Raw genomic sequence first — 63,029 nt, 5'->3', positions numbered from 1 at the left:
TTCTTCCAATGCAAAAATACTCATACTTTCCATGTCGTGTCTCATTGACTTTCCTCTCCAAGATGCAGTCCTCCTTTAGAGCATCTCCACCCATAAGGGCTAAGTCTAGGGCAAGGGCAAGCAAGGGCTGCCACTATTCACATGAATAGTGTCAGCATTGCCATTTGTGGTTCTACCCATGAGGGCTAAGTCTAGGGCAAGTCTAAGGCAAATACTATTCATTGTACTTTATTTCCTTTTTTTTTTTTTTTTATACTTTAAACCATTAATTTTGATAATGTTTTGTAATTAAATTTTCAGATAAGATTTTTGGTTGTCACGTGTCCATTATGTTTCAGAAAAGATTTTCGGATGAGAATCTCGGTTGCCACGTGTCTTGTTCCAGATAAAATTTTCGGATATTCATTAAAAAAAATTATAATCTCAGATTTCAGATAAGATTTTCACCCTCTAAAATTATGCCACGTGTCCCATGTCAGATAAGATTTTCAGATATTTAAAAAAAATAAATTATAATCTCATATTTCAGATAAGATTTTCACCCTCTAAAATTGTGCCACGTGTCATCTCTATCTTCTGAATCCCTCTATAAAACTACACCATTAACTCATACCTCTCACACCATCTCTTATCTATTCCTTCATTTATTAGATTTTACAAAACACATTCTACTCTCAATGTCAAACTTGAGGAGGGTGTTGGAGAGGCAATAGAAAGAAAGGGAAGAAATCCGGCGTAGACGTGCTGAAGAAGATCGGGATGTCGATGAAGAAGAGGAACAAATGCTTGCAGTAGCGGTGTGTATGCTTAATCAGTCAAGGCAACACCATCATCCTCGTGTCCCAAATGTGGACAGACGTAGGGAGTCTCGGGGTAAGAATCTCTTGGAGGATTACTTTATCCCAAATTCATTATATCATGTTTCTAAGTTTCAAGAGAGATATAGAATGCAGCCACATTTGTTCTAAAAAATCATGCATGATATTTGTAATTACGACACATACTTCATTCAAAAATATGATGTTGTTGGAGTTTTGGGTCTTATCCCGGAGCAAAAACTTACAGCTGCTTTGCGGATGCTTGCTTATGGGGCATCTGCAGAGCAGGTGGATGAGATTGCAAGGATGGGAAAATCAACTATCCTAGAGTGCTTGGTGAGATTCTGTGATGCAGTAAAAAATTTGTACACGAGGGAGTACCTTCGCAAACCCACGCCGAGGGACCTCCAAAGGCTGCTACAAAAAGTAGAGGCTTGAGGTTTCCCATGCATGATTGGAAGCATTGATGGCATGCACTGGCAGTGGAAGAATTGTCCTACTGCTTGGCAAGGAGAGTACGGGAATCGAAAGGGCCAAAAAAGTATAATTTTGGAGGCCGTAGCTTCATTCGACTGTTGGGTTTGGCATGCCTTCTTCGGGGTTACCGGATCTTAGAATGAGCTCAATGTCCTTGGTCAATCCCCGGTGTTCGACGAGGTATTGCGAGGTCATTCCCCACAGATCACGTACCAAATCAACAATACCGTATACTTTGGTGCGTATTACCTTGTCGACGGAATTTATCCTAGGTGGATGACATTCGTGAAAACAATTTCGAATCCCTAATCCGAGAAGGAAACAAGCTCTGCTTCCTTTCAAGAAGGTTACAGGAAAGAAGTGGAAAAGTGTTTTGGTATCTTGCAAGCTCGTTAGGCAATTATTAGGGGTGCTGCTCGGATGCTAGATGAGGATGTGCTACGGAGTATTATGATGACTTGCATCATCCTCCACAACATGATTGTGGAGGATGAGTATGACTATGATGCTCCAGAGGTGTTTGAACCCGATCCCATGAACAAGGCGTTGACAAGAATATATGAAAGGCCGATGGGACCAAACGGACTACCAATGGAGCCGGGACCGTTAGTTCGGGATGGTCGATTCAACAACCCCATGATTGATCGTTATCAAGAAATGCAATCTTCATATGTTCACGAGAGACGTCAAGTTAACTTGATCGAGCACTTGTGAGAGATGAAAGGCAATCACAATGGATGAAGTCAGATTAGTGCTCTGTTTGGAATTATGCTATGTTTTTAATTATGCGTTATTTTGTGTGTGGTGTTTTTTGGAATTATGCTTTTTTTATTTATTAAAATTATGCTTTTATGTATGGTTTGTTTTGTGTGTTGTTTACAATAAATTAAGGTTTGTTTTTAATTAATCTTAATATTTTTAATAAATAGTTATATTATTTAATGAAAAGGAAACAATACAACAAATTAAAGGATAATATAACAATACAACATATGACAAAAGTGTTTCAATTCAACCTAATTGTTTTCATCATTTAACCAATCCGTATTGCTAGGTCCGTCGTCATGGAAAAGTTTTCTTCTCATCACATCCCTTCGTCTATTTTTCCAATAGGCCTTTGTTTCAGGAGACATATGGCTCATATCCATGGTCATGATTTTCATCTCTCTATCATCCATGTCTTTTTCTTGTCCTGCTGCTGTTGAATTACAAATGCTTCCTCTCGTGCCATGTCCATTTCATCTCTTTTCAAGTCTCTCTCAATTCTTAGTGAGGTGTTCTTAGCTATTTGCTCCACACACATTCATTGTTCGAAGTGCCCCATCTCTTGGCCTTTGCCGCCTTTCTCCCAATAGGTCTCGGCGGATGTGGGAGTGGTGACTCCATTTCCATTGGGAAGTACAATGGCGAATCGGTTGATGGCGAATCATGGAGCGGAGTCTCATTCAACACAACCGGCGGACCGGGGGGAATAATTTTGAATCTCGAACAATCCTTCACAACTTCCCAACATTGAAAATGCACGAAACTTTTTTTGCCTTGCCCCATGGCACCGAACCACATTTGTGCTTGGATGATCTATTAAAAATAAATAATTGGAAGTGTAAGAAAAAAAATATATTATGCAAGAAAATATAAACTATTTTGAAATGCAAGAATAAAATTGATTATGCAAGAAAATATAGATAAATTGGAAATGCAAAAAGAAAAAAAAAAGATTATGCAAAAAGAAAAAGAAATAGAATATGCAATAAAAAAAATACATTATATTGATTAAAATGGCAAATATAAATATTTTACCTCATCGGTAAGATTTTGACTGCTTCGAATGTTCTCCCTTGCTTTTGTCAAGGCATTTCTCCATTTCCCTAATTCTTTATTCACAAGTTTCCATCTACTAGACAAGGCCATTTAGGTCCGAACGGAACCCGATCGTTGACAAAATTCTCCATGAATTTTGCTCTACATATGGTGGAACTTCATCTCATTTTCCGTGATAGGGTCATGACTAACGTTCACCCAAGACTGACACAACGTAATATCTTCTTGAGTTGACCACGAGCCTCCGGTTTTGGCAGAAGATACCATTTGTTTGTTTGTTTGTTTTTTTTTTTTTTTTATACAAATGGAAAGTAGTAGAAAAATGTGAGTGGAGAGTAAAAAATATTGGAAGGAGAAGAGTTTGTATGGAGAATTGGTGTGGGAAGTGAAAAATGTGAGTGGAGAGTAAAAAATATTGGAAGGAGAAGAGTTTGTATGGAGAATTGGTGTGGAAAGTGAATAATGTGAGTGGAGAGTAAAAAATATTGGACGGAGAAGAAATTGTATGAAGATTTGGTGTGGAAAGTAAATAAAATGGTTAGGTATTTATAGGGAAAAAATACCGAATTTTTTGGTATTTTTTTAAAAAAAATTTCAGAATGTTTTCAGCCAAAAAAAAAAAAAGGACCGTCGGATTTCTGGAAAAAAACTGTTCGGAGAGGCCTGGTTGTGACACGTGTCAAATGCCCGTTGGAGTCTGTCAGGGGTGACGTCAGCGCACGGTAATTCAAATTTTTTTTACCGTTGGCGCCAACGGTGAAAAAATTTGACTTTCGCACGTTGACGTCACCGTCCTCGGGCTGAAGCCCAGGCGAGACTTGCCCTTGGGCCTGCTCGGGTTGGTAGGACCCAGTGATTGCCCGGGCTCATTCTTGCCCGCTGGAGCGGGTTGGGCTCGCGAGGGCAGCTTTTTGCCCGGGTTTGGGTAGAGCGTTGGACTTGCTCTTAAAGGGTCTTCTCGCTCGTTACTCAAGTCATCAACTAATGGGAGACGAGTATCTTCTTCAGGATCATCATCAAGTAGAGATGGTTCAACGAGCTTCAAATTGTTGGCATTAATGACCGAGTACATATGCATGTATTGTGGTAATTCAAGCTGAAAGGCGTTATCACCAATTTGTTTGATGATCTTGAATGGTCCATAAAGAATAAGCTTGAGTTTCTTGCCTTCTCCAGTTAGCTGCTCTTTTCCAAGGTGTAACTATACTAGGTCACCTTTTTTGAAGTTACATGGCACACAATGCTTATCATGGTGAGCTTTATATCGTTGCTGAGAACGTTGCAGTTGTGCCTTCACTTCAGTATGAATCTTTCTAACTCGTTTGAGAAATTTCGATGCTTGAACATGTTCTTCTTCTTCTTTGCCACTTAATGTCTGGTCATTCATAGTGAATGCTAAATCAAAAGGACTCTAGGGTAAATAACCCAAACAAACCTCAAATGGAGATTCGAGTGTGGAGCCATGAATTTCTCGTTAAAGGCAAACTGTAAGTAAGGGAGACTTTCATCCTAAGTCTTCGAATGCTTGGAATTATAGCCCCTCAACAAGTGTACCATAGTCTGGTTTACGACCTCCGTTTGCCCATCTATTTGTGGATGAAATGTAGTGCTTCTTTTCAATTTGGTATCCATTATTCCCTATAACAACCTCCAAAAATGGCCTAAGAATCGTCTGTCTCTGTTAGAAATAATCGATATAGGTAAGCCAAAATGCTTCCAAACATGTGAGAAAAATAACTTAGCAACTCATTCTCTAGTAATGGTCTTCTTGCATGGAATGAGAATCATTATCTTACTGAAACGATTTACCACCACAAATAAGTAGTCATTTCCAGACTTGGCTTTAGGCAATCCACCAAAGAAATCCATCGAGATACTCTCCCAAGGTTGGCTAGGTACTGGCAATGGAAGATACAGTCATAACTTTCTATTAGAAGGCTTCGATGTGTTGCATAGAATGCAACCTCAAATGTATCGTGAAACATCAAGATGCATCTTTGGCTAATGAACATAGTGACGAAGATTCAATAAAGTCTTCTTAACCCCAAAATGTATGGCTACTTTGGAAGTATGAGCCTCATGAATCCACTACAATCTGTTACCATCTTCTAGAATGCATAATTGTGTTCTCTTGTACATTAGTCCATCTTTCAATTGGAACTCACTAGTTTTTCCTTGTTGCAGCTTAGCATAGGCTAAGTTGAAATCAGTATCTGTGTCGTACCTTTTGGCATATTCAGAAGGAACAATTGGTTGGATTAGCATATGCACCAACAATGCGGAACTAATTAGTTTAGGTAGTCTAGATAACATATCTACCAGCTTATTAGTTACTCCATTCTTGTACTTTATCACAATATTGAATTGTTGTAGATAAGACATCCATTTCATATGGCAAGCTTGCTGCAACTTAGAGTGTGTAGTTAAAAATTGAAGAGGTTTATGATCTGAGTGAAAGACTTTTTTTCCCAACAAGTAAGCTTTCCAATGCTTCACTGCTTGATGCATTGCATACAGCTCATTGTCATAAGTCGAATAGTTCAATACTAGTGCACTCAGCATCTCAAAATGGTATGCAATTGGTTTCCCATCCTGAAATAATACGGCTCCTATGACATAGTTCGATGCATCTGCTTCCGCTTCAAATGGTGTTTGCAGATTCAGTAATGCTAGTATTAGCACCTTTGTAATCTTTCGTTTCAACAATTAGAAAGATTCTTCATGGTTTCTCGACCATTCAAACTTTTGATTGGCCTTTGTAAGAGAATGTAAGGGTGCTGCAATTTGTGAAAAGTGCCAAATAAACTTTCACAAATATTGACATGCACCTATAAAGCTCTGAACTTTTGTCATTGAATGGGGCATAGGTCATTGAGAAATCACATGTACTTTCTCTAGGTCCATTTTTAGTTCTCCTGCATCAACAATGAATCGAAGGTATACAATGTGTTGTTTCCCAAATTCACACTTCTTACCGTTTAATTGTAACTGATTTGTTCCTAGAACCTCCAAAACTTGAGCAATATGATGAAGATGGTCCTCCCATGTGACAGTAAATATGAGAATGTCATCTAAGCATACAATGATGAAGTCATCAATGAAAATGCAGAGTACCTTATTCATCAATTACATGAAGGTAGCTGGAGCATTACGTAACCCGAATGGCATGATTAACCACACGAAGAGTCCCTGCTTCATCTTGAAAGTAGCCTTCCAAGTGTTTTCTTCATGGATGCGAACCTGGTGATAGCCGATTTGAGATCTAGCTTGGTAAAGTAACGAGCACCATGTAATTGATCAAACAAGTCATCAATCCTTGACAATGGATACCGATTCTTGATGATTATTTTGTTGAGTGCCCTATAATTAACACACATACTCCAGTCTCCGTATTTCTTAGGCATAAGTAACACTGGCAAACCACATGGTGAGCAGCTAGGTTTGATAACTCCTTATTTAAGAAGTCCTTGAATTGTCTTCTTGAGCTCGTCAGATTCTATCGAAGAAGTGCGATACAAACCCGATTTTGGTAAATGTGAATCTTCTACCAACTGGATATCATGGTCCATAGTTTTCCTTGTTGCAAAACCATGCACACCTTGAAATAAGTCATTGAACTTCTCCTGCAATTTTCCTATGTTTGAGCATTGCGAAGAAGATAAAGACAATGTTGACAATGTCATAGCTATAGAACTCTGATCTTGAGGTTGAATCATCAACAAAACGAATCGCCCACATGAATTGACTAACCTATTGGCTTGGTTAGCTGTCAACAAATTATCTGTAGCTTGAGGCATGCAAGCGTTGATGTGGAACTCCTTCCCATTATTCACAAGTCAATATTTGCAAAGCCTCCGATAGTAAATGGCATCTTGAGCCCATAAATATGGAAGGCCTAATATGACTTGGTAAACGTCCAGAGGAACCACTTTACATGTCACCTTATCGATATATCGATTGGTGATAGCAAATTTGAAGGTACATTGCTTCGTGATCTGTAAGTCAATGCATTCTGAATCCATCCAAACGGGTACATCTTAGGATGTGGTGTGGTGGCTAAACCCACTTTTCTTACTAAAGCCTCTGAAATTAGGGCTTTCTGACTTCCAGGGTCAATGATAGCTTGTAAAACACTTTGCTTCACCTGAATATTCACATGAAACAACTCTTCACAGTTGTACATATCTTCAATATCTACTGGTCTTATCATAAGGGTAAGTATAACATCAGGTTGCTTCAACTTTAGAAGCTTTTCTGGTTGTTGTGCAGTTAAGGTGGCTTTTCTTTCATTTCTCCCTTGGTTGTTTTTCTCGCGCTTTGACCACAATTCAGGATGGAGTATCCATCACTTGTCTTTGGCATGTCTGCTGGTTTGATAGTGATCACAATAGACTTTTTGTGGCTGGCCTTCCTTGCTCTACTTCCCCTTTTTTCTGCCAATCAGTTTTGTTGACAGGATTTGATCTATCATCCTTCTTGTTAGTTCTTTTATTTTTAGTTTCAATGATGATGACCTTTATAGTAGCTCCTTCAATAGTATCTACGGTGAACAATTTCAGTTCTTTCTGTATGTAGTCGGCAAGACCTCCAGTATACTTCATGATAACATCGTAGTCGTCGGTGTCGATGCGCAGAACCATAGCTTAGTTGTGGAACTCTGTTATATACTCTTGTACAACGTGCCCAAATCTTTGTTTGAAGTGTTGCCACTTATACCATCTTTCATCTTTAGAGCCTACTGGATAAAATTACTTTTCAAAAGCATCTTGAAGTTTTTCCAAGTCAATTATGAGACATCATACCTTCTCCGATAGGACTTCCACCATGTAAGGGCATGGCTTGAAAGTTTCAAACTTGCAAATTTTATCTTTTGCATATTAGAATACTTATAAACTGTGAAATAAGTTTCTAATGTGTCTATCTAGTTATCTAGCTTTTCAGGATCAACATCTCCTTTATATATAGGGATATCAGCCTTAAAATTAATTTTTTATTTATTAATAGAATTTTTGTTGTCACCTGATTCAGCTTTCTTTTCCGCTGGATCAGCTTGTGTGCTGTCTTCATCTTTGTTATCCTCAACAACCTTTTTCTTGAGCTTTAGACCAGGCTCATATGAAGTTGATAGACGTGAAAGTTTTCCAATCTTCAAACTCTCCATGAGTTTAAGGATTGATGCAGACAAGTTTTCAACTTGTTGCTCAAGCTTAGTGATGCGATCGCCATCACTAGCTGTATCCTATTAGTTTTCTCCAATCATAATGTCTCTCTTGGACCTTGGCTTTCGGTGTACAAGAAAAGGACCTAAAAGGTATTCTCTAGAAGCTTTGCATTGGTTGCGAGTTGAGACCATAAACCACCGTCACCCTCTCGGATCTGATGTTCTGATACCACTTGATCCAAAACTTTTAGTCAATAGAACTATGAATTCCTAGTTTATAGGAATAAGGGAACGAGAAGAAAGTTTAGACAATTAGAGAAACAAAAGGTAGAAGCTAAGGAACTACTTTGAGTTCTGCCATCAGAATTACTTGATTCATTTCAATGAATAACTTACGTATTTATACAAGGTTTGGTTGCTAAAATTAACTAAACTAAAATAGTAAAATATTTTAAACCATAAAAAATGAATGGCCTAAATTCTCGAACTCATTTAAAACCATTAACTTTTTATGGTTATAACAATTCATTATAAACCATTAATTTTTTATTTTATTTTATGGTTTTAAATAATTTAATAATATAATATAATTAATTACAATTATATTATATTATGTTTATTTTTGTTGGTAGATCTTCCTGGATCATTTAAGCTACAACAATATTACATTTTATACTTGTTAAGTAAAGCTTAACCGACTAACCAATACAGTTGTCTAACTAATTCACATAGACAATTAACAACTCACGTGCCTTGCACGCCTAACTCACTAACTGTTTACAATGATATCAATAGTTAACATTTTCCCTACCCTGTTACATTCCCTAGTGGTAGATGATTACAATGTTGTTAAAATATAGGATATGTAATCCCTTTGTGAACACATCTGCTAGTTTCTCTTCTGTAGGAACATATTGTACAAGTAAATGTTTCTTCTGAACTTTCTCTCTTACAAAATGGTAATCAATATCTAGATGTTTGATCCTGGAATGGTAGACAAGATTAGAGGTAAGTGCTAGAGTATATAGGTTGTCACAATATAATAGAGGAGGATTAGGAAGAAAGAATTTCAAATCTTGTAGAAGTTGTCTAATCCATGCAATATCTGCAGTAGTGTTTGCCAAGACTCTATACTCTGCCTCTGTTGGGCTTCTGGAGACTGATCCCTGCTTTTTGGACTACCAAGAAATGAGATTATTTCTTAAGAACACTACAAAACCTGTGGTAGATCTTCTGGTTTTGATGTCTCTAGCCCAGTCTACATCATTATAGGTAGATAGCTGCAAGGATTACTTGTTGTAGGAATGGTACTAGAAAAATTAATCCCAAAGTACAGACTCCCTTGAACATACCTTAAGATTCTTTTAACTAGAAGCCAATGAATACAGTAGGATTATTCATATATTGACAAATTGTGTTTATTGCATAGGCCAAGTCTGGTCTTGCGAATGTCAAATACTGTAAAGCACCAACTACACTCCTAAACATGGTGGGATCGGATAACGGTTCACCATTGTCTTTCAAAATTTGATTGTGTGGTTTATAAGGAGTTGAACAAGCTCTATAGGAACTCATCCTAGCTTTATGCAAAAGATCCTTAGCATACTTTGTTCGACTCACAAACAGACCTCCTGAGCAAGGATATGCAATATGTAATCCTAAGAAATAAGTAAGGCGACCCTTGCTTTAGACCATACAAGGATTTCTTGAGCTTACAAGCATATTCTAGACAAGCAGGATCTTCATAACCCTGTGGTTGGCGTATAACCTCGATTCATAGCAACAAAACTCAAAATCAACTAAGTTGTTGTATGCCTCACTACACGGCTAAAAGTTTCTCCAAAATCTAATCCTAGTTGTTAACTAAATCCCCAAGCAACCAACCTTGCTTTATATCTTGCAACAGATCCATATGAATTCTTCTTTATTTTATAAATCCATTTAATGACAACAATATTTTCGTTGCCAGGATTAGGCACCAAACTCCAAGTACCTTGTAATTGAAGTGCATCTATTTCTTCCTGCATAGCTTTACTCCATTCAGCTGAATAAGAAGCCAATTTGTAACTACAAGGTTCATCTAGCTCATCAATTGCAGTTAAACATGTGAAATAACCTTGATAATCTTGAAACTTTTTTGGTTTAACAATACCAGATTTGGATCTAGTTTGCATAGAATGAGTATTAACTGGTTCTAAATTAGTAGAAGGAGTAAGAGAAGAAGAGGCTTCATAAGGTAGTATCACTTGTAACTGTTGATCACTAAACATTGGTTGATAATTCTCAAACTCTAATAAAGAAGAAGCAACTGACATAAGAACAGTTTTGGGAATAGATGGAATTGGAACTGAGCTAGAGCTTGAGGAGACATCAGCCTCAGATAAAAGCATTAATTGTAGGCTGTGAATCTTGATGAGATTGAGATAGCACAATTATAACATATAACCCCTTTATATCCTGCTACATATCCTAGAAACACATACTTAGTAGTTCTAGGTTGTAACTTGTGCACATTGTAATGGCAGAGATATGGATATACAGCTATACCAAAAATTCTGAAGGATTGAAGATTAGGGTCTATTCCAAACAATCGAAAACAAGGAGCTTGATTATCCAAAGTAGAAAGTAGAATACACATTCTATTTATCAAATCAGCAGCATGAGGAGTAGCATGAAATAAAACTTCCTTGGTAATGATGCTTCAGTCAAAATAGTAATAGCAGTTTCTATAACATGCCTATTCTTTCTTTTGGCAATCCCATTTTGTTGGGGTGTGTATGGGCAGGACAATTGATATAAAATACCTTTTGATGAAAAATACCCAGAAAACAGTTGGCTAATATACTCTCTACCCCTATCACTTTGTAAACACTGAATAGTAGCTTGGAACTGATTTGGAACATATGCAATGAAATGAAGAAACTTAGAAAAAACTTCTGATTTATTGAATAGTGGATAAAGCCACAAGTAACCAGTATATTCATCTAAAAATGATACAAAGTACCTATAACCATCTAGAGACTTGAAATGGAAAGGGCCCCAGACATCACTATGGATTCTAGAAAAATGAATCCTAGATTTAACACGAGTCTTTGTAAAATGCAGCTTGTGCACAAGAAGAGCAAATTACACTTGAATCATCATTTGTATACACTAACTTTGAATTCTTGAGCATCATTTTGGCTATGGCATTGGTGGGATGACCAAGTCTTTGATGCCACAAAGATGAACTAACTTGCTATCCAAGAAAAGCTATAGCCTCTGACTGTGAAGGCTAGGAAACTGATTGAGGCAATGTACGTGGGATTGGATAGATACCATTACGACTCAATCCTTTGAGTAAGATGTTCGTGGTTTGCTTGTCCTGTATATAAAAACCAGAAGCATCAAAGCATATAAGACATTGATTATCCTTGCACAACTGATTAACAGATAAAAAGTTTGCAGACAGTTTAGGCACATGAAAAACAGAAGGCATATGTAAAGAAGAAGAGTTGCAAGATATAGATGTGGTGCCAATATTCTGAATGTCCAAACCTTCTCCATTTCCCACTAGAACTTGTTCTGTAGATTCACATGGAGTAACATGATGCAAAGATGAGACATCAGCCACGATATGGTGATATGCGTCACTATCAGCAATCCAGACATGATTAGGCATATAAGAGCTTTGTGCAATCATAGATGAGAGCTTGGGAGATAGAGGATGCCCCTGATAAGAGTACTTGGATCTATGGAAGCAATCAAGAGCTCCACGACCCCTCTTGCCACAAATCTAGCATTCAATCACCTGTGCAAATCCTTGAGAAGGAGAAGCATCATGCCTAAAATAGCAGTTGGTAGTTGTATGGTCACTCTTGCAACAAATTTGACATTCAGGGACAATATTGCTCTTATGAAAAGAATCATAACCAAACTTTGAGCCAGAAAACTGTGAGCCATACATCTGAGAAGATGAAGAGACTCATTTACCAAAACCACCATTACAAAACTTTCCTCTACCAAAACCATTAGAGCCATTAGAAGGAGAACCACACGGACCAGTATATCGATTATGAGCATTAGAAGCATAAAATCCAACTGCTGAACCAGAAGGGGTAGGTAGTAAATCTGTAATAGTAGGCATAGATGAATTGTTTTGAGATACAGACAGCGGAGCATACCTAGTGGAAGAAGAAGCAATAGAATTATACCCAAATGAAGGATGGTGAGAGGTAAACATAGCATAATGGGTTAAGATTCGAGCTTCAACAACTAGCAATTGAGCTTTGAAATCCTTCAAAGAAATTGAGGAATCCCTTGCAATCAAGACAATCTTGATCATATCATATTCAGGAGGTAGACCATTGAGTGTAGCAATCATCAAATCATCATTTGAGACCTTCACACCTGCTTGAGTAAGCTGATCTCGAACGTGCTTTAAATGAAGAAGGAATCCTTCCCCCCCTTTCCGAGCAGTTTGATTTTCAGCCTTCAAGTGATTAATGCAAGCATTTGAAACCGAGGCATAACGATCCACCAAATTGAGTCAAGCTTCTCAAGCTGTCTTAGTCCCAATGACATATTCCAAAGCTTTATCTGACATAGTGGCGATGAGCAAGTTGAGAAGTGCCTTGATAGTCTTCATCCATACCTTGTAAGTAGCTATGACTTGAGAGATAACACCCAGTTCATCCAAAATTGCAAATTTTAGTGGCGGAACAATAGAGCCATCGAAATGCTCAAAAAGCTCAGACCCTTGCAACAAAGAGTACAATTGAAAACTCCATTTCAAGAAATTATTGTCACTGATACGAATTGTAACCATATTGAGCAAGCCATCAATCTTGATGGAGGAAGAAAAAGCCATGGTCAAGCAGAGAGAAAACCTAGAATTGAAATTAAGAGAAAGAAACAGAGAGAAAAAGGGAAGAAAAACAAAGAGAACGAGGAAATGACTGAATTGAAAGACAAAGAAAGCGCAGAAAGGATGGATTGATTGTGTGAAAACCACTAAGGACATTGATACCATGTTAACCAACATATTCAGAGAAGTATAAAGAAGAGTACTAAAGAAGAAGGAAGGAGAAATATAGAGAAATTCGCAATATTGGTTTATGTATTTCTTCATCTTTTAAGCTACAATACTATTACATTTTATACATGTTAAGTAAAGTTTAACTAACTAACCAATACAACTGTCTAACTAATTCACATACATAGGGCTATTCTTCGGCCAGAACGGATCGGAAATAGGAGTTTCGAATTCCAATCCGAAAATATTCGAAAGTCATATTCATTTCCGATGCCGATTCCGAAATTTCGGAATATAATAATACCATTCCAATGCGGAATTTTCGGCAAAGTCAGAACTTTCGGAAATTAAATCTTTTCACAGTTCTTGGAAGAATTTCGAAGGTCATAGCCAAACACAATTTTGACAGGAAGACTTGTAGAAACTTTGGTGCATACTTGCAGTGGTATTCCATCAGTATTGTTGTTTAGTTTTCTAATAAATGGTGTCTATCTATATTATTGCCCGAAGAAGAGGAAATATGGCCACGAAGAGAAAGAGAGGAGGAGGAGGAGGAAAAGAATAAGGAAGGAGAATGGTCAGGAAGGTGTGAGAGAGAGAGAGAGAGAGAGAGATAAGAAGTGAGAAGAAACGTTTAGATGGAGGAAGAGGAAAAAGAATGGGGCGGCTGGAGAAAAGAAAGAAAGGAAAACAAATATAAATTAGGGTTTCACCCTAAGATTTTTATAATATTTTTCAAACTCCTCAAATCAATTATTAAATATGTTCAGTTGACATGCATTTTTCAAGGACGACTCTGACTATGGTGGTCTGTTAGCAGAATTGCAAGTGAGAGGCCTTGGGTTCGAAAGTACCACTTGTAGATGATTTTTTCATTTTTGGTTTTGTTTGAAGGATATTATAATATTAAATACTATTGTTATAAATTTATTGTATATTTCTCCATGTATATATATATACATATAATTTAATCACATATGTCGCAAGTTAAATTGATTTTATCATAATTGATTTTAACATTTTAATATAACTTGCACCTCTCATCATGAAATTGGCATTTAATTTTAACCTTAGTGTGTGATCATGGAATTTAATTTTATCCTTTGAACCATGATCAATTTTATTGGATCAACTATTAATCCAGTGTGTGATTATGGCATTTACCTTGTGTGTGACTATGGAATTGTTAACCTTTGAACCATTATCAATTTGATTGGATCAACTATTAATCTAGTGTGTGATCATGACATTTACCCTTAGTGTGTGACCATAGAATTGTAACCCTTTGAACCATTATCAATTTTATTGGATCAACTATTAATCTAGTGTATGATTTAATGTTACCCTTTGAACCATGATCAATTTTATTGGATCAACTATTAATCTAGTGTGTAACCATGGCATTTACCCTTATTATTATTTTTTTTGATAGGGGCATTTATCCTTATTATGTGACCATGAAATTGTTACCCTTTGAACCATGTCATTTAATTTTACACCTTTGACCCAAACAAGACTATATATTTTTTGCCAATAGTCTTAAATTAATATACTCCTATGTTAAAATTAATCTATTGGAAAAAATTACATATTTTTTTTTAGAGAAAAACAAGATTTTTTTCTTTTCTTTTTCCAATAGTCTTAAATTAATATACTCCGATGTTTAGCATATGAATATATGAGTATTGAAATAAAATATATATAAGACCTATAAACCAAAAACAATGTAATTATAATTAAAATTTCAGAATTTTTCAGAAAAAATCGGATTGGAATGAGTTCGGAATTTCAGAATTTTCGGAATTTACAGATACATTCCGATTCCGATTCGAATTTTATCAGAAAAATCAGATTTTGGTATTTTCTAATGTCGAAGTTGGATTTTTTTGGAAAATTTCAGACTGGAATCGGTCGGAATCGGATTTTCCAATCCAACTTACACCCCTACACATACACTACTAACAACTCACGTGCCTTGCACACCTAGCTCACTAACTGTATACAATGATATTAATAGTTAACAAAAACTAGTCTAAATCGAATCGGGTCAGTTATGTTAAGTTTATTTATTCATTTATATTCAAAATTAGTAAGGCCTAATTAATATTCAAATCACATTAATACCTCTAAGTAATATCAAAATATTTTAGCCCAATTCATATCCACATTTCTTAGTTCCAATTTGTACACAACTAAATAACAACTCTAGCCCAACTTCTTTTTCTTTTCGATGAATTATACCTGTTCTTGTTGAGCTTCTGTCTTTCTCAATTTTTCATATATATATATTTTCTATTTCTTTTCTCATTTATCTATCCACCTCCTTTTCTTTTCTTCCTATTTCTCTCTCCTCCATATCTTCATATTTTTATATATTTTCAACTCAAAAATTGGTCAAACTGAATCAAAAGTGCAGGATCCCGAGCCTCTACATTTGGCATTGGTGCATTTTCTAAAATCTTGACCATTTGATTAATCTAATGATATTAATTAATCCACATCAGCATAGTTATAGTATCTTAAAAAATCAAATGTTGTACCGTATCATCCCTTCCACCCTCCTACATCTCTACTATCACAAACCCTCTTCCCAAACTCCTACATTGCCATGGCTGCCATCTCTTAAAAATCATAGTTTTTACATACTGCAAAAGTGAAACCATTGGAGAACCCTCGTGCTTGTCAAATTAACCAACATAATCAGGACCTGGTATGAGGGATGTGAGAGCCCTAAATCCCCTCAACACAACCTATTCTCGCTTGTCAATGATGATAAAATATAAAGATTAATTCCAAGAACAATATTGATAATTAATAATTAATTAATATTGAGTCTACATGTATGTATACAAGTCCAGTAATATGTATGTATCATCCATTATTGATGCTTACCTAATTCACTAGTTTTTTTTTTCATTTTTTTCATTCAAATTATCAATTGGTCTTGCTTTTATTTGCCTTATAATCCAATACATACGTGGTTTTTCTTTTTGTTTGCATTTGCGACTCAAGAGGTATTGGGGCTGGACTGCTGAAGAGATGGCAACCATAGAGATGAGAGTCTTTGTGATAAGAGACGAGGGGAAGGTGAAAGGGGAAGGGAAAGATTGAGCTCATTAAAGATGAGGAAAGGGTGATATCTCAACATCTGATTTTTAAGACACTATAAATATGCTGATGTGGATTAATTTTTTGTAAAGTCTAGAGTGGAGTCCACGCGTTTAGAAATAATGAAGACTTGTTGTCTTGGGTGGGTAATGGATGATGAAAGTGTTGTAAAAGTGGAATCCACATATTGGAAGAAATGATTGCACATCCACGAGAAGCCAAGAGGCTTTGGCTATAAATGGACTTCCTCCCTTCATTGTAAGATGACATACCATCTAAGAAGAAATGAGAGCCCAGGCAAAGAGGAAAGAAAGGAAGAGAAGGAAATAAAGGGAGAGTGTGAGGAGAGAAAAAGAGAGCAGAGAGAAATTCTCCAAGAGAGAAAAATCATGAGCTACAGATATTGTAAATACTAAAGTTGTAGCCCTATTATTTTACATAGTGAAAAAGTTACTGCTATTGCTCTCCGAGGACGTAGGCATGGCCGAATCTCGTTAAATATTGTGTCTTATTTACTTTACGTGCAGCTCAATATTCTTGTATATGCAGTTCATTTTATAGCACGTTATCAGCACAAGAAGCTCTCAGGTATAATTTTATATGTTGCACTATTATTTATATTACTAACCATTCAAAGGTGTGGTGGAAAGCCTGTATTGGTTTCAGGTTAAAAGTAATTTCGTATGAAGGACAGACGTGATATCCTTTAGTAGACTAGCACTAAGGATTTTCTCTACTTTTCTAATTATATATGTTAGTATAATAATATTATATTATTTCATCATGGTGTTGATAAGAACCCACCAACAACTGCCTTTACTTTATATATATATAGTAATTCCATTATTGTAGCTTTAATGGATGGTTTCACCTCCTATATTTTTAGTGGTGGTTTTATCCATGCATTTACTTTATTTACTGTATGGTGTAGGTTTATTAGTCATATAACAGTATTTATTTAAAAGTGCGGTGCGGATTTTATCATCCACACAACTGCCTTTACTTTTTATTTAGAAGTATGGAGTAGAATTAGTGCCCATATAAGCACATTTACTTTATTATTTAAAGTATGGTGCGGAATTAAAGTCCATATAGCAAGCAATTTATTTTATGAATTTATTTTACCGCACATTTACTTTTATTTTTAGTATGGTGCGAGTTTATCGTCCATACCATCAATTTATTTACAAGCAATTTATAGCAATCTATTTTATGAATTAATTGTGTGATATGATGAGTTTTACAGCATACAGAGATTAGGACCAGAAGTTCCTTGATCCTCATCATACAACTACATCAGGACTTGAAGATCCTTGATGATGATAATGATATAAGAGCTGGCAATCTCTCCAGTACTACATTTGTAAACAAGAGATCAGACCTGAAGATCCTTGATCCTTGACATGTAAATAAGGACCTAAAGTTCATTGATGATGTAACAGTACCGTATCAGTTAATAGTACAGTATGCATGAATAGTAAATGTACTGTACGCATGAATAGTATTGATGAATTTATGTGATTTTGGCCTGAAGTTCAAAATCTAATAGTGTTGAGAACCTGAAAGTTCCAACAGTTAAAAGGACAACCTTTGAGGTATTATTGCAAATTGTGGTACACAACATATTTCTTTGGCATAAGAAAATGATGAATTCAATAAAGCTCGATTCTATTACAATCGACACCTCAAGGAAGAAATATATTTTTTGAATTCCAGTTGTTAAGAATACACCATGAAATGAATAACATCAGGATAAACCTCAAAGGATGAATTGAGGCTCCCCACATATTTTGTTATATTATATTATCTGGGCCAAAAGCCCATGGATCCAAATATATGAGAAATCCCGAACCTGAAGTTTTGGGTATATGGTAGTTAATGCTCTTCACTACTATATTGCAATATTATCATGACTTTTACTCAATTTATATTTCATGCCCATTTGAAAAAGGCAAATAAATTCTGAGGTCGTGTTTAGCCCGGGCCAGAAGTTCCAGACTCACATGCATTGAAATATGTAATTTGAAAGATTTGATGTGGTTATCTGAACCTACAAGGCACAAGGTTTAAAACCGTCATTTTGAAAAGACGTGCAAACTACAGGTGCAAGTTTAAGAATTTGCCCAATTATTATAACATGAAAGGAGTATACAATAGATAGATTCTTTTCATTTGCAAGGAAGGAGGAGGCTCTGTAAAATCTATAAAATTCCATTATGATCTGGAAGCCTCCAGAGAAAGAGAACGACGTCTCTTGAGCTTAGCCATAAGCTTCTCTTGGTCTTCCAGAATCTTTTCATTGGAAATCTGTAGCATGTCAAGCCTTGTCTGAGACTCATGAAGCATTCTCCGTAGAGACAAATTTTCAGTGTTCAGCTCCTGAATCTCATTTGCTATGGCATTGAAATGATTAGCCATGTTAGAAATAGAAGCAGCATTCTGAATGCTAAAAGCCATTGAATCATCAATAGCCTTTTCGTCAAACCCTCATGTTAATAGTATTTCATCCATAGGAGTAAGGAAATTTTTAGCTACTATGATAGTATTCATATTATTTATCATCACAGAGTCATTAACCGTGAGATAACGATTTTGAGATACAAAGGATGAATGCCAGACTTTGGCGTCATGAGTTGTTTTGGGAGCAACATTTAAATCGTAACATTTTAGGCGAGAAGAAGTGGAAGCCATTTTAAAAGGTTTCAAAGAAAATCTTAGAAAAGTTGAATTTTTAGAAAATGGAAGGAAGTTGAGTTGAAACACAGTCACTCTAATCAGGCTTTACAGAGGCAATATCTATATACCGAAATGTGGCAACGTTTCCAAGATCTCAATATTTTCTCGGATCCCCATATTCTCCAATTCTTTTCTAGATTTCAAAACTTCACGCGACCTCCATTAATATCTGTCAGCACTTTAAGGGTTTCAAGGACTATTTTTGTCAAAGCCGCTCTTGCCTTTATGGATTTCACAGAGTTATTTTTTCAAAAGCATCTCGAAAACCTCACAAATTTATGTGGTTAATTTGAGATTTACCGGATCAAACTATTCCTCTAATTTGTATATATATATATGTTACTAACGAAATTTTCTTTACAGAATACATCCAATTTTCTCCATATCTAGTGATGCAATATCCACATGTTTTTCCTATCAGTGAGCACTCGATGTGCTTGAGAAGCGAAACTATCTTCGATCATCCATTCAGGGAGCGAGACTATCCCTGATCACGTTTCGGCTAGATCAGGGGACTATAAGGACGACCACATGCTCTAATCTCCTGAAGTTCTTCTAGGTTAGGAGAAATGAGAGTTTGTCTCACTAGTTTCCTTCCCTAATTTCTTACATACCTTGAACCTTCATCAGAAGAATAAATCCATGTAGTGAAGCTAACACTAAGGGTTTTTTATTTTTATTTTTTATAATGATTTTTTTTTTACATAAACAAAATAATTGTGATGTTTTCCATGATATAACTAGATCATCAAGCGTTTCATTATATTTGCTGAGCCGATACAAGCTTGAATGATATTTTAGCAAAGTTAATTTCTCCCACTTAAGGATGTAAGCAATACTTGTGTTATTTCATGCTTGCACTCTTATTATGATATTTTGTATGACATCCTTAAAGGTAACCAAATGGGGAGATAAGACTGTTCCAGAAGAACGCCATGCAAAGGACCATTCCAGAAGAATGACTTGCATTACAGATCGTTCCAGAAGAATGACTTGTATTATGACCATTCCAGAAGAATGGCTTATATAATTCTGATATGTATTCATGAATTATTAATGCAAATTTTACAGATTGCAAGTTGGATACATTAATAATACACTGCATAGATTAAAGTCCCATAAGAACATAACATAGGAATAGCAGTTATCAATATGATGCACGCCTGTTGCGTAGCAAATGATAGGGATTGAAGTTCCGGAAGGACAATCTATTAACATGTCAATATTAATATGGTGCACGCCTATTGCGTATCAAATTATATGGTTTAAAGTTTCAGAAGGACAATTAATTGACATGTGTGTATTAATCTATGGCATGCCTGCAGCATGACAGATATATGGGTTCTAAATGTTCCAACTCTTTGAATGGAGATATCCACGCCCTACTGTAACATAACGCTCCATTGGAGGTTATGATTCACATTCTCACATAATTCATCCTATAAGAGATGTCTGTTTGGAAAGAGACAATAAAAGCCCCTGAAGTGGCTTGGGTACCCAAAAGCAAAGAAATGCTTATAATTGGTGCATGCGCATGCACATGAAAATGGTGGGATCATGAATTGATGAATGACAATTTTTGGTTTTGGAGTAGTTACTCAATCTTCAATGGGCTGTGTTGATTGAAACCACGTTCTATTATTAAATGTCGATAATATCATTGGCCAAAATGGAAAGAGGCAATTACATTACAGATGAGAATGAACGTGAAAGAACAAACCCATAGTACGAACCCCAAAAAATGTTAACCCTGAATGTTATACTTGGGTGTTCAGAATAAAGAGGAATATACTCACTTTATATGATACAATGTTTCTGGTAGAAACCAGGAATGTTGAGGTTTTCCATGTTCACAGATGCAATCGTGCCTTCTTATTGCACATTTACGAAGACCAACATATTATCTTTAAGGGTTATTAAATGTGCTGAGCATATCGTCAGAAGTGATTCCCTAAAGATGTACAAGCAGAAACAAATAGTTGGATATAAAGCTATATAATGTATCATAAAGTGTAATCCCTTAAACAAAATCCCTGAAGGACATGTGCCTGAAGCACAAATTTTGTACTCAATACTAATATGTATAAATTGCCTCAGTGAGTACATTAATTATGACATGGTTGCAAACACATAAAAACTCTTGAAGAGTTCCAAAACAAAAAACAAAACAGAAAACAAAAAACAAAAAATTGTCTCGGCCTGAAGATCGAGCATTATGCCAACAAGATTCTTGTTTATACTAAGGAAGTATTGAAGAATTTTTATGTGGGTTATCCGTTAGGCACTTAAATGATTTTTCGAAAGTATACTAGACCAGACATTGTATTTTCCAGATAGAGCTCAGCTCCATCACCACCACTTTGGGATGATGTGAGGCATATTTGATACTATCTCCGCATAACACCATATACAGACATATTCTTTTCAAGTGAACTTACAAATAACCTAGGTTTTGTTGGACACGCGGACTCTGAAAATTTCTACATAGAGATAGCTCACTGGAAATATATTTACTTATTCAACTATGTGAATTGTTGATGGCTACATCCTCCACTCACTCCGAAAGATTTTCACTCCAAAAGATAGTCATGAAGATATCAAGGGGAGATATTCATCAGGAGGAGCATCCAGAAGTATGCTACACTGATTACTGTAATCTCCTTCCTTCCATTAGTTTTCTCACTGGGTTTTCTTCTAGCAAGATTTTATTGAGGCAACAATATGTTACTTGTGGTCTCTAAGGGGGAGTGTTATAAAGTCTAGAGTGGAGCCCACACGTTTAGAAATAATGAAGACTTGTTGTCCGGGTGGGTAATGTGATGATGAAAGTGTTGTAAAAATGGAATTCACATATTGGAAGAACTAGTTGCACATTCACGGGAAGCCAAGAGGCTTTTGCCTATAAATGGACTTCCTCCCTTCATTGTACGATGACACACCATCTGAAAAGAAATGAGAGCCCAGGTAGAGAAGAAAGAAAGGAAGAAAAGGAAGAAGAGAAGGAAAGAAAGGAAGAGGGAAAGGAGAGAAAAAGATAGCAGAGAGAAATTCTCCTAGAAAGAAAAATCATGAGCCACATATATTGTAAACACTAAAATTGTAGCCCTATTATTTTACATGGTGGAAAAGTTACCACTGCTGCTATTCGAGGACGTAGGCATGACCAAACTTCGTTAAATATTGTGTCTTATTTATGTTACGTGCAGCTCAATATTCTCACATATATATAATTTATTTTTACAACTTAATTAATATTATTAGATTAATAAGATGGTCAATATTTTAATAAATGCACACAAATGTACCGATACTAAATGTAAAGTCTCGGTATCTCAAAAATGCATAGGTCCAATTTGGTTTGAAAATGGCACCCAAACAGACTCTGCCCACCCCTGCTTTCGAGCATTGTAAGGAAATTTCAATACCTGTGGCTTAGCCGCCAAAACCAAACGACCACTCACTCTTCCTCTCTGGCAACAAGGGCTGCTAGGTTCAGAACTTCAGAGCTCAAAACTACAACCTTTTGAATTTTCATCTTGGGAGAACTATTTTTTGTTTCGTTATTACATTTCTGATTACTAATTTTCTCGTGTGTAATTTGGTTTATCATTAATTGTTACTTTATTAAATCGTTTCTAGAGCTAAAGCGAGTGGAAGCGTGTTCTGATGGCGGCACTTTTAGGGTTTGTGGAAGAATCAACAGATTATGTCCAACTTGGGATATCAACGTCGTCGTCATCATCCTACAGCTACAAATTAGTGCCGTGGTTGAGCTGGGACGAGTGGCTCTTCGTCGACGAATCTCTCTTTTCGAATTCACCTAATTCTGTGGCCTCCGCTTTAAGAAGAGTAAGAAAATAACAAATTTAGCACTATATCAGAAATTTCATGTTGTTGAACTCTTTCTCGAAAGAAAAAGAAAACTCTTTCGGCGTGCTCACTATGGAATTCTTCGCACGTTGTTGAATATGATTGAATCTTATTTATTTGTTCCTATAATTTGTAAACGGTGGAGGAAGTTATTTTTTTGAAGTGGGTTCTGCTTTAAATTGAATTTTCTGGTGGTTTCTGGAAATGGTATATATGTTTTTCATCTCTGACTACTTGTTTAAAGATATCAGCATGGAGAAGCAGAGGATGTCTTCCTGTTGTAGTTGAACTTACGTCATCGATTATTGAAATTCAGCAAAAAGATCCTCACTTTAGGTACCTTTTACTGCCAAATTCTCTGAGCATGTTTGGATCAACTTCTTATATCTTTTTTTCCTCCCCAGTGAGGGGCAGGGGCAGGGGCAGGGGATATGCCAAATGTTCTTTGCTTTGTGGTTCTGTTCGTATTTTTGTGTCATTTATCGCTTTAAATTCCAACCGAAGATAATGTAGTTGTCCTACTTTGGTAACAACTTCATGTATGTGTTTTGTGAATTATAGAAAGGACCAGTCAAATAATGCTTTGGATAATTGCAGAGGGGATCAATCAAGTGATGCTTCACTTTCAGACGAAATGCTGGCCATGTTATATTGTATGGCAATAATGAGGTGTGGCTCCTTTCTCGTTTTGGTTCTTAAATCTCTCTGTTCTTTTATCGACTCCCTTATCATATTGTGTTGTATGGATGTATATGCTTAGTAGTACTACCATTGTAACCACAGTGCAATAATTTGTAGAAAAGGGTCCTTGATCAACTATAATGCTCAGTCAAAACACAAATACACACAGAGTCTCTCTGTTTCTGTCTGTCTGTCTGCCTCTCTCTCTCTCTCTCTCTCTCTCTCTCTCTCTCTCTCTCTCTCTCTCTCTGTGGTAGTTTGGAGTTGGTTTGAATGGCTGAACAAGAGGTAGACTACTTGTAAGATGCATAGGGTAGTTGCATGACGTGCTGTATTTCGTGATGGTTACCTGTTCACCAATATCAAAATTTTGTTTTGACTAAAATTTTTTAGGCCTTAGAAAGAGCTCCAGCAAGATATTAGGGATGCATGATGGATGTATATGTTCTTAGTACTGGTAATTTGGAAGAAAATCCTTAAGCATCCAAAATTCTTGTCAGGAATTTTTCTTGATATGTGCATTCAGTGCTTAATATCTTCAAGCCAACAGAGAAATTAAGTGTTTGTGATTCATTGGCCATACGAAAATTGTACTTCATATACAGATATATATATTTCTCTCAAAATTTTAGGGGAATGCTTAAGCTAATTTTTTTTTTTTTTGCCTTCTGTTTCTATGCGTCACATGTACTGCTACATATTCAGAATCATTGTCTTTTATTTATTTATTAAGGCTTGTGAATGGTGTTGTTGAGAAGACACGGAAGAAAACAGAGGTTTCCATTGCTGTGGCTGCTGATGCAATTGGCATCCCACGCACACTGATTGATATTCGTCATGGTGAGCAACTCGGACTTTTAATTTGTATATTTATCGTTTGTTCATTGGTTCAGTGGTTAAGCTTTTGGGCTTTCCCCTAGTCTAGACTACCAGCCATGCTGCCATGCCCATTCGACCGAAGAATACTCTCTGCTGGGCTTTGGGTATTCAAGTATTCTTTGGAACACTTATGATACCCTGGATTGATCTTTGTTTTCTTTTTTTCACTTGGTTATTGCTTAATTTTTAGAGGGATCTCACCGTGAACTTCCTGCACTTGAGGTTGTACGTAGTGCTTCAGTTAAGGTATGCATCATGCTTGGTAATTCAAAATTTGTTCCACCAGATTCTTCTAATGCTTACTCTTTATGACTAGATTTTATGTCCAACACATCTAGTTTATTCGATGATGAATAATTATAATAGGCTTCCCACTAAGACTTCGTTTGTGTTTGGGTTAACTGACTGTGGTGCTGCACAGAATGGTTGTTTTTTTGAAAAGATTTCTGAGTATTATTAAAAGTTGTTACAACTGGCTTTGGTTTTCCATTTGACTGCAAGAGACAATTTATGGAAGATATAACGTATTCATTTATTTAACTTGTGGAAAATTCTAAACTCTATAAGTCCCTAGTTTTATAAATGTAATATAATAATAGAGTTTATTATTATCAACAATTTATTTGTTTGTGGAAGGGCACATGCTGCCCCTCCCCCCCACACCACACAACTTTTTCCAAAAAAGAAGATATTCCTGGTTTTAGACTGACAGCATAGACTAAAAACATCATATAAAGATATTATGCAAGAAACCTATATTTTCTGATAGGACGGATTCTTGTTTCCTGTTTTCCCAACCAGATCCATGAACACTTTTGTAAGTACACCGATACCTTTTATGACTGGCAAGCTCATATTGTGCATTTCACTTCCAACAAAATGATATTGTTAACGTGAAGTGTTTCTAGTTATCAAGTTTATGGGGTAGAACTTTCAGATCATGGATACAGAAGATTAAACTAGTTTACGAGAACAAACTATTAAAGCTAGTCGCTTATGGTTCTGACTTCATGAATATCAGCAAATCTTACCAAGTTATTTTTTAGGATAAAAGTGGCCCTCCACATTTATCTTAATCCTTTATGGTTTGGAACATGGGATAACTACTATGAAACTTGTCACTGTATGGAATAATTAGATTGAACATGGCTCAACTGCAAGTTCATGTTGATTCATCTCTCCAGCTTCAACTAGCTTCTTATGTATATTTTGTTTTGCTTTAATTTAAGGCAATTTTTTTTTCTTCTCTTTTTCTTTATTTTTTGCTATACTTCAATGAATTATTTATTTCTCCCTATTGTTGTTCTGCACAAACATGCATTTACCAATTATATTTGCAAGCAATGACTCAATTTAAATTTGGGAAGTTAAACTATATCCATGGTTGGTGTTTTTAGGCCCTTGATTGGTTGAAGTACTATTACTGGGAGCCTCAGAAGAAAGCAATTCCATTTCATGGCAATGAAACTGCTGGCATCAAAACTGAGATAATGTCGAAATTCCATGAATTTGCCTTCTGCTTAAGAGTTAAGAACACTCCTCACTTGCGTTCTTCAAAAATCAAAGAAAAACGTGGTATGAAAATATTATTTCTTCACATTATATTGATTATAGTGCCTAAAATCTTGTGATCTATAAGATATAATACTTTCCAATGATTTTACATGTAGTGCAATACACTGTTGCATCTATGACATATAGAACTTTCATGTGAATTGCAGCCACATTTTGTAGGGTTTGCACTGTGTCATAATCGAACAATGAAATATATGCTTGTTGGAAGTTTCTGAAAATTTGATGTCTAGGAGATATTTCTTTTGTATCTGGCATGAGAACTTTGACACCCTTTCTTTTGTCAAGGAATAATCTAAGACCGTATATTCGGAGTTATTTTCTGCAGAAAGAAAATCACTGCATATGAATGAATTAGGAAGCTATAATTTTCTATATGCTTAAATTCATGTTTAGAGTTTGTCCTTTTAGCTACCTTTTGGAGAACATTCTATATGTTTTTTAATGGAATGGAAATAGAAATTATCATGGTATATATTTTGGTCAGCAAACTATCTCGCAAACACATGGGTGAGTCAGAATTATGTTGTGTTCTAAGAAAAAGGCATTTACACAGCTAAGGTGCTGTAAAGAACTAATTGTCTACATATATCATGCATACAATGTATACTCTCTATTCAGACATGTACATTTATTTCATATGTCAAGTTTTAGATTTGATTTAACAAATTTTCTTTGAACTAATGCTGCACCTATATATTTCTTTTTTCGTTTTTATATTTGAAAGTGTTTTACTCCGTGATATGTGAAACCACGTGTCTTGCCACTGGATTAGCATTTACTGGGCACTTGCTCCAGTAGGCATAAGTGATAGGGAATTGGATAGGTACTAGTCATAGAACAGAGTACATATTGAGAATCTCTTATAGTTGGAAAAAATAGAATTGCGTATCTGAACCTATTCCCCTCTTTCTTTTTTAAGTTGTGGATGATGTAATGCCCCTATTTAAAACTTCGTTTGATGTTCCCTCTTGGCTACCTTTTTAGTAATTAGTCATTGCAAGCATTGTGAAGGATATACTTAATGTATCACATTAATGAGCTAAGAATTGGGCTCCTTTACTTTGCCTTCTGAATGTAGAGGACCTGGTCTTTCACTGTTACTGCCAATCATAATTAGAATGTTTGAAAGCATGTATTAAAGAAAGTCACTTATCTTTAAAGAATAGCTGTCAACATTTGAAAGAAAAATGGGGAGGAGCCCAAGCTGTGCTCTAAAGTTTGAAGGATATGTTATTGCATGTCTTATTATTGATTAGAATGTTCAAAAACTGTTTCAGAGAAAGTCGCTTATTTTTATAGTATGCTCACATTCATCTTAAGCATGACTAGATGTCCATTTGAAGGGCAAATAGAGAGGATCTCAAGCTGTCAGCTAACTTTTGAATGATGTCTTTAAATACTTGGATGTTTTATATGTTGATTGAGGTACTTTCTTTTCAGGTTCTAAGAAAGACCTTACCAAGATATTAAAAAGCCTTGTAGGGTTGTATTCTGCCTTCTCCTCGGAAGTTGTTTCTGTACTGTTGGAGTTCTTGTTGAAGGCTATAAATTCCTCAGATTCCTCAGAGCTTCCAGTAAACACCCAAAATAGCCCAAGCCTACAAATTTCATTGAATGAGTGGAAGCTTGTGATAACAAAATTTTCAAATAAGGAACCAGAGTTACTTCTGGCTCTTCTGAATGCAGTTCTTGATATGATTGAGAATCAGGAAGCAGTGATATATGAGACGGGTAATCACATGACCTGATTTTTCTTTGTATTAGTTGCTCGGTATTCAGATATATACTGGTAGAACTTATGGTGAGTCTGTGCATGAAATCTAATCATTTTTACTTCGTTTCAACTGGACTGCTTTCTTGTGCCTATCCATATTGCATATTTCAATTCCTATATTCTATTTGGTCGCAACTAAAGTATTTGGTTACGAAGCTCTAAAGTAAAAGATGCTGAATTAGGCCAAATAAAAATCAATATTAAGTCCTCCTTCCTGCTTTTGTGGATTTGTTTAGGTTGGGTTCGCACATCATCAGACCATAGGGCAGAAACACTCCAAGTTGAACACCTCTCTTCTCTGTTTAAGTGGCTGGTCAAAAAATTTGAAGGATTAAAGCCTCATTTTGAAAAAGATTCTGTAGCTGAGATCAAAGTTTCTTCAGGAGAAAAAACAATATCGAAAGCAATTCTGATGGAACTCCTACGTAAATGTCTTGTTCTATCAGCCTCTGCTAATAACCAGCTCATGGATTCTGCCATCGATCTTGCTCAACTGACAGGGGACAACTACCTATTGGGAAAACTGAACAAACTATCTTCATTAGTTTCATCAAATTCGGATGTTACTGAAGAAGGTGATTCTCTTAAACATTCAAATAATGTATTTAAGAAGAAAGACGAATCTATGAGTGAAGCAGCAAAGAAGCTAGAGATGATTAAATGTCACAAAATAAAGAAAAAAGTAGTGAAGAGAACAGATGCTGATGCCAGAAATACTAACAGATGGGTTCTGGCAAAATCATGGAACCCGTGTCCAATTGGAATGTTGCCTCGAGCTGTTGGGTTTTCTGGTTGCCTTCCTGTTCTGGACTTTAATATTGTCCCAGAAAAGGTTTCTCAATTAATAGGAAGAAAAGAGAACTGGGAATTGAACCAGTGTAGTGGCAAGAGAGAAGCTAGTTCTGATTTGCACCTACTAGACAACCAATGTGTTAAGAAGTTGAGGGAAACAGAGGATGGCTGTGTATCAGACAGTGAGCATGTTTCATCCATAGAAGATGTCAGTGGCCATCTCATGATAGATGGGGTCTGGAAGAGAGTTGGGGAAGAAGAACTACTTGCCATCAAGTCTGCTTTAAGGATATTAATTTAGTCACTGATTTATTCAAAGCTACGGTAGATGTGATTTTGGAAGCTTTTGTGACCATCTATGCTGGCTTGCAGTATGAGCTTCAAATCTAAGTTACAGTGGTGATAAATTAGCCACTGAAGCAATTTTGGTTTTTTCGTAGTGCACATTGTGACTATCTGGGTTATAAAAGTTGTAACCAGAGTAACATTAGTGTTGTAGGGTGAGAGGTAGATCAATGCAGGAAAGCTGGTGGATTTTACTATTTTCCAAAAGTTAATCCTCTTTTTGAAAATACCCTCTTGTATTGATTGAAAGAACTCAACTTATGTGATGTATTGTGTTTTATACAATGAGATGTTTATTGGAATTTATATCCTGGTTTCATGAAATAAATTGTAGTTGAAGATGACCTTTTAGTGTTTGGCAGGCTGCTAGATGTCAGGACATGGATGACATTGTAAGCTTAGCATCTGCTGGTGTTTTGCTCGATTCTAAGGATTCTCATAGCTGAACAGGTTATAATTTTCGTTGTTTATATGAATTCATCCCTGTTTTACAGTTTGAGCTTCTTTTTTTTCTTTTGTTGATGATCAAATCTCCCTTTTTTTTTTTCTTCGGTTGATTCCCTCTCCTCTCATTCTATCATACTTTTTCAATATTAATTCTTTTAACACATTTGACATGTGCTGGAAGTGGTAGATATTTTTCTTCTGGCTTATGGTTTTCTCCTCTCTTATTAAAATGTGAAATTTTCTAGTACTGGTTAAGGAATTCATTTGGACTATTAAAGCAATTATAGATTACGCATGAGATGACACTTTGTTGTACCAAATTGTTCTCTCAACATGCATAGGTTTTATTTGTTTGCTGCTTTCTTGTGCATAGTCAGTTGTGAATTTGTTGAAACTTGGACTGCATCTCCTCAACCTCTTATAGTAGTTGGTCTCAACAAGGTAGATACCAGGACAACCAGATAATAATTTGCCATGAATATTGCTTATTGAAAATCTCAAAGATATTTATCTAGTTGTCAAGTTTGAAATTCAGTAGGTAAGGTCACTTTTATGTGGTCTCAGAGGTTAATGATATTGATATTTGATCTGTGAAACTTGTGAACGGAGGTAGATAGGTGTGGAGATGCAGGGTCATTTTGGAAGGATAGAGATCTGAAGAGATCTGTGATAAAACAGTCCACACCTGTAGTAAGTAGTATAGACTTGCAGTTCTATTTCCGCATAACTGCTGCAGTTCCAAATTTCAAAAGCAGAATCAAAACTTCTTAATTGAGGTTAGCGGTTGCGGTTCAGTTTGTATGAAATAACTTTGTTAAACTCTTAATTGTATTGTACTGATTGGGTTCTTAACTGTACTTGAATTCCAACCTTTATTCCATTGTAAAGTTGCACTAGAGTTTCGTCAACAAAAAATTGTGGAGTTATAGAGAATTTTTTGTACCAAAAGTGAACTATTTCACTTCACCTTTATTCCTGGCTTTCAGGTTGGTTTTCAGATGTTTTCATCCTCTCCTTTGTATACTCTTATGGTGTTCTAATAAAGCATCTTTCCCAACCAAAAAAAAAAAGCAAAAACACAACCATGATAAGCACAAAAGGTGCTTCTGACCCCAAAAAAAATATATAAATTATATAATATATGTATACACAAATGCCTTAGGCAGATTTTTAACCCAAAAAACACCTATACATATTAAAAGTAAAAAACAAATATAATCGCAAGAAATAAAACAAAAATAAAACGCACAGCTAAAGCTTCAACAAAATTATAATAAAAAAATTGTGCGAAGGTAAAAAAAAATCAGAGCCCTTCAGACCAGAAAAAAGAAAAAGAAAAAGAGAGAGAAGAAAACAGACTCGTCCTTTCTGTCTTTGTAATTTTGCTTTTTGTTTTTTTGTGTTTTGCTTTGTTCTATTTCAATTCTTTAGTAACTGGAGATGGCCATGCCAATCCCAACCTTGGAGGTAGACGATGACCCCCATTCATCAAACGTATAATTTTCTTCCCTCTCTTTGGGGCATTTCAGCGAACTTAGTAGGCACTTTGGGGTTGCCCATCAACCTTCCAAGGGGTCAAGGTCGAAGCCTTCAATGCAGAATTTTGCTGATGAAAGAGTTTCAACAGGTGGCTATTGTAATATATCTCGTTCCCAATCTCATTGCTTGGAGCTCTAAGAGCACCTTCACCCCGAAGGGCAAGGGCAAGACAAAAGTAGGGCAATGTGTCACTATTCACGTGAATAGTGACAGCCTTGCCTTTTTTGGTTCTATCCCAAAAGATAAGAGTAAGGGCAAACACTATTCATTTTAATTTATTTTCTATTTTTTTATACTTAAATCATTAATTTTAATAAGCTTTTCGGATAATATTTTCGGTTGCCACGTGTCACTATTTATTATAAAATTCTCACCTAAAATTTTAGATAACATTTTCGGATAAAATTTTAAAAAAAATTTTCGGTTGCCACGTGTCCATCAAATTTCAAATAAGATTTTCTGATATTTATTTAAAAAAAATTATAATCTCAGATTTCAGATAAGTGAAAGTGGGAGTTTGCACAAAGCTTCAATGTGGGACTTTGTGCAAGTTCTCGTGATGGCGACATGTGTTAAGGCTTAGGTTATGTAGTTGAGAGCTTCGACAATCACTTTTGGTAGGTAATTGCCACATCGGAGGAAGGTGTCTTTGAAAATTGAGAAGTATCCTAGTTTCGGCAGGCTATGGGTCTGTCCACACGCTAGTCCCCTACGTGCCTTGCCGATTAGCAGGGTGATTGTGTCACCCGTGTCGCTCAAGTCCCCTTGCCGATTGGCATGGTGACTGTGTCGTGCTTGTCACGAGAGCCCCTTGCAGGATCGGCAGGGTGACTGTGTTGCACTTGTCATGCGAATATCGATGTGGCCATTTGAAATGTTTTTAGGGTTTCGGTGCATAAGTTGAGGCGTCGGCACCTCGAGTTTCTATAAATAGTACCGCGAGGTAAAGAAGGCTTTACTTATGAGTTTTAGAGAATTGAGAGGAGGTGATTTCTGACGAAAATTCTTGTGGTGGAGAGATTTTTGGCGAGGCGTGTGCACAGCAGAGCGATTTGCTTGTTCTTGGTGAGGTGATTTCTAGCGACAATTCTACGGCGGAGCGATTTCTGATCCTTCTGCACGGTGGCAAAAACAAGGTTTGTGCTTCTTTTCCCTTGTGTTTTGGATTGAAATGTATGCTTTCGTTGATTATGTTCATGAACCTTTTGAATGAATGTATGAACATTGATTATCGTTCATAGGGTAAGAATCTTGTAGGCATCTCGTCCTTTTTATGTATCCCGCTTTTGATTTTCGCATGTGTATAGTTTTCTTTATTTTGTGTTTGTAGATGTTTGAGAGTTTTGGTAAAGAAAGTCAGGATCCCCTTGCCTTCGGTGGGAAAGAGACTGAAAGTGATGAGCGTAGCCTTTTTATTGGTTCCGAAGATGAGAGTACCGAATTAGAGCATGTTGTAGAGGGTGTGATAGAGAGTAGGATGGTGGGATGTGAGGGTGAGAGAGATAAGCAGTGAGTAGATTCTCATGAGGCGGATTATAGAGAGATGCAGATGAACTACAGTGTACTAGAAGCAGTAGCCGATCGGGCTCAACCAATTAGGCAGGACCATTAGGGTCAGTTGATGTGGTTGTGGCGTCTGCTTCGGTAAGGTTGGAAGTACAAGTGGGTGTCCTTTTACCTAAGATGAATAGGATGACTGATGAGGAAATTGTAGAGCTCAGGGCCGATTATAGTATCCCGCCTTCAGTAGGGTTAAGGTTGTCTACTGCAACAGCTGTGGTGAAATATTCTGCAAATGGTTGCGTGTTGATTTTCACGAATATGTATAAACATGGGTTGAGACTGCCGCTTCATCCGTGGGTACAAATGATGTTGTCAAAGCTGGGATATGCACCTAGGCAATATAATACCAATTTTTGGATTCTTTTTCATGGGTTTTATATTTCATGGTAGTTGGTGAAGTTGGGGGAGCCAACTTTTGAGCAGTTCATGCATTTGTATTCAATGTCTAGGCAACAAGAAAACTTCGACTGGGTGCAAGCAAATTGTCAAAAGGCAGGGGAGAGAGGCTACTTTATAGGGTGGTTGCCTTCTTCATAAAAGTCCTAGAAGAACTGGTGGTGTCTGGCCTTAGATGACTAGGAGTGTGCGCCGGGAAAGACCGTCACCAAACATGTTCCTAGCCATTTTCAGTCGATAGGTCTTTGGTCGCAACTTTTATGGCTTTTGTAGCTTGTGTGTGTTTTATTTTAAGAATTTTTTGTTTTTTGTTGTCACACTGCAAGAATTTTTTGTTTTTCATTTTTTGTACTTATATTGTTGGAGTTGACTGACTGTGTTTGCATTTTGCAGTGGCATGTGTTGTGAAAGGAACAACAAAAGTGATGGTGCAAATTGAGGAGGCGATAAGCAACGCTGGCTGAGAGCGGGAGGGAGAAGGAGAAGGTGGCACATGCCAAGAAGTATGACAAAGGCAATGATGAAAGGGTGGCAGGAAAAAGGCCGCGAGATGACGAAAAAGGTTGGTGTCCAATGCCCTTGCTGGGAAGAGAAAGGCTATGGAAAAGGCTCGTCAGAGTGTAATAGGCATCGAGCCGAGGCTTCCACCCTTTGATCTGCAAGCACTACCAAAGCTACCATTTGACATAGAGGTGGTGTTCGCCGAAGACATGAATGAGGTAGACTTTGGCGAGATATGCCGGTAGAAGAAATAAGTAAGTCTTGCCATGCGTCGGTAAGAGGTGCCCTTGGTCAACATCTTCCTGGAAGGTGTAAAAAGTGACCCAGAAACCTTGGCTAAGACGCAGACATCATCCTTCATTGATCAGGCACAGAAGACCATCCTTTCGTCTGCTTATGTAAGTATTTGAACTTTTGAGTTGTCTGTGTATATGTTTATTGTGAAAATTGATGATGTTCTGTTTTGTAGGCTTTTGGTGAGATGTACGTTAATCTGGCCAAGAAAGATAAAGAGATAGCGAGGATGAAAAAGCGAGAGGAAATTGCCAAAGGCAAAATTGTCGAAGCACAAGAGGCTATTCGAGAGAAGAATGCTATTGTGCTGCAGAAGGCGGTCTTGGCGAGTGAGGTGAAAGAGTTGAGGGAGAGGTTGGTGGCATCCGAGCGAGCGTATACCGAGGAGAAGCGGAAGAAAGTCGAGAAGATAGTTGCTGCCAGGGCTGAAGAGTCGAGGCATATCGAGCATCTGATTTGCTTTATAGCTACATCTTAGACACGCTAGTGGAAGAGCTGATCATCTGGGCGGAGACACTGGCAAAGTTAAACCCTATGCTTGAGATCAACTTCAACACTAGCGGTGTGCCTTCTGCTATCAGTCCTGCCGATGATGTGCCTCCTACTGTCATTTCTGCCGATGCTTCTGAGCCTGTAGCCATGGATGTTCAGGAGCCAACTGCCAAAGCTAGAGAAACTTAGGATGAGTCTACCGAAGCGTGAAGGCTTCATTTTTATGTATATTTTAGTATTATGACTAGTTGTTCAGAACCTTTGTTTCCTTTATGGAGTGTCGATGGTACTCATGTTGTGTATGAATATTTTGCCTTGCCATAAGGCAAGGTAATTTTGGTAATTTTATCCTAGCGTATTGTGTGCATAACAAATTTTTTGTGATAAGGCACAGATTTGCCGTACCAAAATAATGTGTGCGAAGGCACTTGTGTAGGTGGAAAGAAGACATGTTTTTTTCATTAGGTAAGTGCCGAAGGCACGCATACACACGAAGCTTAGTAAAGTATAAAACAAAAGTGCTGAAGGCATAGGAAAATATAAGATAATAGGGGCTGATGGTAAAGATCGTGGCTCGTTCATTTGTGGTAGTAGTTAAGGTGATCAGCATTCCATGGATGAGGCAGGGGTTTACCGTTGGGACCACGAAGCTGGTAAGTGATGGGGTGGCAAACCTTGATGACTTTATAGGGACCTTCCATGTTGGTCCGAAGGTACCGTCGGTTGAGTTTTTTGTGGCTAGCGAGACCTTACATATGACCTAATCTCCAAGTTTGAAGACACGAGGCTTCATGCGAGGGTCATAATATTTGTCAACATGCTGCTTATAGGCAAAGTTACGCACGTTGACCCGGTCACGAAGCTCGTCCATGAAGTCCAAGTTCATGGCCAATTGCTCGTCGTTTGCTTCAACTTTATATGAGGATGTTCGATAGGAGGGCTGGTTGATCTCTATCGGTATAACAACTTCGATACCAAAGGAAATGGAGAAAGGCGTTTAACTTGTAGTACATAAGGTGGTGCGGTAAGACCATAGGACATTTGGGAGTAGTTGTAGTCTACAACCCTTGGCTTTGTCAAGCTGTGTCTCTAGAGTTTTTTTTAATGATTTTGTTCGCAGCTTCTACTTAGTCGTTGGACTGGGGATGGGCCGAAGAGGCGAAGCAAAGACGGATCTTGAGGTTGGAGAAAAATTGCTTGAATTTGGCATTATCAAATTGCCTACCGTTGTCTGTGACAGTTGCTTAGGGTATGCCGAAGCAACAAACGATGTTTTTCCAAACGAATGTCTCAATGCGAGTTGTTGTGATGGTAGCAAGAGCTTTAGCTTTGGCTCACTTGGTAAAATAGTCCACAACGATAATGACATATAAACCTGGCCCTCTTCTTCTCGTATAGGTCCGATGAGGTCGGGTCCCTATTGGGCAAATGGCCATGGTTGACCATCAGTGTTAATGGTTTGACAGGGAGTTGTGGGATGGTGTCAAACCTTTGACATTTGTCACATTTCTAGGTGAAGGCTTGTGCATTGGTGTGGATAGAGGGACAGAAATATCCTTGCTGGATAATCTTGTAGGTCAGAGAGATTTAGCACTAGAGTGGTTTCCACAAATGCCTTCATGGACCTCCCAAAGGACATAGTTGCCTTAATCTGGGGTAAGACACCGGAGGTAGGGTACGCTAAAGTCACGTTTGTACAAGGCACCGTTGATGATCAAGTATCGAGTAGAACGGTAATGAACCAGTCTTGCCTTGGCAGGGTCTGTAGGCAATGTTTGATTTTGTAAGAATTGGAATATAGGATCCATCCACGTTGGGTTTTGCTCAATAGTGCAAATGACTAGCGCTTGGATGCTGGGTGTCTTTAGGAGTTTCACGTGGATATTACTGAAGGCAACTTTGCAAAGGCATCAACATAGATATTTTCAGAGCGTGGGATCTGGCTGATGCGATAAGCACTGAAAGTTTTCAGCAGCTGATGGGTATAGTGAAGGTACGTTGTCATGAAGGTGTCCTTGGCAAGGAAGTCCTAATTGACTTGATGAATGAAGAGCTAGGAGTCGCTGAATATTTGAATTTGCTTAGGTTCCATCTCTTTGGCTAGCTGATTGCCAACTAAGAGTGCTTCATACTCTACCAATTTGTTGGAGGTGTGGAAGTTGAAGCGAAGGACGTACTCCAGGACAACTCTATCTAGGGAAGTGAGGACAAAGCTTGTGCCGCAACCTTGGTGATGTGATATTATTGCAAGTGCACAATTTGCACAAGTAATATAGTTATAAGTGAAGTGTTTTTCCCTCGAAGAGTGATTTAATTTACTAAGTACCGATTGTGATTAACCCAAGACTTTATTTGAACAATTGAATGATGAGATTCGATTAATTAATTAACTAAAACAATGAATAAAAGCAAGCGTAGAAAAATAAAGTAGTGAGAGCACTAGAGTTTCTGATTTCACCATTGCCAATTCTACCCAATTCCCTTAGCATCACTATGTGAAAATTGACTTTTAGCAATGAATAATATATGTTGCTAAAGGTACCTAAGAACAGAAGTATTGGGTATCGATGCGTATGATATAGTCATACGCTTTGGATATTATCCGTTGCTAAAGATTATTTACAGCATCGCTATTTACATTGACAGGACCCGACCCAATTTCCGCTTTGGAATTCGAGCCAAGTCCTGTGCGTGTCCGACACCTGGCGAATGTCGGGCACAAAAGACCTTTTTATCCCTCTCGTTTCAAATTCTTTTTACACTTTCCCTTAGACTTCTGCCGAAAATTCGGCAGAGTCTCCCCTGTATTTTGACCAAACCAAAAGTTTTCCACCTGTTAAACAATCAAATAAGTCCACATCAACTGCCAGAATATCTCAAATAACAGATCTCAACTCCAGTTTTTCAGTTTCAAATAGATATCAGAGCATTTTCTAGAGTTTTCAGGGTTCTAAGGATTTTCCACAAAACTCTACCTTATTTGGTGGCGCGGAAGCTATGAACGGCCCGGTGGTGGATCCTGCGCACTTCTACGGCCTGGGGGCGAAAAACAGGTTAAAAACGTGAGTGGACAAAAATAAGGTTCTTAAAAAACAAGCTAAAACACAATAACCCCCGTTTGAAAATAAGTAAGGATATAAATCGCTAGTTTGTCTCTATTTCAAAACAAGGTATTCAAATAAGCATGTAAAGCATATTGACGAGTATACTCATATAATTGGACAAATATATAAGGATATAAATGCGCGAAAATCAAAGAGACTGGTATAAAATAACTGAAAGTCATAATTGAAAAAAAGAAAACTCAAAATCCTTTGAAAATACCACATATTCGTACCCCTGTCATATCCGTCAATTCCCCTGGCAGGTCTCGGGCGCCACATAGTCTACCCGAGCCGCAAACTGACGAAATCAGGGGACTATGATCAGCCTGATTCGCCGGCAGATTCCTCAATGACACCAAGTCAGCTCGAGTCGCTCTGGCAGGATGCAGGGGACCGTAGTCAGCCTGATCCGCAATCCTGGCAGGTCTCGGGGACACAGAGTCAGCCGAGCCGCAATCCTGGCAGGTCTCGGGACACCAAGTCTGCCGAGCCGCAAATCCTGGCACTCACGGTCCGAGCGTCCCCGTAACTCGTGAGGCAAAGTCAAGTGCACTGACGTAAATTGAAATCGGACTGGATGTCCATAGACATCGGTCCAACTCTAGGTAATCACCAAATAAAGGGTGGGTACATGGTGGTTCTAAAATAAACTACTTTTAGAAAAATCTAATAACTCACTGCCTTTTTGTGAACTGAAATTTTACTGCTGTCTCCTCTGATAGAGTTTTCAAACTCTGCTTTTTATATTTCTGGAACTTCAGTAACTAAACAACACGGAAATCAAAGCATTGTACCGCCCAAATCACGTTCGAAATAAATAGTTCATAAAACTTCTTCAAGATCAAATAATGAAATTAACCCATATAAACTGACTTATAAAAGCTTATTTGTATAAAATCATTATAAAATTATTTAAGTAATCTCATTTATATAAATCATTTATATAACTCCTGCATATGAAATCGTTTATGAAAGAAAGTCGACTCACTGATGGTCCGAGCTAATTGAACCCTTCGAAGGTCCCTCCTGCGGGTTGACTGAATCTCTGGGGCCTGATTATCCATGAATCATAAATCAATAAACTGCTGAATAAAAAGAATTTAAATTAAACACCCTGCCCCCGGCTCCTAGAAATACGTGCACTCGTTTCAAGTTACTCCTATGCCCATATTAGCCTTTCAGACTCTTAGATCAGTTTTGGAAGACTCGACGCTTGACTAAGCGATAAACTACCAGACCGGCCAATCCGGGACCCCGTGGGTCCATGGTCTCCAATGGCCAATCTGGGCTTCTCTGAAGGTTCCTGATAGAGAAGGAACCATGTTCCGCGAGTTTGGTCCGAAACGGACGGTCGGATTAGCCGAAATCGCGGTATCGCTTAAAATCCAAACCCTAACCCCAGGGTTCGCGATTTCAGAGTATCCGGGACTCCGATTCGCAATCCGTCGAATCCTACACGATCCTGAAATCATGTAGACCGACATATCCAAAATTCAGTGTGATCCAACGATTTTGACGACACTGCACCCAAGGATCGCGCGATATGAAAAATCCGTTCGGGGCTCAAACGGACTCCGAATTGAGATCCGCGAAATCCTACGCGCTCGTGACGACACGAGGGTCACAAAACTGTACAGAATTACTTCACCACCCTCTCCCACACGCCCCAGCACGCGCGGGCAGATTTGGGTGTCTTAAGCGATTTCGGGTGGTCGAAAAGTCTCGGAACCAGGACTCCAAACTCCTATTCTAGGTAAAACACCCCATTTGGAGTCACTTTTGTTCTTGGACATACCCCAAAAAGTGACCAGAAACAGTAGATCACGGCGGCCGAAGTTTCAGCCAGATTTCAAGTCGAAAATTAATCGCTTTAGAGCTAAAATCGATCAAAACCCATACATCCATCAGCTAGAACACGAAAAATAGCTGAGAAACCATACCTTACTCGATCGATTTGGTGGAGAATTGAAGGAGAAAATCGAGCTGGAAGTTTGAACACGAAATCCGGCAAAAATGGAGTTTTTCGGCGAGCTCCGGCCACGGCAACTCCGGCGAAGGGTCAGAAAATGACGGTGGTCGAGTGGTGGTTCGTTTGGTACCGACGGCGGAGATCGGGTCCAAGCGTGGTGGCCGTGGCGACGATGAGAAGGGAGGAAGGTCGGCTGGCGCGGGCTGATCGGGAGGAGAGAGAGAGAAGAGAGAGAAATGAGGAGAGAGAAGGGAGGAAGGGATAAAAATCTGACTTTTTGACCAAATTATCATTTTACCCTTCGCGGTATTTTGATCGTATTTTCTTCGTTACAAGCCCGATTCGGGTCTACTCCGTGTCTACGGACTCGTTTCGCCGTGCTCTACGCAATGGCGTAAGCGGAATTGCCAAATTCTTTTCCGATCAAAAAGTTAACTTTTTCCCTATTAAATAATGCGAGGGCAAAATTGTCTTTTTACTAGAAGATATTAATCCTACTTTTTAGATATTTTGTTTTGGGTTATTACATACATAATCTCCGATGTGTAAGTTGTTACTATGTGCCAAAAGAGCGTTGACCTCTGATGCCTAAACCTTGAACAGCATCAGGGAATATATTAACACTAATGCAAAATACTCGTTATAGAATCAAGGATTTTGATTATACTGATGCGTGTTATGACTTACCACATCAGAAAAGATGCTACTGTTGTAGCAAATTATGGTTTATGCCTTCGTTTTTTGTGTTTATGTTGAAGTGGAAAGCCTACAAATTGTTTGACTTTCTACAAATATTATTGACCCTTTTGGTAAGAAATTTTCATGTCTCACATCACATTTTACTTGGTTTCTGTCTCAAAATATAGAGGCATCACATCCATTTCATATATATTGCCATTGCAACATCAAAAAACATACATACATAGGTAAACTTATGAGTTCTCCTGCCATTAAACCAAAATCCATCCATCATCCATACATGTATAAGCAAAATACTACCGAAACAACAAGGATAATGTTCAAACTCAAATCCACTCTAGCACATGACATGACCATTCATCTCGAACCTTGTCCAATTGTGTTTGGGTGTAAAATTCCTTCTTTTTTCCACTTCTCGAATATTGAAATTAAACAAAAAGAGCGTATAAGATTAAGAAAAATTGTATAAATTACTTTCCAGTCAAGCCAAATAAACCTAAAGAGAGATCTCTAAAATCTGAAGAAATTGAAGCCCAAAGTGAAGACTATAATCAATTTAGTAGTTCATTGAAAAAATTCAATTTCCATATTATCCACATTCCATAATCGGATTGCAATAATACAACTCCGAAAAAAAGAATACAACTCCAAAAACAAAGCATTGCAATAATATCCGCATTTCATAATCGGATTACAAACAAAAAAGGAATACAACTCCAAAAACAAAATTATTATAGGGTCAATGAGGTAAATTTTCAACCCCAAGAATAACAAAACGAAATCTTTGAATAAAGAACAGCACTAGACTCAAACTAGCAAAACAATACCAAATCTAAATTCAACCCAAAAAACTTCTAAAAGAATATGGAAATGGATGAAAAGCGTTCATTAATCCAAAAAAACAAAATCAAAAGTAACAAAACCATGCCATAAAAATTGAGTTATTTCTTTTCATGAACAAAAACAAGCATCACAAAGAGGGAGAAAAAAAAAAGTCTTGACCTGTGAAACATTGACCACTAGTCTGGTAAGCACATAAATAAGAGCAACCTAATAATACAGAACTCTCTTGAACCAGTATGTCCATGAAATCCTTGAATGATTATTTCCTTGTAAGCTTACTTTTAATCTGCAAGTACAATCAACTATCAGCAGTTGGATAGTTACAACTTACAAGATTTTTAGGATTATTACAGAAAAAATATACTTCACATTTTAGAAACAGACACAGTAACATTTGAAATCTGAGAACAAACCACTAATGTGGATACATGCCTAAAGACTAACAACATAAAGAATACTAATGATAGACTTTTTGATAAAGATAGGGAAAGAACAGAGGAGAAAATTGTAAATAGAGATCAAAACAGTTGATGAATCAACAACAGCCAACAGTTAAACCAAGAATAGGGAGAAAGCCTTGCTACTTCTGGACCTGTGACCTATAAGATGCTAGAATGGTTTATTGAGAACTCAGTAAGAGTGAAAATTAGGGAGCAACATGAGGCCTGGGAATCAGAAACAAGTAAGCCGAGAATGATCAAATCAGGAAGAAATAGGTGTTGACAGAAGAGCATTTGTTCAAATCCCCACACGGGCACAGGGGGCCTGATTGACATGTGCTTTTTGTAAAATAAATACAAATATTCTTCTTGCAGCCCGCATGAATAATGCTTCTTATAATATGATAATGATAAATAAAAATCAGTATTTGGTGAATATTATGAATCAAAAGTGAAAAAGGAAAATCAGCAAACCTTGGCTCTTTGGTTCCAAGATGAAGCACAATCACGAATTGCATACATATCTTCACAACCCTTTACATACAACCATTCATCAGTCAATAGAACACGTTTATCAGCCTACACATGGAGCGGAATATAAATTATGCTTGAGTAAGCATGTGACCCATATAGCAGCCATATTAGTCCACAGATTAGGAAAACCCTCGATGTAAAAGACCAATTAACTAAAATGTGAATTCTATATTTCTCAGGCTTTGTATGTGCATAAATGTTATGAAACAAACCTGCCTAATCTGTTTCATTAAGTCCCTCTCAACTGGACGAGTCCCAATACCAGTAGACCACACAACCAACACATGTTGTACAGAGACTCTCTCTTGGATTTCACCTTCATTGTGATTTCCTTATTAGAAACACTGACAACCCGACATGCCATTTGAACATCAATACCATCTCTTTTAAACTTGTGTCGCAGCAAAAGAACTAATATTGTCATCAAACAAATGATGAGCTAATCTATTTTAAATACAGTTTCTAAGCACAACTAAAATCAAATTATGAAAGAAGAATAACTCATGCATTATACTGATAAAGATGTTGCAATTGTAATGAACAAGGAAATTAGAAAGCACAACCATGATGAGAGATGCTCAACAAATCAACTTAAAATGCACCTAGAATTTTATAATTTTCGATACATACACTTCAAATTTTATTTTTTTTTAAAAACCAAATCCAATCATAATACATGCTTAACAAAAACAAAATGCATTGCAGTTTTTGATCAAACTGCATAGTAATAACTCAACGAACCAAAAAGTAAAGCCATCATGAAATCAAGTAAATCAAATTCTGTAAATTTCAAAAAATTTCAATCCAATCAGAAACAAATCCACATAAATCCCCAATCTAATCGTCATGATCTTGGAGAAAGCAAAACACGAAATTGACCAACCAAAAGGTTCACATCAGCAACACTACAAACATAGAGACACAGAGTAGAAGGAAACAAACCTCAAGCTTACAGATTTCACCAGAACCAGAACCTGAACTAGTTCATTCAAATATGCAATGCTATGAAGATTGACAAATATGCAATCCACCGGTATTGCTCATTTATGATAGTGATGTGATGGACATGTTTGAGTGAAAGGAACAGAGACGATGACGCAGAGGATAATGGCGACAATGAAGCGCGAGAGGTTGAAATCGCCCATCGCGTCCTCAGATTTGGATTCGAATCAAATCGAATCGGAGATATCAAAAGGGGGCTCAGAAATTAGGTTTTGTTGGTTCTAATTTTTAGGGTTTAGGAGAAGATGGCGGTAGAGACGGAGAAAAAGAAGATGGCGGCAGAGATGGATGGAGGACAAAGAGTATGGCGGCAGAGATTGAGGATGTAGAAGAACTCGATGGAGGAAAAGAAACAAGGAAAGTGAGTATCGCGAGAGCGAAGAGAGAGGGATGCGAGGGAGAGTTAAAATATTTTGTTAAAAAAATCACTGTAGCGGCGTTGACATGGTTTTGGCGTCGATATAATTGTTCTGCTTAAAAAAAATTATTCAAAAACATTTTACGCATCAGTAAATTATATCATCAATGCTAAAGTATAATCAATGGCATCGGTAGAAAACCCCTAAAATTTGTGCTGATGCCTTTATACCCCTTTAGTCTTATTAATTATAAAATCAATGCCTAAAATACTAACAGCATGGGTTTTTAGATTTGTCGATGCCTATGTGGTGTAGTGTAAAGTAAAATTTGGCATAGTGCATGTTAATCCTAATTATTCTCCATGTTGATAGTCGATTTCCCCTACTTTATTCGATACTCCATCCCTAGTTATACCAAAAGTATTCTTATTACCAACCAATCTATCCCTAGTAATGGAATTAAGATAATAAGAACCCATTAAATTCCTTGAAAAACCTGCAAAACAACCGCATAAGTCATGACAAACATCCCTATTTAATCATGTAACCCATGACATCCATTACAAGAAGCAACCCCAAATTGGATATCCCTATCGTCAATTTAGCATCAAAAAAATTAAATGTTGGCCAAACATTCAAAGCATTAAGCATAGTAATAGATACTCAACATGAGAAAATACTTGAAATTAACATTGACTGAGAAATTGAGTATTCATGGCTAGGCTACATCGTAGGCCTAGCAAAAAACAATTAGTTCGTGACAACTTTAATAAAAGAAAACCATGATAAATAGTGTCATAGAAAAGAAAAACCAATTGAAGATTTGATCTCTGCACCATAGCAACTCTAGGTTGTTAACTTCTTTTCACGAAAACTCTCTCTCCGCTTTATGCGCTATGTCTCTCGGAAAAAGAAAATAAAACCCCCAGCCTTAGGTTAAGGTTTAGTATTTATAAGTCAAAGGGAATTGTCCAAAAATAAAGAAAATAATAATTATTTAGGAAGTAGATGAATAATAGGAATGCCAAAAAAAAACCCAAACTAAGGAGGAAAATAAAAATAAGGTGCGGCAGAGAGAGAAAAATGAGCATTTGGCTTTTGGAAAGAATAAACCTATTTAGAAAAGGAGAAAAGAAACTGAGACTTGAGGAGGTAATCTTCTCCAACTCAAAGGAGGAAACACAACTCTGGAGAGAAAATGGTCACTCCATCTTGCATTTTATTTTGACTTTGTTATGCAATCAGGAGATCCCCTTTCGTCAAAAATCGTCGTTGCAGCCTAGACCACTCATCGGAAATTGCCCAACTCACTCTCTTAAAATCGCTCTCCAAACACCAAGTATATTTGCTTCAACCTATCAACGAGCTTTTATACCTTTACACACTAGTGACGCCTCGACTTACGCACTATGTTCATTATTGTGTTACAAATTGTGCCCACGAACGCCTCGGTTTCCACACCAATGACGTTTGTTCACATTCGGCCACACCAATACGACTACGACACAAAGCACAAAAATAATTGCTAGATCACATGCAGAACCCCCAACTGATGGGTAGGCTCCATGCCGATCATGTAGGGGCAATTTCTTTGTACAACTCACGCAACCCCCTACTGATCCGTAGACTTCATGCCGATTGTGTGGGGGGGGGTAGTCTCTTGCACAACTAGCACAATCCCCTACTAATTGGCAGGCTCCGTATCGATCGTGTGGGGGGAAGTCTCTTGTGCGCCTCGCCCAACTCCCTATCAATCGATAGGCTCCGTGCTGATTGTGTAGGGAGAATTCCCTTGCGCGACTAGCGTAACCCTCTACAGATCAACAAGCTTCGTGTTCATCATGTGGGGGGCAGTCTCTTACGCGATTGACGCAACCCCATACCGATCGACAGGCTCTGTGCTGATCATGTGAGGGGAAGTCTCTTACGCGACTCAAGCAACCCCAACAGATCAGTAGGCTCCATGTCGATCGTGTAAAAGGCAGTAGTCTCTTGCACAACTAGTAATCCTCTACCGATCTTTAGGCTCCATACCGATCTTGTGGTGGAAAGTCTCTTGTGTGACTCGCACAACTCCTTATCGATCGATAGGCTCTATGCCGATCATGTGGGCAGAAGTCCTTTGTATGACTCGCTTAATCCTCTACCGATCGGCATGCTCCGTGTTGGTCGTGTAGGGAGTAGTCTCTTACGCGACTTGTGCAACCTCTTATTGATTGGCAAGCTCCGTGTCGATCGTGTGAGGGGAAGTTTCTTGCGTGACTCGAGCAACCCCCAACAGATTGGTAGTCTCCATGCCGATCCTGTGGGGGGAAGTCTGTTGACGCAACTCATGCAACCCCTATTGATCGATTGTGTCGATCGTGTGGGGGGGGGGGGGGGGGATTCCTTTGAGCCACTCGCGCAACCCTTACCAATCGGTAGGCTTCGTGCTGATCGTTCGATCGCTTGCCTACTTGCTCGATGTCCACTCAATGACTTAATCGAGTTACTTCCTTGTTGAAATGACTCCTAGCTTGCAAACTTGGGGGACTGCCTACGGCATCTACCATGCCGAAACACTCGGTATAATTATTCGATATTTTACAAGTTCCCAACCCAGAAGCCACTTCTTGATTGGCAACTTGGGGGACTATTGTTTATACCATAATCAACCAAGCACATTCTACATTGGAGACCACCGCACAGACATACCCATAGCCTGCCAAAGGCAAGACATTTCTAGGAATCCCTGAACACTTATGACACCATCATGATCTCAGCTTCCAAAGACACCTTTCTTAGATGTGGCAATTGTTTGCCCAAGGCGATTGCCGAAGCTCTCAACTACAAAACCTAAGCCTTGGAAACATGTCGCTACCACTGTGATTTGCACAAAGTCCCACATCGAAATTTTGTGTAAACTCCCACTTTCATTTCTCTATAAAAGAGGAATAGTGCCCAGGTAAAAAGATAACTACTTTTCACCTTTACTATTACTCTATTAAAATTTCTGTGTACCCCACACTTGCTAACTTAAGCATCGAAGAGCTTTCGGCAGGTACCACACCGGTACCCGAAGCTTGATGATTGCCTCTTCCATCCTTCTTTTGCAGGATGACCTTGTGACCGAAGATCTCTCTTTCCAAAGGTCCACAACCCCCTAATCCTGCTGAAGACTCCACAATTCTTCTTTCTAAATTGAATTCAATTTCGGATATCAACAAAGGCTTGCAAAGATTTTCTTTTGGCCCTACTATCAAAGCCGAAAGTAGTGTGGGTTGAGTTCATATTGATCCTTGTTTCTTTCTTTCGATTTTCTAACCAAGAAATTTGTGAACTTAAGTCAAGAATACGACTCATTTGTATGCTTTTGGTTGGTTCTCCTTTTCAAAGTGTCCCAATAAGTTAAATGACCAATTATATTCAACCAAGCTAGCAGACAAAACCTTGGTGATAATTAAAATGCTTTTCTTTTTATGGTGAAATCTTGGTGATAATTGGAAAATGAGAAAATTTCATGTATAGTATTAGTGTTTATAAGAGTTATTTACATCAACACGCTATGAGATTTTTGGTATTTTCATAAAATTTTTTGAAGTTTCAAAACTTACATGAGCACCCCTTGAGATTTCAAATTATTTTCACAAAAATCCTTTTCGTTGATTGTTCGTTCAAAAATTAATGATTTCGTAAATAAAAAATTTATGCAAATGACAAAATCAACCTCAATAAATGTATGCAATCTACCCTCATAGGTTAACCTTTATTTTTTTAAAAAATCTTAAAAGTGACTTTGTTAGAGGCAAATTTTTTTGTTTTTGTTTTAAAAATACAATAATAACCTTTTGTAGACTATTGGATGTCTCACTATATTTGGTTTGTGGACATTTTTGTCATAATGTTTTTTGGTGACCATAGATTAATAGATTATGGTCTGGCTTTATAATAATAGAGAATAAGTTGCACATAACCATGAGCTATAATGAGAGATATAAGTTTTCAAAGATGGGGTCACCAACCGCACCTAACATGAGTATTTTTTTGTCTCGAATTATTCTAATGCACAACTAAAAACTTGTTTCATAAAATTCACTCGAGAATTACCGAAAATGGTCAATGTGGGTTTTAGACTGATCTTCAGAAAGAAAAAAAACTGAACAAATTCTTTATAGCTTGATTTCTCTATAAGATGACTTGGCAATTTCTAGAAAGTATTTTTCTGAAAAACAAACGAGTTGTTGTTTCCAAAATCACATCAAATTAATAGAATGAAGTTGATAGAATTTTGAATTGTCTTAAGATTGTAAATAGCAAATTTGAAAAAAATAGAGACCAAATTTGAAAAAAAAAATGAAAATATCGCAAGGTAAAAAGAAGGAAAGAAGGTAACTATGATTTTTCATTTATTTATTATTGAAGGTCGCTATTCGTTAAGAACCGGGGACGGACTTCAATAAAAACGCGTTAATGTAAACATTCAAGTGCCAGACAACCCCATTGAGCATCTTGAACGCAACCGACTTCAACTGTTTTTCCACAGAGAGAGAGAGAGAGAGAGTGTTTGTGCTGTGCTCTGTGTGTGTGTTTTGTTGACTGAGAAAATAGCCGGCAATTGCCGTCCCCTATTATTTAAAATTTTAATTATAAATATTTAACTTTTGAATACGCGTTGAACAATCAACCCAAAACCACACAAAGCCAGTCCTTCTTGGTAATTCAAGCCTTTGTCAATCGATTTCTCAATCGCTTCTCTGGGCTTTCACTGTTCAAGGTATTATGTATTTATTCGTCTCATTTATTCCAAAATTTTCATACATACACTTAGTGTAGTTGTAATCCATAGCACTAAGCAGAGCCTATAATTTTCTGGGTTTGCTCACTTTTTTATTTTATTTTAAATTTTCTAAAATAAATCGGGATTCTTTTGCAAGTTCGTATCTTTAAGGGTCCTGTTGAATTTGGCAATTTTTGTATTGGGTAAATTTGAAATTTTCAAATAATAGAAGTTTATTGGAGGTGTGAAGTTGAGTCAAATGTTTGTCATGTGAAGGATGAGGTTTTGGGAAGGTTATGCATAGTTCACTATCCCTTAGATTCTTTCTAATGGAGTTGGGTAAAGAAGGAGGTTTTGTGAAGGTTTGGATTGCTTTCGAGTGGTAGATTTTGCTTGTCAAGGAGGGTTTTGTGGGGGTGTGTATTTTTGTTTATATAGCAAAATGGGTTTAATATGTTCCAAGCCTTCGGCCGTTGAAGATAGCCGGGAAAGCCCACCAAAAAGATCATCTTCGAGTTTGAGTAAGCAACGCTCGGAGAGGAAGGCTTCGCGGTTGAATTCTTCAAAAAGAAAGGAGGCGGTTTGGACTAAAGATAAATTGGGTGGTGGTGGTGATGTGAAAGTTATGTTGATGGATAAGAAAGTCAGTGGTTCAATGCGATTGTATGATCAGAATAAGAGTAAGAAGATAGAGAAGGCTGATGTTGCTGTTCTGGATCATCCGGGTTCAAGAATTGTGAATGCTACAGTGGCTGAGCAAGTTGCTGCAGGATGGCCAGCTTGGCTCTCTGCAGCTGCCGGTGAAGCTATCAATGGATGGATACCACGGCGTGCTGATACTTTCGAGAAGTTAAATAAAGTATGTCTGATTCTTTACTTGTTACGAGATGTATCTTATAATATTGCAGTGTGTAGGGAATAAACTTACTAGAACTGGAAAAAAATTGGTCTGTCTTCTAAATGATATGATAATTCTTTGCTAGTTACTTCGATTGTTTGATTAATTACTCTTGTTCGTGTTGGTATTTATCAGTTCCTGCCTTTTTTTGTGTGCATGTTGTGGCATCTCCATCTTTCAGATCGGCCAAGGAACTTATAGTAGTGTTTACAAGGCTCGTGATGTCTTGAACGATACATTTGTTGCTTTAAAAAAAGTCAGATTTGATAATCTTGATCCTGAGAGTGTCAAGTTTATGGCAAGAGAGATCCTTTTCTTGCGTAGGCTTGATCATCCTAATATAATAAAGTTGCAAGGATTGATCACAGCACGGACATCTAGCAGCTTGTACCTTGTTTTTGAATATATGGAACATGATCTTACAGGACTTGGATCAAGCCCAAGCATTAAGTTCTCTGAACCTCAGGTAGTCTATTGCTTTTACAGTTATCTTACAGTTCTTATCTTTGTGGTACTGTCTTTTAAAGGAGAAATGTGGATAGAGCATTTTTAATGCACCCTCTACCATATATCTGTGCAAATATAATAGCCTATTAACACAGAATGGAAAAGAGGCCCCTGTGTAATCGATTATCACAGAAAGTAATTTAAGGTTTACTTAGCCTGTTACTTGATATCTAATTCTAGGGTTTTTTTATTTTAAAATTTTCATTTTAGGTCAAATGTTACATGAAGCAACTTCTAAGTGGACTTGATCACTGTCATAGTCATGGTGTTTTGCATCGTGACATAAAGGGGTCAAATCTTCTAATTGACAACAGTGGCATCTTGAAAATTGCGGACTTTGGCTTGGCAAGCTTTTATGATCCTCATCACAGTGTTCCATTGACGAGCCGTGTGGTGACTCTTTGGTATCGACCTCCAGAACTTCTACTTGGAGCCTCTAAATATGGGGTTGCAGTGGATTTATGGAGTACGGGTTGCATACTAGGAGAATTGTATTCTGGAAAGCCTATCCTGCCTGGAAAAACAGAGGTAAGATATTTAAGAATTTTACCCCCTGAAATCCATGCGTTCTTCATGCCCTTATGGCCCACATCGAATTATTATTTGACTGCTTTCATATTCTTATAAAATTATTACAGACTAAATCATTATAAAATGAGAATAGAACTGAAAGATCTCTGAGTTCTTGATTTTTATTTCAAAATTGCAGATGATATTGAGTATATGACTAATTATGCCCAATTCTTTGATCGTACGCAACTAATCATTGTTATGATATGATGACAACTTATTTCAGGAAGTTTCAGATTGGACCATATATGCTCATATCCCCCCACCCTACCCCCGAATTAACTACACCAGAAACTTTAAGTTGATTTTATGGTCTTGATGTTTCTCAGGGATGTATTTCTACTGTTTATTTGGTAGCAAGCTTATGTCCGTGGCATGTGTTTGACATGTTCCATGGGTTAGTGTGAGGCATAGGCAACAATTCTTGTTCTTCCAGTTACATTTCTCCTCACTGTCTGTTTCACATTAAAGTGAACTTCCTCTTCTTCTTCTCGTGTCTTCTGACAGATACACATAAACACATATGTAAAGAAATATTTTGATCAGTCTTTCATTAAATGTATCATAATAGTATGATATTCAGATGGTGTCTATTAATTTTGTATTTTCTTGTTGTAGGTTGAACAATTGCATAAAATTTTCAAGCTCTGTGGTTCGCCATCTGAGGAGTATTGGCGTAAATTGCACTTACGAAATTCAACAGTGATCAAGCCTCCACAACCTTATAGAAGATGCTTGGCAGAGACTTTTAAGGACCTTCCTGCTGCTGCGGTGCATCTTATGGAAATTTTACTTTCTGTTGATCCTACTGATCGAGGAACTGCTGCTATTGCTCTTGAGAGTGAGGTGTGCAGGATTTATTTTGTAAAAACTGCAACAAAAGTAATGCGAAATGCTGATATATGAGATTCCTAAATGTTTGCAGGCATTCTTAAATTCATATTTTTCACCCTGGAAATTTAGGAAATTTATATATATGTATATATGTTTTTGTTTTAATTTTCATTTTACTCCTAGTTAGTAGTTACAAAAAGCCTCTTCCTCGAAATTGTTTTAATATATTTTTGTTTCTACAGTTCTTCACCACAAAGCCTCTTCCCTGTGATCCTTCAAGTTTACCCAAGTACCCTCCCAGCAAAGAGATTGATGCCAAATTGCGAGAGGAAGAAGCTAGAAGGTACATCTTATTCTTAATACTCTTTTGGACAAAGATGATGCAAAGGTTAATCTTTGTTTGTGCACTTCTTTTAGGAAAGGAGCAATTGGAGGAAAGGGTCAGAAGGTAGACCTGGGCTGGAGACCACAACCTCCAGCAATTTCAGGAACAAATGCTAATGCTGAGTTAATTGCGTCAGTCCAGGTAACTTCAAATAAGTTTTGAATCTTGGTGTTTCAATTTGGTTTAAAGTCTGATCTTGTTTGACATTGAAGTGAACTACCAAAGACCAAAAGATTTTTTTGTAAGTTCTGGTGAAAATTGAAATCGTAATTTTGTATGCAAAATGATGTTTGAACTTATTTTGGAATTTTGAGCGTTGGATTGGAACTTTTGACTCTGCTGTCTAAGATTATCTGTCTACTGATTCAAGCCGTTCAGATGAAAAATTATGGCAGTTTGCAACAGTGCTGGTTGGCTTGACTTTTGTTTTGAGTATTTTTACTTTGCGCATGAGTCAGATAACTTAGGGCCCGTTTGACAGTGTTTGTGTGTTTGATTTTTAGTTTTATCTTTTGGTTGAGGAAAAATATATGGGAAGAGGAGAGAGGGAGATCAGATGGGATAGGAGACATGTGATGAACAAATGAAGGAAATCCTTAAAACTAAAACCTAAGAAAAGCCGATTGAGAATTGTTCTTGTTTTTCGTTTTTATGAATCATTTCATATATATTTTGTCCTCCCTCCCGCACATCTATTATCCTTCTTACCATTCTCTCTGTTTACTACATCTTTGATAAAAAATTAAAACCAAATACAGAATTGTTACCAAATGAGTTCTTAATTTTTGTGCCATGCTAGGCCGAGTTTTGTGGTGACTGCCAATAGAACATGGCCCCCTCTCTGAACTCTTGGACTTCTTATTTTTCTACATTTTGTACTTGTGAATGTGTTGATGGCTTAATCATCTCTATTTTGGGCTTCTTGTCTTTTGTATTTTTCCAAGCAGCGAATCCTTCACTTACAACTTACAATTGTTTCAGGGTTGTGGATCTTTAAATTTACAACATTTGAAATTCATATCTGATATTAGCAGAAATAACTAGGGATCTGAGGGCTTGTATTTAAGTAAATCACATTGGAGGGCTACTGGCCTAGATTGCCATTTGTACTGAGTGTCTAGATACACTTAAAAATCAAGTAGCTTATATCTGTTTGCAGGAGGAGGAATTTATGAACTGTTATTCCGATATTGTGTGTTCATATTAACGGAAGGTTTTTACAAAATTGCTTGGATGCACATTTACATAAAACTTGTTAAGACATGCTTTAGGAAAAATTAATTTTTCGGTTCATGTTTCTCTAGTCTATGTTCAGTGCCATGGAGGTTTTTTCTTCCAATATTTGCAAATAACTTTAATTTCTCTGGTCTTTATTTGATAACAGAGGTTTCTATTCTCTGTTTACATACATTTTAGTTCTTTCTGACATCATTTGCTCTCTAACTACAGAGAAGACAAGGCCATTCTAACCAAAAGATGCGAAGTGAAATGTTCAACCCTCACAGGGAGGAAGCTGTTTCTGGTTTTCTGGTTGATCCAACTAAACATTTGCGAACAGATAAAGACGCTAGAAAAGATTTATTGGAGCACCACAATAAGAGGAGTTCAGTTTCGGGACCACTAGTCCATGGGCCCGGATGGCCCAAGTCTGGGAAGGAATGTAATGATTCTCTTATGAGTTCAAATAGAGCCAACTTGTCAAAATTATCTGGTTTAGTATTGGCTAGGACTGCGTTGTCTGAAGACCAACAAGAGAAACCTGGTCCGTCAGGGCCAGAAACAACAAAACAAGTTGGCGGGGTTCCTGGGTCATTTGATGTGGTGGAATCCACAAAAAATCAGGAGCGGATGCATTATGCACAGAGAATTGCTAGGTCTCGTCAGATGGAAGATGAGAAAGCCTGCATTAAAGAACCAAATATGGTTAGTTTCGTTTTTCTTAATAAAATTTTCTAATTTCATTTCACAAATAATTATTCTCAGTTTTTGTTAGCTGAACCTAAATTATTCTTCAAAATTCTTTTCAGCATGGTCGTGGGCCGAAGGGAAACAAAATTTATGTGTCTGGTCCTTTACTTGTTTCGTCGAACAATGTTGATAAGATGCTTAAAGAACATGACCGTCGGATCCAAGAACATGCTCGGCGAGCACGACTTGACAAGAATAGACCTGGGAAGCAAGGGACAGAAAATCCAACATTTGCTTCTTGGCATTGAGGTGGATAAGCTATGGAAGTATACATATTTTTTCATGGAGCTGAATCTCTGGAACCGTTAACCTCGTAAAACACACACACACAAACACACAGAAGGAGCCAAGCTCCTCTCCAATATGGTATTGTTCCCTGTACAGTGATCACATGTGTAAGAGATAGTCTTTCTTTAGTTCCACTATTTTACTTGGTAGATAACTTATCTGATCTGAATGGCCAATTTTGAAGAAGTGGATTTTGCTTTAGACCATGTTCTATATACTGACCAACATATAAGTCCAAATCCCTCTGGAAGCCATTTCAGAATGAATCTGTTATTCTGTTTGTAGCAAATTTTTTTCGTACATACAAAATTCTTCATAATGTAAATCAAAATTTCTCTTTATTTAATTTGATGTGTTGCTTTTCCTGACATTAGGGTGACGGGTTATCCTTCGTTTTAACAGGTCTCTCTCTTTGCATTTGCAGAAGAAATAAAACAAAATATGTTGAACTTCAAAACATTGAAATGATAGCTTCATTTCAAACCGGAATAAAGAGTTTTCCAACAATTATTTTAAAGAATGAAACAGTTTATAACATGTGTTTAAAGAATCAAATACTATCTGAAGTTTTTTTTAGGGTGTTGAAGGATCTAGACATCTATACTTGGAATATATTATTTTCAACAATTAGTTTACAGTAAACCGGGTACTCGAAAGAGGACATCTTCATCGATTTTATCTTTAAACATTACATTTCTCTAGAAGGTAATCCTCCAGTGCAGATAGCCGCATGCCGGCCGGGAGATTGACTAAGAAAATTTTGTTCAGAGACTGTCCTCGTGCGATGAGCAGCAAATTTATAACTGTTACATATGAAAGAATTACAAACAAAGCATTGCGATGATTTCTACATACCTTCGTAGCTTGGATATTTTGAATTTATCTTTTCCACAAATAAAGTGCTAAACAAGTATCAAAATCCTATCTGCAGATTTGAATTTTGACACAACTCTAATACAACTAGATTGAATGGACATTACCACTCTTCATTTCTTGATCGCAAGGTCAAAATCACAACTTGTTTGATTTTCCGTATGCAAGCCGTCAATGGGCAAGAAAGTCAATAAAGGTTCCTTCAAATTCAAATATTCCCATTAACAATTTGCAGGCTGCAATTTATGACCATGATCTGTTGTCTGGGAGACTAAGACCATCTCAAACGTGATACATTGTGTCCAGAAAATCTAGCCAATAACACGAAAACAAAAACCACTTTTTAAGATACATTTAGCAATTACATGTTAGCAAAAATACACAAATATCTTCCTAGACACAAGTGCAATTACACGTACCTTTTCACCAAAGAAGTCAATTAAGGTACCTTCAAATATCATAATAAAATTAAAAAAAGTACCCTATGACCATGATGATGTTTCAAACAAAAAAAAGAAAAAGGATGTTCCAAACAAAAACAAGAGCATGTTTCCAAGAAACAAGCTTGTTTTGAAATACAGGTTCTTTTTTGGTTGGTTTCCACAACACAACATACAAACTATAGTATATGAGATTTGAACACTCTCGACGAAAGGCGGCTAGAGCCGATGTTCTTATTTCCTTACAAAAAATCAGTGTTCTCTGAAATTTCCCTCTTTCACAAATGTCTTCTCAAATCCTCTCTGTCTTCCTCAACACTTGGGGCATACTAATCATAGCAATCCTCAGCTCAAACTCAGTTTCAGGCACCACAGAGTTCATCTTCAACACCAACTTCAACTCCACCAGCCTCAGTCTCTATGGAAACGCCACAATCCAATCTTCCATTCTCAGCCTCACAAATGACACCACCACCTTCTCTTTGGGACGCGCCTTGTACCCTCAAAAAATCCCCACAAAACCCTCCAACTCTTCAAGTTCAACCCCACTTCCCTTCTCAACCTCTTTCATTTTCTCCCTTGCACCCTTCAAAAACCTCCTTCCTGGCCATGGTTTTGCCTTTGTCTTCTTACCCTTGCCAGGTCTAGCCGGTGCAAGCTCAGCTCAGCATTTGGGTGTTTTCAACTTCACCAATAATGGTGACCCCAATAACCATATTTTTGGTGTTGAATTTGATGTGTTCAAAAACCAGGAATTCCAGGATCCTGATGATAACCATGTTGGTGTGAACTTGAACTCACTTACATCTAATGCTTCATACACTGCAGGGTATTGGAGTGGTGAGTTTGATGAGGATTTCAATGAGTTGAAGCTTAACAATGGGGTCAATTATCAAGTGTGGATTGATTTTTTGGATTTAAAAATTAATGTCACCATGGCTCTTGCTGGTGTGAAAAAGCCTAGGAAGCCGTTGATAAGCGAGGTTGTGGATCTTTCTGGGGTTCTTTTGGATGAAATGTATGTGGGGTTTTGTGGAGCAACTGGAGCATTGGTTGAGAGCCATAGGATATTGGCTTGGAGTTTTAGTAATTCAAATTTTTCGATTGGTGACGGTTTGGTGACTCAGAATTTGCCTTCGTTTGTGGCTTCAGGGGACTCTGCTTTTGGATCAAAAGGGTTCATTGTGGGGGTTAGTGCGGGGGGTGTGTTAGTTGTTTGGTGTGTGGTCTTGGTGTATGTGGTTTTGGTGAGGAGAAAGAGGAGGAAGGGGAAAAAAGGGGAGGAGATGGAGGAAATTGAAGATTGGGAAATGTATTATTGGCCTCACCGGATTGATTACGAAGAGATTCGAAAAGCAACGGAGAGATTTGCAGAGAAAAATGTGATTGGGATGGGGGGGAATGGGAAGGTCTATAAAGGGCTTTTAGCAGGAGTAGAAGTTGCAGTTAAAAGAATTTCACATGAGAGTGAACATGGGTTGAAAGAGTTCTTGGCTGAGGTTTCAAGCTTGGGAAGATTGAAGCATAGGAATTTGGTAGGATTGAGAGGTTGGTGTAAAAAAGAGAAGGGTAGCCTGATCTTGGTTTATGATTACATGGAAAATGGGAGCTTGGACAAGAGGCTGTTTGAGAGCAATATGTTGAGTTGGGAAGAGAGAATTAAGGTCTTGAAGGATGTGGCTTCTGGGATATTGTATTTGCATGAGGGTTGGGAATCTAAGGTTTTGCATAGAGACATCAAGGCAAGCAATGTGCTACTTGACAAGGATATGAATGCTAGGTTGGGGGATTTCGGATTGGCTCGAATGCACCAACATGGGGAAATGACCGCCACCACTCAAGTCGTTGGGACCGCAGGGTACATGGCACCAGAAGTGGTTAGAACCGGGCGAGCCTCACCTCAGGTTGATGTGTTTGGTTTTGGGATACTAGTACTGGAGGTGGTGTGTGGCCGGAGACCGATTGAAGCCGGGCAGCCAGGCTTGGTTGATTGGGTTTGGAGGCTAATGGAGAGGAGTAAATTGGCCTTTGCTCTTGATGAGAGGCTGAAGACTAAAGGTGGATATAGCATTGAGGAAGTTGAGAGATTGCTTCATTTGGGTTTGCTTTGTGCACATCCTGAAGCTCATAGAAGGCCAACAATGAGGCAAGTTATGAAGGTACTTGAAGGGGCAAGTGATGCCATTGATGATCAATCTGAAGGGGAAGGGATGAATGTAAATTTGCTGCACAACATTAGAACAACTCCAATGTGGTCTACTTATCGCTGGAACATGGGAGGACAGGGACACCCTACATTTGAAGACATGAAAAATTCCTTATCTTCTTCATTATCTTTGTCTGGATCAGATATAATTAGAGTTGGTAGATGATTAGTTGCAGTTCATGTATCATAATGATAGTTTGATTTGTTTGTTCTGCTTATGTGTGCTCGGACAAACATCAGGACTATTTATATTCTTTTAATACAAATCGTTTGTTCATTTTTGTGCTCAAGTAGCGTTAGGACATGTTATAGCAGATTTGAGTTCATATTATTTTCTATGAACATACAACACAAAGGGTAAAAATGCAGTTTTCATAACCACCTCAAACACAACTCTCTGAAATGTTCTCTGAGAAGAAAGAGAAAAAAAGAAAAAGAAAAAGAAGAAAATACATGCAGAGTGTCTTTCCAATCCACGACCTTGAGCAGTTGCACAACAGTAAGCATTCGGTTAAAAGTGTTGAGAGTGTTTGTCCCACATTGAAATGTTAAGGGACTTAGCCTGGGATAGATAGGTGAATTATGGTTCCAATTTGGGTGAAATGGGTAGATAGGTCTTTTTTTGTTTTTTGTTTTTGTTTTTGTTTTTGTTTTTTTGTCGGAATCAAGTTTCATTAATAGAAAGCCAAAGGCAATTACATCATAGAGAAACTCAAAAAAATGAGTTCAAACAAATGCAATTGAAAAAGCTCTAGAATATATTTTTTTTATACTGGGTCATTTTAGAAGATACTTGTATTCAAATTGATGTTTTTACCACTTAAATTGACAGAATGTGTTTGAAGTGACCAATCCAACTAACACCCAATTAATAGCAAGAATGAGAGACTTGGAAGATCAAAATGATAGGAAATTTGTTGAAGAATCAAAATGAAACTCGGGTATAAGTTTACGAACAACTATGGTTGAAAACCCTTAGGAAGGGTACTAGACTGGAAACCTGAGTCTCAACATCGCCTTGGCCAAACAAAGGAAAATGCCAGCATTCCCCACCAACTCGACGCTCATTTCTTCTTATTTGGTTTAGAAGAGCAATTGAACAACAAGCACCAGTGGTCTAGTGGTAGAATAGTACCCTGCCACGGTACAGACCCGGGTTCGATTCCCGGCTGGTGCATTTGTTTTTCCCAACCTTTTTTTTTTCCCACCTTTTTTTTATTCCCGACATTGTGACCGAAACCTGAAACAGCAGAGGTTTCTTTGTTTTGTTCCATTTTGCATAGAAACCATAACCAAACACGGGATCCTTCTTTCCCGACATTTCTGCATTGAAGAAATGGGTTTTTCCTTTTTGGTGAGCTCAGAGGTAAGATTCCAAACCAAAACTGTGTTCCATGGTACAAATCTTTTGAATTAGACAACAGTCTGAATCTGGAACTTATGCGGGTCATCATGGTTTATCTGTCAATATGCTGATCGCATGTAGCAGTTCAATGATTTCTGTGAAACTGCTTTCATTGGTTGGCAAAACGGTTGATGGCTGCTGCAAATGCTGGCTCATTTGGAACTTGGGTTTTACAAGTACAGCAGAAGGGCATGGAATTTTCTGTTCTTCTATATAAGAAATAGGTTCCCTTTTTATTTTATTTATTTATTATTATTTATAAATCTTTTACGTTTATACTGTAAGAGAAAGAAGACAAATTGAAAGCATGTAGAGGGAGAACATGGTTTAGGGTCAATTTAATTATGAAACAATTTTAATTTTTTGTGATATAACTGGAACTCTTGGTTTTAAGGAAAAGGAAAAAACTTAACATAACTGTGCAAAAGGACTGCTTAATCTTTTTCTGTATATACTTTTGAATAAGAAAACAGAGCAAATATCACCAAGGTTGGGAATCTTCCCTCCACTTTTGCAGAGTTTCTCGTCGACTTTTGTGTTTAATTAATTGTCAATTATTGTTGATTAACTTCTGTACAATTATCTGAAAAGATGGACATTTCAGTATAGTGTTCTACACATATTTAGTTTTGCCCCGTAGTGTCTGTTAAACTTTTCGAGGTTATCTTTTTGGCTATGGTTGTACACTTCCTCAAGTGCTCAACCAAATGGGATAAGTTCTAACTATTCGATGAAGTATAGATTCAGAGTTCCTATCAATTCATCCATCAGCCATCCATTACTTCATTTGTAAGTGTTAAACAATTGTCTCTCACTGGCAATGCAGGACTTTTACCTTGGAATGTATGGTACTTTTAAGTCTTTGTGGTAAATATATTTCATCGGTGAAAGATAGAGCGAACGGGGTTTATTAATTGCATTTAAGAAATCCAAGGCATAAATTAAAAGTAAGTCTCTTATTGTTATCAGCTGTTAGAGTAGTTGGTAATTTATTCCTTTTGACTTCTGAATTCTTGTTCTGCTAGGTTTGTGCTTATTTGCTTAATTTTCCATAACTTGCCCCACCCTAGCCAGTTAAAATATAATTGGTACATGTGTTTTTTTGTTGAGCAGACCTTGTAGGGGTTCCAGCCATTTAAGTGCATTTAAGAAATCCAAGACATTGTGTTTAGGGTTTATGGATACTAGGAGGCAGCCAGTTTGATTCAAACATTGCAGTGACTATAATTTTTTCTATTAACCATATGAGACTTTTTACCCTGAGGAGACCTAATACTATTGAGGAGTTTCATGTTTTCGGTCAGCAAGTGAAGTTAGTGAACCCTGAATTCTTTGAAAACATAATTCTTATAGGAAAAGTGTCCTCTGGAATTGAGTAATTGACTCTCTGTGATCAAAATCAGGTCTTTTCATTTTATACATTGGATAATGTCAAATACCTACGGTGGTTGGCGAAAGAGCGTGAAGGAAGGAATATGGGTTGATGTTTGATTAAGTTGATAGGAAGATATCAATTTGTGAATCTTAACTCATGTTGTTAACTATGTTAAGCTGGTGTATGCATAGTCCTTTGTTGTTGGAATAATCAACAAGCAACAGGCAGACTACATTGCAAACCTTATGAGAATAAATGCATTTATTTCTTATATGTAGTTTTGTGTAGTTCCTTAGTCTTGCAAGCTAATCTGATTATCGAAAGAGTTAATTGAAGATTGTTTACTTTCCAGAAACTGTACGTCGAAACTTGATTGTGGGCTCATGCTACTGGCTGGACATGAATGGATGGTGGATTGGATCTTATTTTGTACTTTCACAACCATCCAATCATGGTGCGCAACTAACATCTTAGAACAACTGCAAATGGTGCAGAACCTTTCCATAGCTCATTGGCAAGTAACCAAATTGTATTTTAATTGTTGCTGCTTCCTTCATCATTTCATGACTGTAATTAAGTATTACTTTTCAGCCTTCTAGGGATTTTTTAGAGGTTTCTTAAAAATAAAAAATAAAAATCTGAAAAGAACGGTTTATCATTATTTGATTAACTTATATATTTTTTTTTTTACAAATAGTTACAAGTAGAACATGATTAGTCTGTCATCATCAACTCATAAACACTCCCATCATCTTGTAAATTTTGTGTTGTCTTCACAATCACAGTCAGTTTCTCAATGGATACCTTCATTCTATCCTAACTCTTCCTTTTGAAGATAAGTATTTCCAATCCATTGAATTATTTATCTTTTCATGCGTAACATTGTTTATTGATGATGCATGCTGTCCTTGGTTTCAGTCTCCTTGCTAAGTTCTCATAAACAGATTATCAGCGCAAGATACTTTTGCATTTATTGTTGGGTATGATTTCTCATTGTTCAAGTAGTGATATCGTTTATATATTCAAATAATGTTCTCTTTGGCTTGGGATTTTCAATAAGAGATCATCTTTTGGTTTTGAGTACGAAATGGCCTTATAAAGTCGGTTTGCAAAGGAAGGGTGCCTGATGATAGATAATCTAATCTTTTGAAGTCCTTTTTTAATGTCAGGATGCTAGTTATTGGCATTGTGTGACAAAAAAACTGTCGAAAACTGAATGATGACAACAAGGGAATCACTCTTCAACTAATATTGTCAATGTCTTTCGAAAATAAGCATGTCATCTTCAAAAACACTGCTAAAACATCGGAGGGACAGAGACGGTGAGTGCCAGTGGTAATTAGGACAAAGCAAGTTGTAGAATTTTTTCCATAGTTTATCTTCCCATTTCATATGGCTTGACAATAACATTGAGAGACACAGAAGGAGGCTGGCAAAGGGGAATTAGTATAAAGCATGGTTGCAAAATTTGTGTGTGTGTGTGTGTGTTTTTTTTTTAATGAAGAATTTTTTTTTTGTTATTATCACTTCCCCTTTCGCATGACGTTTCAATTTGGGTTCTGTTCTATGTTTCCAAGGCTTAGCTTTGTTATGAAATAAAACCAGTCGCAACTTGCACACCAAGAACATTAGTCTAGTGCTGCTTATCTTAATTTATTTCCCATGCAATTTTTATAATGATTTCATAAAACAACTTGTTGAAAGTGTCTCTTAAAAATAATGAGTAGATGGCATGCATTTTTTAATGGATAATTTGTAAAAACAAAGTAAGTTTAATTCAATGGCCTACTTGTTTATATATGATTTCTCTTAGTCAGGTAGCTTTTTTCTGCATCCAGAGAACATTAGCATAACCTGCTCCAATAGATTCAGTTGGATATGTTACGATTTTTGTAGCATATGCTTTTTTTCATAATGAAAATAAAGAAATAATCACAAACAAGTGCAAACTGTGTGGTCCGTTTGCTGTAATTGCCATGTAAAGACAAAGCATGTCTGATATTTTGTGTTCTGAGAGTGAAAGGTATGCTTTATAATGATTTCAACATCAATAAAATGGGGCAGCATGACTTCTTCTTCATCATCATCATCAGTCCTTATTGAATAGATATGAGAGTGGACCTCAATAATATTCTCTGCTCTGTTCCACTTGCTTAGCATCAAGTTTTATAAGTTTACTAAGCTAGTGGTGCCTGTCAATTTGTAGCTATCTTTTCATTTGGCTTTCAAGTGGTAACATATAATAAACATTGTTATTTTAAATATCAAGTAGTGGTGTTTGATCTATTCTTACATTTGCACTTTTTACTCTTCATTATCTTGTGTCACTGATCAATAACTTATTTAAATCACTTCTCATCTTTGTACCAGCAGGCTTCCATGGACTATATACAGCTGTGTCTTTTCTGGTATCTTGATTCGAAATTCAGCATTCGGGATCAACTCGCCGGTAACATGATCAGTTCGCGTCCTCTACCGACTGGCATGGATAATCCACTACCATGGTTTGCATACTTATGCACCCAAAAACCTTCTGTTAGAAAGACATTAAAGGTTTTTTGAATATCAAACCAGGGTAAATAAAGAGTTAAAAGTATATATATTTAGGGAGAAGAATAGTAAAAGCATGATCTTTATAGTTCATGTCTATCCTCAACTGATGCTCAGAGTTTGTGGATCTTATGATATGGCCAGTAAAACAAATCTTTAAATCTATCTAATTTAAGGTTTTCCTTTTTTGGGATTTTCTCTGCTATATATTATTTCTTGAGCAAATCCGGTGCTGTATTTGTGGTGTGAGTGTTAAGAATATCTTATTTTATTTCATCTATATGATCATCTCTTTGAGCTGCAAGTAGGCTTTAGCTTTGTGTGTGTCCCATGGGAAGGCACAGGAGACAAAGTATCTGTTTCTTTTAAAAGGGTAAAGTTGTTCTCCAAGCTGTAAAAGTGCTAAAAAATCTTGACTTCATTGGCTTTTAATAGCTAAATAATTAGACAAGTTGAATAAAACTAATCTGTAAATTGTCATAGGAAGACACTTTGGATAAGTACCTGTTTATTTTACTAATTATATGATCTTTTGGATAAGTGTATCTGTTCAGTCCGTTGTCATCTTTGTTTCTTCTAACATTTCATATATTATTGATCTACATCAAAGTTCTCTTTTCCAACAAGTTGATGAAAGTTGTTTCTACGCACTTTTTACCAGCATGAAATATAATATACTCAAAATTTCAAGAGAACTGATCTAATTTGCATCGTAGAGATTTGTTTCCATCGTTCGAACGC

General features: G+C 37.2%; 3 protein-coding genes, 3 long non-coding RNA genes and 1 other non-coding gene across 12 annotated transcripts; 5 read left to right on the top strand and 2 right to left on the bottom strand.

Annotated features, from left to right (window-relative positions):
- Nucleotides 11,182-14,032, bottom strand: LOC109948332. Its single transcript, XR_002270984.1, has 2 exons — nucleotides 11,815-14,032; nucleotides 11,182-11,641 (listed from the first exon to the last, which is right to left on the bottom strand). It is a non-coding gene; the product is annotated as an uncharacterized LOC109948332 (long non-coding RNA).
- On the top strand, nucleotides 22,475-30,568 carry LOC18766047. Of its 3 annotated transcripts, none has more exons than XM_007198837.2 (9): nucleotides 22,475-22,625; nucleotides 22,775-22,984; nucleotides 23,250-23,341; nucleotides 23,603-23,674; nucleotides 24,420-24,526; nucleotides 24,756-24,811; nucleotides 25,963-26,140; nucleotides 27,581-27,871; nucleotides 28,151-30,568. In XM_007198837.2, the coding sequence occupies exons 2-9, from the start codon at nucleotides 22,802-22,804 to the stop codon at nucleotides 29,005-29,007; spliced, it is 1,836 nt and encodes a 611-aa protein (XP_007198899.1). In that variant the 5' UTR covers nucleotides 22,475-22,625; nucleotides 22,775-22,801; the 3' UTR covers nucleotides 29,008-30,568. The 3 variants fall into 3 exon arrangements, with proteins under 3 accessions (XP_007198899.1, XP_020416328.1, XP_020416329.1); XM_020560739.1 differs by having other exon boundaries at nucleotides 23,567-23,674; XM_020560740.1 differs by lacking the exon at nucleotides 22,475-22,625 and having other exon boundaries at nucleotides 22,898-22,984; nucleotides 23,257-23,341; nucleotides 23,567-23,674.
- On the bottom strand, nucleotides 40,280-43,338 carry LOC109948248. Its single transcript, XR_002270851.1, has 2 exons — nucleotides 41,813-43,338; nucleotides 40,280-41,184 (listed from the first exon to the last, which is right to left on the bottom strand). It is a non-coding gene; the product is annotated as an uncharacterized LOC109948248 (long non-coding RNA).
- On the top strand, nucleotides 47,699-53,785 carry LOC18766120 (probable serine/threonine-protein kinase At1g54610). The gene is made up of 8 exons (XM_007198764.2): nucleotides 47,699-48,848; nucleotides 49,069-49,353; nucleotides 49,605-49,922; nucleotides 50,583-50,810; nucleotides 51,041-51,141; nucleotides 51,216-51,324; nucleotides 52,633-53,106; nucleotides 53,211-53,785. Exons 1-8 carry the CDS (start codon nucleotides 48,432-48,434, stop codon nucleotides 53,397-53,399), a joined length of 2,121 nt encoding a protein of 706 aa, XP_007198826.1. The 5' UTR covers nucleotides 47,699-48,431; the 3' UTR covers nucleotides 53,400-53,785.
- Nucleotides 54,539-57,235, top strand: LOC18765976 (probable L-type lectin-domain containing receptor kinase VII.2). Its single transcript, XM_007198815.2, has one exon. It carries the CDS (start codon nucleotides 55,037-55,039, stop codon nucleotides 57,122-57,124), a length of 2,088 nt encoding a protein of 695 aa, XP_007198877.1. The 5' UTR covers nucleotides 54,539-55,036; the 3' UTR covers nucleotides 57,125-57,235.
- Nucleotides 57,930-62,568, top strand: LOC109947787. 4 transcript variants are annotated; one of them, XR_002270551.1, is made up of 6 exons: nucleotides 57,931-58,324; nucleotides 58,448-58,587; nucleotides 59,190-59,310; nucleotides 60,091-60,718; nucleotides 60,908-61,060; nucleotides 62,112-62,568. It is a non-coding gene; the product is annotated as an uncharacterized LOC109947787 (long non-coding RNA). The 4 variants fall into 4 exon arrangements; XR_002270549.1 differs by having other exon boundaries at nucleotides 57,930-58,587; nucleotides 62,109-62,568; XR_002270548.1 differs by having other exon boundaries at nucleotides 57,931-58,587.
- Nucleotides 58,065-58,135, top strand: TRNAG-GCC. The gene has a single exon. It is a non-coding gene; the product is annotated as a tRNA-Gly (tRNA).

The sequence above is a fragment of the Prunus persica genome, chromosome G3 (genome assembly GCF_000346465.2).
Source record: "Prunus persica cultivar Lovell chromosome G3, Prunus_persica_NCBIv2, whole genome shotgun sequence".
In the NCBI taxonomy this organism is placed as follows: Eukaryota; Viridiplantae; Streptophyta; class Magnoliopsida; order Rosales; family Rosaceae; genus Prunus; species Prunus persica.
The sequence above is the reverse complement of the archived record's forward strand: the minus strand, read 5'-3'. Positions and strand labels throughout refer to the sequence as shown.

Coding starts and splice junctions, on each gene's coding strand:
- LOC18765976 (XM_007198815.2), top strand. CDS start 55,037: ATGTCTTCTCAAATCCTCTCTGTCTTCCTCAACACTTGGGGCATACTA.
- LOC18766120 (XM_007198764.2), top strand. CDS start 48,432: ATGGGTTTAATATGTTCCAAGCCTTCGGCCGTTGAAGATAGCCGGGAA. Junction 48,849..49,068: donor CTTTCGAGAAGTTAAATAAA/GTATGTCTGATT, acceptor TCCATCTTTCAG/ATCGGCCAAGGAACTTATAG. Junction 53,107..53,210: donor GCATTAAAGAACCAAATATG/GTTAGTTTCGTT, acceptor AATTCTTTTCAG/CATGGTCGTGGGCCGAAGGG.
- LOC18766047 (XM_020560739.1), top strand. CDS start 22,802: ATGGCGGCACTTTTAGGGTTTGTGGAAGAATCAACAGATTATGTCCAA. Junction 23,675..24,419: donor TATTGTATGGCAATAATGAG/GTGTGGCTCCTT, acceptor TTATTTATTAAG/GCTTGTGAATGGTGTTGTTG. Junction 27,872..28,150: donor AGCAGTGATATATGAGACGG/GTAATCACATGA, acceptor GGATTTGTTTAG/GTTGGGTTCGCACATCATCA.